Consider the following 72,089-nt stretch of genomic DNA (forward strand, 5'->3'; position numbering starts at 1 on the left):
ACAGCTCCTCTTGGAGCATACATCATTTGTCTATTTCTCAACACATTATGAGTTCAGAATTGATGGAGAGGCTAGGGTTAGAAATCCAAAAAGATACCTCCATGATTATTTGAATGATTGATGACAGTTTAAGACAATCTGAAGGGTGCATTACTAAAGTCCACATGACTGCCGCTAATGTGGAATGCATTCTGGACTTTAGGGTAATTAGGTTTGTGGGGCGGCCTAGCTATCAAGTATTTCTAGGCAAGACATGGATCTTACAAGCCGACTATTAGGTTGATATACCCAGTGGTTGGTTGATCTTTGGTAGAGGTGCTAGACGTGTAGTAGTAGATGCTTAAAGTGAGAGAGTTCCTTTATCCTCTAGAGAGATAGCTACATTAGAATTTAGTTAGTAGTAAGACGTCATCAAGTGTTGAGTCCAACGAGGGGTCCACTACAGAGGACATTTATCAAGTAGCTTTGAATGAGACAATAGAGGCTTAGAAAAGGACAAGAGATGCAGATGCAATTGTGTTGGACCTTGGTACATTGAATGATTCATGACCAATTAAATTAGGGTCCATGCTCAATTTGGAAGAAAGGAAGGATTATGTTCCTTGATTCAATAATTTTGTGACATCTTTGCTTGGAGTTATGACAAGTTGAGAGATATTCCTCCTAGTCTCTAGCTGTTCATGCCATTCCCCTAAAGGAAGGTAGCCACCCTGTGTAACAAAAAGTAAGGCGTATGCCTTTCGAATTAAGGGATGGGCTATTTGAAGAGTTGACAAAATTATGGAAAGTTGGCTTGATATTTCCGATACAACATATAGAGTGGTTTTTGCCAGTTGTTATCAGGAAGAAGAATAATAATCAAATTTGACTTTGCATAGACTTTAGAGATATTAATAAGTAGATCATTATGGATTAGTATCCTTTACCATTCATTGATCAGATTTTAGATCAATTAGCGGGTAGAGAAATCTATTCATTTATGGATTGCTTTGCTGGATACAACCAGATGGCTATTGCGGAGGAATATAAGATAAAAATGACATTTATCATTGTCTTTGGTCCCTTTGTGTATTATGTGATGGCCTTTGGGTTATGCAATGCACTTGGTTCTTGGCAACGTACAACTGATAGGACTTGTGGTGACATTTCTCTAAAGGAGTTAAAAGTCTTCATCGATGATCTTGGGGGAGCCACCACAAGGGAAAGACAACTGATTATTTTAAGAAAATGTTTTGAGCATTGCAGACAGTTCTACATTGCTCTTAATCTACAAAAGTGTGCATTTGGGGTACCCTATTGGGTTGTTACTGGGTTGTGTGGTTAGTTTGGTTGGTATCACGAAATTGACACTAAAAAGATAAAGAATATAGTCACTATGAGTCCACCATGCACTCCAGAAGAGGTATATAACTTTCTATCATTAGTAGGATATTATCAAATATTTATCAATGCATTAGCAGAAAGAACATTGCCATTAATGAGCCTGTTATCTTTTAACTATCTATTTAATTGGAGAAAATCTTGTCATGTATCTTTTCAGGATATGAAGTAGGAATTAGCAAAAGCGTCAATCCTAAAAGCACCCAAAAGAGGTGAGGCCTTTTATATATTTTTGTAGTAACAATGCATAGTATTAGTTGTTGTTTAGCCCAAATTTGGGAAGAGAAATAGTATAATCCAATAGCCTTTGTAGGGATATTTGAAGCTATACTTATATAGGAGATTGTGCCTTAGAATGCTTTTCGTGAAAAATAAATTTAGACACTATATTCTCTATGACAACAAAATTCCAAACCAAGCCTAGCGTAGAGAGGCTAAACCGCACACTCTGGAGTAGCCGCAACGAGAAATGTCAGACGCCACCGAGCTACTGAGTCCCAGTCAAACCCCAGCCCCCAGTAGGCCTTAAACCTTCTTACAAACGATGTTTTCCATGAACAAGAATGCAAGCAATGCCTCATTACGTCTTACACTAAGGGCCCGGTCCTTGCCATCGACCAAAAAAATGCAAAGCTGAAACAACTAGATGCTAATGACTCCTCTTTCTTGCGCCAATGGTATACTCTCAGACTCCAATGGGAGCAAGAAGGCTACCAAATCATGACTAGTGCTGAGCAGAGACGTGCAATCAAGACCTAGAAATATAACCCAACTTATGTAGTTCCAACCTCCTATAGAGCATTGACCACAATCCGCAATCGGCCCCTCAAAGAGCACATCATGACTCACTCCTAAGATTGCATTGTTGACTGACGAGGAGCTACACATTGCCAGCCGAATAGACTCTGATGATTTCCTCACAGATGTCCTCACTTACCTCACCCACATAAGCATCCAACCTATCGACATGGATCATTATGCTCAAATGGAGTACAACCTACACTTCTACGCTTGGCTCATGTGAAGGTAAAAAAAAGTGAGCATGTACTGAATGGTTTCCACCCTTCAACCTCTAATCCTAGAAAATATTCTTTTCATCTCTAAGGGGGGAGGGTGTGAATAATAAACAGCGTGGAACATAGTGAAATGCATGGACTGTTTAAAGAAAAATTCTATTTCTATATCTAAGGATTTCAATCTTCATAAGCATTTCTTCCATCTCCTATGTGTCTTTTCGCAAAAATTATATGAAGAATACTAATGATGGGCTATGGCTTCATGACAGGCACCTACAATGGCAGGACAGGAGAAAACCAACAAGTTGCCATTCTCAAAGGAAGAGAAGGAAAAGTACGGCTTCTCAGTGAAGAAAAGGTCCTACAGCCAATTCAAATTTAGGCATACTTTGAATTCGGAAGACATACTCATGGAGGAGCTAGCCATCAAGCAAATTGTGAAGCAGTGTAAGCTACAAAAGTATGTGGAGAAGGTGTGGGCCAAAGTCATGGACTATGAGAAGTGTGTGAAATTCCTTTGGACTTTCAATAGGAACCGTGGCACCATCAATGGTGTATCAAGAGAATGAAGCTTGCCAATTGAGTCTTGAGTCTTGCCAAGTGAAAATCTACAAGATACTTTCTCTTTTCAACTGATTAGTACAATGAAGATAGTGGTTCAAGATAAGACTGCCTAGATCAGCCTTTGAATGATTCAAGGTTATGGAACTAGCATCATTGTTACTAGTTTTTCATTTAAAAAAATCATGAGATTCATGACTTAGATCAACATAACTTGAATAAAGCAGATGCATAAAGGCTTTAGCCTATGGATTGACTATTATGGATGTGGGAGCTTTCACTCAACCGCCAAGACCCATGGACCGCTTATTGTTTCAAGCGTTCCAAGCCGAGCACTAATGGCTACCTCTCACATAACCGATGCGCCATCCATATCTAAGGGTGTAGTGAGCTTACCTCCGTGCCGTTTGAGTTACCTCCTCTCCCGCGCACTCCGATAGCTCCACGATCCAAGTGCAAGCTTTAAGCAAGCTCCATCCTCAAGCTCCAAGCTCCAAGCTCCATTGCCACGAGCAAGACAAGAGAAGAGAAGAGAAGAGAAGAAGAGAGGAGAAGATGGAGAGCTTCTCCTCCTCGGTCCCTCACCCTCACACACTCACTCCCTCACACTCTCACACTCCCTCTCTTAAGCACAAGCTCAAGCAAGCAAGAACAAGAAGAAGAAGAAGAAGAAGAGAGCTACTTTTGGCCACACACAAGAATGAGCTTCTCATTCACTTTTCAACTTTATATACAAAACCCTAAATCCCTTTTGGGCGGTCATCCCCTTTTCCCCTTTTCTACATGGCCGGCCGTAGCCTAGGCCCTTTTTCCCATTGTCCTTCTATCTTCCTAGCTTCCTTTCCACTGCCCGTCTACATTTACAAATTGCACCGGTGAGAGCGCGGCGCTCCTTGAATTAAACCATGATGCGCTTGCGCTCTTTTACAAAAGTTTTGACTTGCGCTTTTCGTTGTGTGCCTTTCTCCCTTATTTAGGACTCTTCTCCTTGTGCGTCTTTGTCTTCCATTTCTCTTTGCCTTGGCCTTTGTCTTTGTCTTCTGCTTTAGCTTTTCCAGATTTTCCACCTTCGTTCGTTTGAGGGTTAACATTACCCCCCTCCTAGACGAGTGCCAATCCCATGGCACTCACCGTCGTAGGTAGCGGACTGTAGCATGCACCGAAGACGTGGGTGACAAGGACGCCTGTGGTTTCCGTGGAGGAGTGTTGGTGGTGGTGTGGCAAAAGGTCCTGGGGGCCTATTGGTGGCCAAGGTGGCTGGTGGAAGATCGTTGGAGTTGGTGGTAGGGCTATTCTGTGTTGGGAATTGCATTGATGGCCAGCACAAGTGTTGGTTAGTTGGGCATTCTGCACATGATGATTCTTGGCAGGCTTACAGGGTGATAAGGATAGGAATTCAGAGTTGAGTGTTGATGAAGAGCGAACAACACCTTATACCTGAAATTGGAAAACCTCGCATGTGGTCTCTCCTTAAGGGGTAGTGCTAGTCTTCTTATCGTGCACAAGACATATTTTGATTAGTTTGGGAGACAGGTTGAACTCTAAGCAATCTGAGAGTATTGTCATGCACTTGAGGACCCAAACTATGTATATACTTCGGTGCAGATATTATGTGAGTGCTCATGAATACTTAGATATTACGTAGTTAGAAGACCGCGGGCTAGTTTCTCATAACACTGTGTTGATGAAGCAAAGTTGTCCATGTTGAGGAGAAGTACATGTGAAGGTATATGATACATCCTTTGCATTGCGACTGCACGACGTAGCATAATTGAATACCGGGACACCGCACTTTCGGTAGGCTAGAAGCTATTGGACTTGCTTGAGGAGGACGGTGTACATTTCATGGCCAATCATGCGGTGCTTACCACAATTGATTGCAATGGTATTAAGGAAGAGTGCAAGATGGAATTGTGCAAGTGGGTCAGGGTGACAGGTCTAACCAGAGGCGAGACAAACTCCCTAGATATGTCCTGCCCTTGATGTGCCCTGAACAATTGTGGGTGATGCTAAAAGGCTAGGGGACTAGGGACGGAGCCAGTCGATCAAGGTCACTGGACGTACCTAATTTGAGGACCCCTAGGTGCTGTGCTTGTGATTGTGGGTGCTTCTTTTCGCTCATTTCTTTTCTTTGTATTTTCTTTGTTTTTCTTTTTCTTTTTCTTTTTTCTTTTTCTTTTTTTTCTTTTTTTGGTTTCTTTTTTGTTTCTTTTTCTTGTACTTTTTTCTTGCTTTCTTTCCTTTTTTTTTTTGATTTGCCTGAGTACAACCATTGCAATATGTTGAGGTTATCAGCCTTTAAGTGGGTTGGAAAATGTCAAGCTTTGAAGGTTCAAGAAATGGATATTACAGTGATGATTGAGCCCTAGTCTCATTGTTAGAGAAGCTGTTGTTGAGATGGGGAGATACACTTGAGACATTGTAAACCACCTTGCGTCACACACGATGTTGGTACAATTGAGGTAACGACTGCCGTGAGCCAACTATAGAGCTTTATCCAGAAAGAGAGCATAGCCCATGAATATGCTTTGGTACATGCAATGTGGGCGGTCGGCAAGGGTGATTTTTGCTTTCGGCAGCGTGGCTTTGTCGCGGCTCTTTGTGGGGTCGATGGTCTTGCGGTGATCGGGCATTGAACACTTTCGCACAAGGACCTGTATTATCCTGCATCCACTTGTCACTTCGTGAGAGTATATGCTCGCTTGTGTTAAGTGCATCGAACAAAGGCAATCATGATAAGACATAATTTTTTCAGAATTCTATGATGTCTATTGGGATGCCTATTTCATTGCTTGTTAAGGTCGCATACATTAACGAGAAGTAATAGGAATGTGTACAAGTGGGGATCTTGCCCATTTACTCATCAAAAAACAAAATGTTCTCGCATGCTAACTTGTCGAGCTACTTGCACATCATAGGGATTTAGTCGATAGGTACGACACGGGGTGAGTCTAGTTGGCTAGGCGATCGGAGCGGTGCTAGTGCGGGGCTCCGGTGAGGCTGGGCAGGGAACATGTCGGCCGGGACATGAATGATGTAGTCCCGGGCCGCTACCGTTTCCAGAATGTCTTTAAACAATTCATTAAATTCTGCCCTATCCCTGGCCGCCTTGTCACTTCATGAGCACCTGGTGCCCGAGAGTGCGTTGGGGGTCTGTGCAACTGGCGTTGCCACATTTTGTGTGCCTCCCTGAGCGTCCGCTCCCCTGGCCTGCGGATTCTTTGGCCTTCATCCGGGGCGGTGTCGCTTGGGGCCGCGCTTCTTGGCGTACCTTTTAAGAGTGGGCACGTAGCGCACCGGTGGAGGGGCATGTGTTGCATATTCCTGTCGGCTGCGGAGAGCGTCCTTGCAAGCTAGCTGCCCTTGGTTCTCCATATTTTCCTTGCGGGGGGCCTGTAAGATGCGAATCAAGGATTAGGATTTGTCACATGATAAGGCCATTCATATGTAAGGGATTATAGTGTGGGTTATCAAGTGCATAGGACGAGAAGGGGAGGGGTGGGGCATGCAGTGTTGTTGTAGAGGGATGGCCCCCGTGATGTATATTTAGCCTCTTGCCATTAGCAGATCTTGGTTCACGTCGAGTTACATCGGCTGGCGGTCATGGATTTAGGCAGGGCTCCTCCTCGGAAGGATAGACTAGAAAGGGGGAAAGGTGTATAGAAAGGGACGGTACCCCATCTACACCATCAGAGTCATTGGTCAAGGCTTCCTATGGCGGTAATGAGGGTTGCATGCCCTTCACTTGGAAGTGAGAATGGTCACACAACTTTTAAAAGTGTGTTGAGAGGAGGACTTGAGGAGCTTAGCCTGTCAAACCCAACTCTTCTCCCTGCTCTTGACTATCATTGCTTGTGTGTGTTGATAGTATCTATACAGGGTGACACAAAAATCATTGTTTATATATACATCTATATATATACATATACGAATCCATGTCACCTCATGAGGATAGAAACCAATTGTAGAACTCAGGATTGTACTGGAGTGTGGCACATGCATCTAGTATTCGTGGCAGCTTACTCAATACCGATAGATATTTTGCCACATCGAGTAGCATGGAACCTTGTCCGAGTCTACTGGCAATATGTAACTCCTCCTCAGTGAGAACCTTATCAAACAGAGCGTTCTCTTGGCTAGTTCCAGCTAAGTCCGTACCTCGAATGGCAGTCAGCACTCGAAGGGAAGTTGGTGCCACATAGGTTGGATCCCTTTGGGATCGCCATTTGGCCAATCGCTCCTCAGAGACTGTCATGATCTGAGCCCCTAGTTCGGCCATTACAATGCGGCTTTCGCACCAACGCTGCTCAAATTGACTCTGGCCTACTGAAAGTCGCTTTAGTTTCTCTATGTCTACGAGATTCGGTTGGCAGAGCACTTCATTGAACGTGACGGTTAAGCGCAGTTTGTCAGCCTCCTCGTCAGCGATGAGTTGCATGTGTTGATGCATGAGCCTGTCGTAGTGCTCGTTAAGATGTTCTTACTCTTCCCAAGATAGAGGAAAGGGAAAGTAATCTCCAAGCTGCTCCTTGGGGATTGTGCCCATGTCCGCAAGGACGTAGGCACATGCGACTACCTTGAGCTTAGCATCCAACTCAGTTAAGCATTTTGTGACACTTCTATGTTCAACGAGGGCTTGCTCGGTTGCTATCTCATGCAAAGTTCTAAGAGTTTCCTTAGGCTTTAGCATGGCTGGGGGCTCAGGCCTAGATGAGCAAGATTGGTCAATGCTAGGATTTCTTATGCTCTTGGGGTTCTCACGTTTCTCCTGAGGTTTTGCTGCTATTTTGTCATGGTTCTTCTCGGATGTGACTGATATAGATTTGTCACCCTGTTGTGACGACGTTGTATCCACTCTTGATTGATCAATGTAAGTTCTGTTGTTAGTGGATAGAGTGTTGCAAGCAATTGTTGATGGCAACGGTTGCTTTGGTTTTTCAGGGCACACGGATGTGTCTGAGGGTTCACCGCTATTAGGAGAGGCATTAATGGGTTCATTGGTGGATGGACTCGATGCTTTATTCATCGGCTCTCCGGCGCTCTTCGTCCCAATGTTCTTGGGGTCCACAAACTCCTGCAACTGTTGCTGTTTTCGCTATTTTCTCCTCTTTTTCTTGGTCAGTGCAGGTGCATCTAATGGCTTAGGACCTTGGGCTAGGTTGACCGCTGATGTGCTTGGTTGGGCCTTAGCATTTTCCTTCTCTAGTGTGTCCTCATGGGACCTAGTTGTGGCCTGCGGAACAACCTCGCTAGGTTGTGAGAGCACAACTGCCTCCCTTTTCGGAGAGTCTAGCTCTTCAGTCAACTCCCTTGTGTGTAACTTCTCCAGCCTAGGCTCTAGGCACTTTGAAAGTGCTGGAGTTGTCAATGAAGTTGGTTGCGACACCTCCCCCACAGGTAAACTACTAAGGACACGTTCCACAAGGGGCATTGTCACAGCCAAGGGCTGTGACTGCTGTGATCCTTGATTGGAAGTAGTAGTAGCTCGTTTAGTGGGCTGGCTACCCTTGGTGTATTGCAGTGTCAAGTACCTAAGGCGATCGGAAGTGGCCGTGTCTTTTGTTGCCCTTTGAGCACTCATCTGTGTAGATCGAACATGAGTTGATCTAGTCACATTAGGTTGCTCATGCATATCTCAGATGGCGTCATGTCCCACCTCTTGGACATTTGGAAGCTTAGATGGAGATAGAGATTGGAATTGAGCAGTTTCCCTTGACAACCGTTGTTGTGCTTCTTGTGTCCGTTTGGAAAAAGAGGGTGTAGGAGATCTAGGATTCTTAGGGGGACTTGGCACTGGCTGAATGATTTGCTCGAGGCTATTAGGCGATTGTGCCATTTGCTTTGTTGAGCGATCAGCCTTGCCTTGAGCAATGTTGTGCCTATGATGCTTGTTCTCCCCTTGGGAAATCAAAGGCTCTTTGGACACTAATGATTTTTGTGCATGCTCAATGGCTACATATGACGTCTGCTTGTCAAGCACACTAGGCTGAGGATCTACCCTCCAATTGGTCCCGTTGGGTTTCTTGATTTCGACCATGAGGGGCTCAATCACTCTAATATTTTTGGTTCGAGACGTGGATTTTCATTTAGGTTTCCCCCTACGCCTCTTTGCTTTTGATATAATTTGGGCTTCTGACAGAGGTGGTTTAGTAGGGGGTTTTGGTACCCAAATCCATCAGTTGCCTGCATAATACCCTTGAGCCCGAAGCAATGCCTTGGATATCCATCGTGGTGTTGTGCTAGCTCTCCATCAATGCCTTCGTCTATAAGGCTTGGGCTTCTTTTGTGGTCTTCTATGATACTTGTAAGTCCAAACCCTGTCCTTGGCATTGTCTCTTGACTTTCTTGGTTCAGGCATGGCCTCACTCACTAGCTCTCGTTGTTCGACCTGTGCTTGTATTAACTCTTCCAACAAGTCCTTGCTCTCGTTAATGGGCTTTACTGTTACGTCAACACCTTCCTTGCCTTTCCCTCGAGGTTTGCTGAGGTCACCCTTGCTAAAGATCGTGACTATCCTCACACCTGGTAGTGTCAAGTGTATCCTCTGAGCTATGTAGTCAGCCTCACACTTGGTAGCCTTTTTGAAGGGCCTTCCTAGGAGGATTTCCTTTCCACCATTCTCGCTATTGGGAGGAACATAGAACATGAGTGGCAAGCTTTCTGTTTCAATAGTTACAAGGATTTTGCACTTCCTTAGAAGTGCTTGTGGGTGTCCCCCGTAAGGATTAAGAGTTGCATCAGTCGGTGTGAGCTTTGGTTGGCCTAGTAGGGTCCATGATTCATAGGTCAAGATATTAAAATCTACTCCTTCATCAATTAGAGCATCAATAGTATACTCTCTTTTCGCGGTGAGTTTGACCCTAAGATAAGCAGGTGGTACTATGTCTTCATCTTCCGGGTCTTGGCTTGAAAATTTAAGCCTTCTGATAGATGCCCTTGAGTTCTTGACTGCACGACCAGATGTGGATTCTCCACTGCTGTCTTGGATCGTCAGTGCAGTGCTATTCAAGGTACATCTCTTGTCAAGAGTGTCATGTCTAGTCATCTTGGCATTTGTAGCTTGCTGATGTTGCATTTCGCTCTGACTAGACATGGTCTGAACACATTGTCTTTGTGTTCTCATGGTGTGGCCTTTTTGCCCTTGATGGCTAGATTGGCCGATTGATGTTCTAGGGTCTCTGTTTCTCTCTGTTTGGGTATGGGCTTTTAGTTGCTCTTTTGCAAGTGAGAATCCATGCTCGTGTAGAGCCATTACTACATTAGGGTCCAATTTAGAGGACTTGTCACAGTGCGTGTTTTCTCTCCAACCTACTCGGGGGAGGTGCGGAGGGGGCAGCCCCCTCTGCGGGGGTCCGAGGGGGGGGCAGTCCCCCCCGGCCTGCAGGGCCGTTATGGTAAACACCATGCGCAATTTGGAGGACCGTTTATAGCCAAATTTTGAACTACTTGCTCTAAGTTTCAGCCCACTGATCGATCTATGATATGGTTTCAGCTCTGTATGGTTTCTCGGTTAATTTCACTGTCTTCAAGTTAAAATTTGAGAAAATCTAAATTCGGCCCAACAGGTCCGAATTACAGGGGCCGAATGCCGGATTCGAACCATTCGAGGGCCTAGTAGGAAGGGCCAAATGTGACTGGTCCAAATGTCAAATTCGGCCAGTCCGAGTCTAGATGTCCGAGGGCCGAGTGGATCGCTTGGTTGGGCCAAATGAGTTTTTGGGCCGAGTCGGTCGGGCCGAGTCGGGCCGAGGTGGGCCGAGGGCCAAATCAGGTGGGCCGAGTCAAGTGGTCTGAGTGGTAGTGGGCCGAGGGCCGATTCTGGGACTCAGCCCAGAATCGCCGTTACTCGGACACTCCGAGCGTGGCACGTTTTTTGCCGACGCGATGATAAATCGCCCAAATCACACGATTCAGGTCACGGCCTGTCATACATATCTCCAGATCAAAGCTATGGATGGAGGGGAAGAGTTGTATATGCCTGGAATAGCCAATAAACTCCAAAATGCAAATCGGCAAGCAAATCAAACCCTCTTTCCCTGTTTTGACAACAGAAATCCTAATGCTTATTATCTTTGTTTTTCTTTGTTTTCTCCTACTCTAATGCATCCAAATCACAAAGTAAATACCTACACTACTCCATCTCACAACATAAATCTCAAGAAAAACAACAAACCTACTTGCCAAGTAGATCGAATACCATCTTCAACCCCCTCGCTTCCTACCTATCTCAATCACCGGTTCGGGGGAAACTCTACTCCAATGCTCGATTCGAAGCATGCAAGCGCTCAAGGCTTGAATCCATTGGTCCCGGCAACGGAACCAAAATGTGGGAGCTTTCACTCAACCGCCAAGACCCGCGGACCGCTTATTGTTTCAAGCGTTCCAAGCCGAGCATAATGGCTACCTCTCAAATAACCGACGCGCCATCCATATCTAAGGGTCTAGTGAGCTTACCTCCATGATGTTCGAGTTACCTCCTCTCCCGCGCACTCCAGCTCCACGATCCAAGTGCAAGCTTCAAGCAAGCTCCATCATCAAGCTCCAAACTCCAAGCTCCATTGCCGCGAGCAAGAGAAGAGAAGAGAAGAGAAGAGAAAAAGAGAGGAGAAGATGGAGAGCTTCTCCTCCTCGGTCCCTCACCCTCACACACTCACTCCCTCACACTCTCACACTCCCTCTCTCAAGCACAAGCTCAAGCAAGCAAGAACAAGAAGAAGAAGAAGAAGAAGAAGAGAGCTACTGTTGGCCACACACAAAAATGAGCTTCTCATTCACTTTTCAACTTTATATACAAAACCCTAAATCCCTTTTGGGCTGTCATCCCCTTTTCTCCTTTTTTACATGGCCGGCCGTAGCCTAGGCCCTTTTTCCCATTGTCCTTCTATCTTCCTAGCTTCCTTTCCATCGCCCGTCTACATTTACAAATTGCACGGGTGAGAGCCCGGCGCTCCTTGAATTAAACCATGATGCGCTTGCGCTCTTTTACAAAAGTTTTGACTTGCGCTTTTCGTTGTGCGCCTTTCTCCCTTATTTAGGACTCTTCTCCTTGTGCGTCTTTGTCTTCCATTTCTCTTTGCCTTGGCCTTTGTCTTTGTCTTTTGCTTTAGCTTTTCCGGATTTTCCACCTTCGTTCGTTTGAGGGTTAACAGAGAATCTCTCCATCTTCTCCTCTCTTCTTCTCTTCTCTTCTCTTCTCTTGTCTTGCTCGCGGCAATGGAGCTTGGAGCGTGGAGCTTGAGGATGGAGCTTGCTTGAAGCTTGCACTTGGATCGTGGAGCTACCGGAGTGCGCGAGAGAGGAGGTAACTCGAACGGCACAGAGGTAAGCTCACTACACCCATAGATATGGATGGCGCGTTGGTTATGTGAGAGATAGCCATTAGTGCTCGGCTTGGAACGCTTGAAACAATAAGCGGTCCAAGGGTCTTGGCGGTTGAGCGAAAGCTCCCACAATGGACAAGCAAGATTAATTCCAAAGCATGGGAAATCACCAAAGGACTTCTTTGAAACCTCCCTTGAATGAAGAGGAAGCAAGATACTATGTAGAGGGAATTACAAGTCTAGTTTGTACTTGCACAATGATTGTAGCTGAAGAAGATTCTATGTTTACAGGTTTCAGCCCTAAAATACCCTATTTTAGGCTGAGAAGAAGAGGCCAAAAGAATCACATAATAGTGCCAAAAGATGTCCTTGAGGCTTCCTTACAAAGAGTATAGCTTGTAGTCACTCATGAGAACTAAGAACATCTCATGTTTTACCAAGATTAAAGAAGAGGATCATAAATAAAGTTCAGCCCATGAATACCCTGTTTTATGCTGCCAAGGATAATCCAAGTTGACACAAATAATCTCCCAAAGAGTACTTTCAATGCCCTTTCAAGGCAAGAGTGATTAGATGCAGCAATTACAAAACCATAAGAATTGAAGTGGGGCAACAAAGAGACATGATTCAGCCCCAAAAAAGAGAGTGTTGGGCTACATATGACAGCCCAAAATTAGAGCTTTATGTCTCCTCAAAGATTTCTTCTTGTTGATAGAGAAGAGAGTCTACATTAAGAGGTAGGTACGTAAGACATTGCTGTTATCTTCTTCTCCACAAATTCATGTGCCACTTGAACTATGCAAGAGGTGCTTTGTAAAATAGAGATTTAGCCCGTAAAAGAGCAAGCTTGGGGAGAAAGAAAACAGACTAAGAAGGAGGCAAAACAAGCATATCGCAACCAAATAGTGATCACATAAAACACATATGCATATCACAAATCATTCAAAAATCGTCATGAGCTAATCAAAATAATCAACCTATCCCATCACACTTCAAAATATCTCAAACAAAATTCAAAACCATTAATTCCATTACCAAATCGATGATCACCCAAAAAAAAAACAAAAAATCTATCATTTCAGCCTCAATATATCCCCACACTTTATTAGGGAGCGTCCTTGTCACATGACCTCAGAAAAAGAGAATAAAATCTCAATACTAACTAATCACTTTGACTTCATTTTCAACAACCAGCACTCATGAATAGACTATTACTTCATCTAGTCTTCAAGTTAACCTAGATCTAAGCAAATATATGAAAGAAAAATCACCTTAACCATTAACCAATCCTTAACTTAGGCAAAGAAAATCCAACAAACTATTAAAGGATATAAGAGGTTCTCCAATGCCACAATAATAATTCAAACCTCAAACCATTCATAACTAGTATTCTAGCAATCACGATCAAATTCAAAGTCAAACCACGACCCCATCATATGTCACCACAAACACTCATACAATAAATAATAGAACACACATCTAAATGACATACCCAAAAAGAAAAGAGAGATTTCCATTAGAGCTCATAAAAAAGATACAATCATTGAAAGATCCATCAATCAAGATTATCCCTCTTAAAAGTTTGTTGGTGTTTGAATCTATCTATATACATATTTTCATCCCTGTAGGATGAGGTTAGCACGAGTTGATTATCAGAGATAGATAGATAGCTAAGACCGCAGTTTCTACGGATACCATTCTAAACCAAAAAGGTTAAGGTGTTATTTGCATCTAAGTGGCCATCAGCCAAAATCCACAAAAATCTTGGGAGGATTTTGTAAGAATTGAAAACAACACATTTGCTCTATAAGGATAATATTGAAAGATCCATCAATCAAGATGATCCCTCTTAAAATTTTATTGGTGTTTGAACCTATCTATAGATAGATTTTCATCCATAAAAATCTTGGGAGGATTTTGTAAGAATTGAAAAAAACACATTTGCTCCACAAGGATAATAAATCTGGTAGGGAGGAAGAAGTAAGTATGATCATACAAAATATCTAGCTATTGAATATCAATATCCACATTTGAATTGACACACAACTTAGGTATTGCCTTTCCATTAGCATGGGAACATTTGTGCATAGAAGCCACATACGAAGTGAAGTGAGCAGTCAATCTCATTGAAGGATCTTTTGATTGATAATACATACTTGCAAACTAAAGATAGTTATGATAGGCATTGCATGAAATTGTCCGATCTCCTAGAATAACATGCCAATTAATTTGAGGACCTATCAACAAATCATTGTGGCCCCAACCTCTTTGTCTTGGGATTTGAGAATCAAACCTTGAATAGTCATTAACCAACTAAGGTGGATTAGGGACAAGGAAATTGAATAGAGGAAGAGGAATAAGGAATAAGGGATGGAATGGTGGATAGAAAAGGTCATAAAAGGATGACCTTTCAGTTCAGCCCACAAGCCTTGATAATAAAGATCAAGAAGTGGAACAAGAGGCTCACTTGATAGGAGAGAGTAGTTACTTCATAGACATAGACACAAACAATGTTCAAAGCTTCCTTCCTTCTTCTTCAATGAGCATGAAAAATCCCCCTAAATGGGATGTTGCCCTCCTCTTTTAAACACATTTACCCTATTTCTCACAGCCAAGAGTGGCCTTCCATTTTCATCTATGCATGGAAAGATAGGTACTTACAGTTCAAGTAGAGTCTTCTTAAGCTGCTTGTGGTTGCATGGCTTCATCTCCTTTGTGTGGTAGTGTATGAGCTTCATTCTCCCCCATCCAGGATGATGCGCCCTGTTCTTAGCCTTAGGAAGCCTAAAAAATGCGGTGCAAAAAATGGAAGGTTAATGTCTTTCAAATGAACCACAACAAGGCCACATAATTAAGATTATGGCATACACAATGTTCCACGCTTAGCCAACTTAGTCAACTCCATCCTCTTTGTGACCTTTCTTGTTAATACACTTAGAACTCTTGAATATCATAAGTACACAACCACATCATTGGCTTCAGGAAAATAATCCGAAGGGAACCTACCAAGTCATTTACTCATGACCATATTTCTCATGTTAATGTTCCATGACTTACAGAACTTGTAGCAAGTTCATGTAAGCAATGCAAGGAAGGAGAAGAGTAAGTAACCAAAATCAATCATCTTGTCAAGGACCCATGATGATTTTATTGTATTTTTTTAAATAAAAAAAGGCAGTGAGCCCCATCTTTATTACACCATGTCATATGCTGGTGGACTTAGGTGTTTAAGATTTATTGCACTAGGCAAGTCTTTATGGAGCATGTCTAGGATACAAGTGACTAAGTGATACATGTAAAGGATAAAAGTTTTATTTTTAAACCATGGGCAAGGAATCCCATGACATTCACCCCCTCCTAGCCTGCACATCCTCTGGCATGTGCCACTTCAAGAATTAGGAGCTTCTTCTTCTGTCATGTCCTCTCCTTCATCTTTAAAGTCTTCTTCCTCTTCCGTGTCTTCAAAGACTTGTCCTATTTCTAAGTCTTGTAGTTCATAGGTAAGTGCTTCTCTTCATTTGAAGAGCTTGATCCATTTTCCAGCTATTGGTATTTTCATACTTGTTCCATCTGATTCAGCCAATGAGTAAGTAGCATTGTCATGTACTACCTTTACCACATACGGGCCAAACCAACACCTTACCATCTTCCTAGAAGCACTGTATTGATTGTCTAGGCTGTTGTTTGAAAGGTGAGAAGGATCAAAGCTTGCTTGGAAGTGAGCTATGATGGAGAGCAAGAGCAAGACAAGAGAGAGACACAAATGGGAACTCCAACAGTCACAATGTGTGATCGGGCCTTATTCAAACTATCACTAAAAGAATAAAGAATAAAGTGACAGTGACGAGCGCCCGCCACCTGTAGTGTGCAGTGGGGCGGGTACTGTTAATGTAGTAATACACGGGCGGCTAGGTATAGGTGCCTTTACCCTTGACAACCTCTCACTTAAAGGTGAATTTTACATAGTGTGAGGAGTGAAAAGAAAAAGAAAATACAATACAATATACACATGTACAATAGGATGAGGAAAAACGTCATCTCATCCAATGCCCATCAATGTCCTAAGGAAGGCAAAGCACTCAGTAGTGAGGCTTTTTGTGAGCAGATCTGCACGATTTTCATCAGTGGAGATCTTGACAAGGTCAATATACTTGTCCTCCACGATCCTACATATGAAGTGATATCTCACCTCAATGTGTTTCGTCTTCGCATGGAAGACCGGATTCTTGGCTAGCTGAATAGCTCTCATAGAATCTAAATGCATCGTAGGTATAGTATCAATCCCAAGGTCATGAACCAAATGACCCAACCATATGGCCTCCTTGCAAGCCTCAGTGGCTGCAACATACTCGGCCTCAGTGGTAGAGAGAGCCATATACTTCTGAACCCTGGACATCCAAGAAATAGCACCTCCAGCATAGGTAAAGACATAGCCAGAAGTGGACTTCCTACTATCTGCATGTTCTACATAATCGGAGTTTGTGTAGCCCACAACTCCTATATCCTGGCTACCATAGAAAATACACATATCTGTTGTGCCCTTCAGGTATCTCATGATACCCTTTACAGCATCCCAATGCTTTTTTCCAGGTGTAGCCATATAGCATGCCACAACACCAACTGCAAAGACAATATCTAGACGAGTGGCTATTATGGCATACATCAAACTTTCCACGGCTGATGCATAAGGGATCTTGACCATCTCGGCCCTCTGCTCATCCGTCTACGGACAATTGGACTATGAAACCTTCACATAAGAAGTTAATGGACAGCCAATAGGCTTTACGTCCTGCATGTGGAAACATTGAAGGACTTTATGAATGTACTCTCTCTGTGAGAGGTAGAGTAGTCCCTGATGCCTGTCGCGCTTAATGCGCATACCAAGAATGTGAGAGGCATGTCCCAAATCCTTCATCTCAAAGCTCTTCTTAAACAAAGATTTAAGAGCATCCAGATCATCATGAGCTTTCCTTACTATCAACATATCATCCACATAAAGTACCAAAATAAGCAATGAGCCATCACGGGCTTTCTTCGTGTAAAGGCATGGATCCATAGCACTTCTGATGTAGCCTTGTGACTGCATAAAGGCATCAAACTTATGATACCACTCCCTAGGTGCCTGCTTCAAGCCATAAAGACTTTTCTTCAACTTGCACACTAGGTGCTCCCTGCCATATTCTGCAAAGCCCTTAGGCTGCTCCATGCATATCTCATCATGTAAATCCCCATGCAAGAATGCGGTCTTGACATCCATCTGGTATAAGTCCAAGTCAAGCTATGCGACTAGACCAAAACCAAGCATAGGGTGGTCATCTTGACCACATGAGAAAAAACTTCATCAAAGTAAACTCCATGCTCGTGTTTAAAATCCTTAGCAACAAGTCTTGCCTTATAAGCCGGCTTGGGGTTTCCAGGGGTACTTTTCAGCTTGTACACCCATTTGCATGGCAAAGTCTTCTTGCCCTAAGGCCAAGTCTTCTTGCCCTGAGGCAAGGCAACCAAATTCCAAGTCATATTCTTATGTAAGGAGTCTATCTGAGACTGCATAGCCCTCTCATAGGAGTGACTATCACCCCTGCGCATGGCCTCATCATAGGTGAGAGGATCTCATGCATCTGTAACTAAGATATAATGCATCGAGGGCTCAAATCTATCAGGTGGACGTCTATCTCTGGTAGACCGTCTCATAGTAGGCTCTGCGACTAGTCCAACACCTTGGCCATGTGTACCAACTGCTGCTGCAAGCTGTCCAACTGACTGTGTAGGAGCATGTGGCTCCTCCTAGAATATAACCCTGAGGATCTCTACCACCTTCTCAGGCTGCCTATGCATCTTGTCTTCATGGAAGACTACATCATGGCTACGGATGACTTTCCACGCTTGCAGACCCCAGAGGTGGTAACCCATCTTGCCTGCATCCACATAGCCAAGGAAAATGCATTTGACACTCTTAGGATCCAACTTAGTACGCTTTTCTTTGGGCACATGGCAGAATGCCTCACATCCAAAGACACGTAGATGCGCATAAGATGGAGGTTTCCCAATCCATACCTCCTTTGCAACCTAGAAATCCAAACCACTAGAAGGTGATTTATTTATGATATGCACAGCTATACTGACTGCCTCAGTCCAAAATCTCTGTGGTAAGCCTGCATGGCTAAGCATATTGCATACATGCTCCTAGATGGTTCTATTCATTTGCTCAACCAAACCATTCTAGGGTGGGGTACAAGCGGCGGTCAATTGACGCTTAATACCCCTCTCGTCACATAGTTTCTCAAAAGCACATGACACATATTCTCCCCCATTGTCAGTCCTAAGGCATCTCAACCTATGCCTAGTCTGGTTTTTAACAAATGCAAGCTATCTCTAAAGTACAACCAAGACATCAGACTTACGCTTAATGGGGTAAGCCCAAAATTTACATGAAAAATCGTCAATGAATGTCACAAAACACTTTGCACCACCCATAGACTGACAGGGCATGGGCCCACAGACATCCAAATGTACCAATGCCAAGGGCTTACTCATGTGTGTCCTACCAGACCTCTTATGTGTATTCCTAGTCTATTTGCCATAAAGACAATGCTCACATGAATCAAAACATGCATAGTCAAGGGGCGGTAAGTACTGCAAACTAGAAAGCATTTTCATTCCCTTCAAGGACATATGGCCCAAACGGGCATGCCAAAGAGATACATGTGGGATGGAACCCATTGACAAAACATGGTCAACAGAGGACCCATCAACTACAAGAAGATAGAGGTTGCCAAATTTGGCACCTTTAGCAAGCACAATTCTACCACCACTAGTGATCTTCCAAGAAGAATTCCCAAATGAAACATGAAACCTATCATCATCAAGCTTCTCTGTAGACATAAGACTGCATGTAAGCGCAGGTACATGGTGTACATCCTATAACAGAAAAGTACTGCCAGTAGAGAACTGTAGCCATACATCCCCAATGCCAACAATAGCAAGTGACCTGTCATCACCCAAGCGAACTAAACCAAAGTGACTTGTCATCACCCAAGCGAACTAAACCAAGCGAACTAAACCAAAGTGACTTGTCATCACCCAAGCGAACTAAACCAAGCGAACTAAACCAAAGACAGTGCGGTAGAAGTGGAACCACTCATGGCATGGTGTAACATGAAATGAAGCACCAGAATCCAAAAGCCAGCACTGTGCATACATAGAGTGAACATCGGACAACAACATAGCATCACAAGAACTAGCTACAGTATGTACTCCTCATCGGAGTCATCAGTCTGCATGACATTTATCTCCTTGATTTTCACATTGGATTTTGTAGCCATAATGATGTGATCAGAGGACTTTTCATATACTTTGTGTTTCCCCTTCTCTTTGCGCTTCTCATTGCGCAACTCATGACACTATGGGCGTATGGACCCTTTTTGCTGCAATGATGACATGTCACATTAGCATTTCTCCCAGAGACTTGTTGCATGACTTACCACGTGACTTAGACCTAGACTTTTGCAAGTTTCTGCCATGGCCATTCCCACGGTCATTCTTGCCATTACCATCTCTGCCTCTAACAGCCAAAGCATGCGACACACGAGAGGCATCTAGGTTCTTACGATTGATCTCTTTCTACAGAAGAGCACTCTCTACATCACACAAGTTCAAAATAGTAGTAGGAGCACATAAGGCAGTGCGAAATACATCCCATGACTCACTTAGAGTCCCAAGAAAAAACAATGGAGTAACCTCATCATTAAAGGTAATACCCTGCGAAGCCAAGTTCTTGATAATAGCATGGAATTGGCTCAAATGATTAGACATTGTCATATTCTCCTTTATGCGCAGGTCCATAAGCTGCTTTAGCCAATACATCTAACTTGTTGGACTTTTCTTGTCATAGAGATTCTTAATTTTATCCCAAAGCTGCCAAGCACTTTGTGCTTCCTCAACCACATTGTAATGCACCTGTTCAGTGAGAGACAAGTTGAGGGTGGACTTGCATAACTCATCAAGATTGTCCCATTCATCATCAATGATAGTTTCAGGCTACTCGCCATGTATCCTTAGTGGCTTTCTCCGTCATTTCTACACCAATACCTGCCAAACTTGGCTCTTTCAATAGGCATAATTTGTACCATCAAGCTTAGTGATGTTGAAGGTAGTCCTATCAATGGAAGAAGAACCCATAATGTTGTCTAAAACAATGCAAACAGTTCAAAACTGCTTGATATTTTCTATTGTAAACAACCAAAAATACCACCAAAACCAAGGCAAAATGACCACAAACTGATAGCGAATGAGGCTGCCCACCAAGTACCACCAAAAGTACATAAAATTAGGATGATTCAGTATGAACATTCCACATTAGTCCATACATAACTGCTTGCTGTAATAAATTACAGCCAGGTACAATGAGAGCAAACTGTGGGCAAAATCAATGCACCAAGTCAACCACTGCTGCCAAAGCATAACCAGCATCAAGTGGGCATAAATCAGCATATGACAGTCATACAGACATCGAGCAAACAACCAAGCATGTCAAACAAATCCATCAGTAAGTCGGCACACCCCTTGTGTAGTAGGGCAAAGTGTATACAACACTGGCAAGACCTGACACAAAGAGGTGTACGCTCAGGGAGTGCGAAGCCCAAATTAGCCCAAGTATATGTATGCGGACCATTCATATCAACCATGCACCATTCAAGTGAAGAAGATCCCAGTCTCAAAAGACTCAAAGCTCAATAGCATAAACCACCTGCTCAATGTCTGTCAAACATCCAACGATGCTCCCACTAGCACAAAAGCCGTATGGATCAAGCCAAGAAGCTCAAGAAGGGCATATGAGAGCACCATTGATGAAAGATCCAAGACCAGACATCAATAAGACATCATGAGCATATAGGCTTTGTAGCCTCCAATTAGAGCATCCATAGACATCAACTGTATCCCAAATACAACTCTGGCAAGCCAAGAAATATCCCAAGTAAGTTCTTAGAAGCCATATGCAAGCCAAGACAAGGCACTAGTAGCAATCGGCTCCAAACACTGTAAGTAGCATGTAGTAGTGGCATAGGCCAAGCATGTCAAGACTGGTCAGACATAGGTAACATACATGCCATATATGCATCCAAGACGGAGCATAAAATGCATTCCAAAGCCAAGATCAAGCTCAAATGAAGATCGAAAACCAAAAGACAAGCTCGATGTCGAACCTCAAAGGTCAATACTTCATTGCATATCCCAAAGACATAGCCCGAAACCAATAGAAATAACCAAACTAGAGGTAAAATAACCTGTCAACCAAGGTAGCATAAATCCCAACCAACAACGAAGTGTCCGCATCCAAATCAAGGCTCAATAGCTCTCAAATAGCATATTCGGGCATAAACCATGATGACCAAGCATCAATACATCCAACAAGACACCCGAATGTCAACAAAGAGCATTATGCATAAGCCATCCCTAATAAAACCTTGCTGCCCAAATAATGTACAATAGTAAATCTTTGCATAAATCGAGCTATGGAAGCTCAAACCAAGTCCCAAAGCATCTCAAAACATTGGGCAAACATCACCAAAGTATCTAGGCATCAAATACCAAGCCTCAGGAGCATCACATAAGCTAAGAGCATGACATTTTCTTGCTGTAAATCAACTCAGATCTATTGCAAAAAAAATACTATGATCAGAATTTGGTAGATTTGGCATCGCCATCACATCCGGAGTGTGCCAAAACCCCAAGTTAGACTCTTATCTTGCCTAAATCAGGTTCCGGATGCTTGAGATATGAGAAAAAATGGGATTTTTGAGCCAAATTTTGAAAAAAGCGCAAAAAAAAAAAAAACGTGAGCTGACTGTGGGGCCTGCTGGTTATGTTGAGGATAAGGGAAAAAATGGGGGCATACAAGGTGCCAAATGAAGCCAAGGAACACTTGCAAAGAGCCTATGAGGGTCGGGAAGAGGTGGGAGATGAAATCTTACCTCGGGGGGAAGAAGCCATGGATGGCATTGAAGCTCCAAGCTCTAGGTCTTCAATCCGGGCTGAAGATATGCCAAGCCAAGCTCCATGATCAAGCTCTAACCCAAAGCTCTGATACCAGTTGAAAGGTGAGAAGGGTTGAAGCTTGATTGGAAGTGAGCTATGGCGGAGAGCAAGAGCAAGAAGAGAGAGAGACACAAATGGGAACTCTAACAGTCACAATGTGTGACCGGGCCTTCCTTTATTCAAACTGTCATCACTGAAAGAATAAAGAATAAAGTGACGGTGACGGGCACCCACCACCTGCAGTGTGCAGTGGTGAGTAGTCAGTGTAGTAATACATGCACGGCTAGGCAGAGGCGCCTTTACCCCCAACACTGTCATAGACAAGCACCCAGTCATTTTCTTGGATAGCTCTTGGCCAAAGTCAATGTTGCCTACCAAATATTTTTTTGTTCTTTAGTCTTGCTTTTTTAAACTTCTCAATAGTTGCCTGAACATCTTCAGGCCTTCTTTCTAGCTGCCAAATGCGCAAAGTCAGCAATTCTTCTCTACTGATGCCTTCCTCCCAAGATAGAAGACTCCATGTGAGAATAGATTCTACAATTGGCATAATTGGTTGCTACCCATACATTAGTTCACCTGGCATATAGCTAGTGATGGTACTGTGAGTAGTCTGGTCAGAACATAATGCAAAAGGTAGTATTTTAGGCCATTCTTTGATCCTTCCTCTACAAGACTTTGCTAGAGATTTGAGAATAGGTTGATGCCCTCTCTCACTTTTCCCATTGCCTTTAGGATTGTAGGATGATGCCAAAGCCAACTTAATACCCAATTGAGCAAAGAAGATGCGTGCCTTAGCAGTATCCAACTCTCTTCTATCTGTAGTTACTTTGCCGACATAGCCATATCTACAAAATACTTCTTCAAGCAAAAAATGACAAATAGCTTGAGTAGTCTTGGTTGTTAAAGCTTTACCTTCCACATGATTAGTTAGATCCTCTCTTGCAAGCACTAAATATCACATATTCCATATCTCTGTAGGCATGGTTACAAGATCAATTACCAGTCTATAATGTATAGACAAGGGATAAGTTAGTTGTAACCCATCTCGATGCTTAACCATAGAGTACATCTGACACACATAACGAGTTTCAACAAAATGCTCTATGTCTCGATACATGTTGTGCCACCAGTATTTTTCTTTGACTTTAATAAAGGTTCCCCATATGCCTCTATGGCCAGCCCACAAACTTTCATGAAATTCCTTCATTACATGTTGTTGCAATCTTTTGTTACCTAAAATTCAGACATGCGCTCCTTTTTTCTTCTTTGTGTGCTTCCATAGATGCCCAGCTTTAAGAAAAAAAACCATAAGCTTTCCTTTTAATATGCTTGAACTCATCAATCCAAGTTTCCTTCTTCTTCATCATGCTCAAATATTGGCCGATCTTCAGCCAATCTTCTTCATAATCTTCTTTAAGGAAATGAGTTAAAACTTGAGTAATGCAATGAGCATGCTGGCTTAGCTGACCACCCTTCTTCCATAGGCAAATATTTAATCTTTGATGTTGTTTTCTGATTTACAGTAGTACCTTTTTCTATTCTTGTTGTACTTAATGTTGTACCATTAAGAAGATTAGCTACACTTGCTGTTTTTAGATTTGGTTTTGTATATGTAGCAGCTGAAAAGGTATTATGTAGTAGTCATGGAATGAAATTCAGCAAGTATAGACTCTTCAATTTCATCTTCTTCCGTTAGCTCCTCTTCATTGTCATATCTTGCGCATGAGAACATGGCAGCAACTCGATTGTCCTTTCCTGCAATATGCTTTAATTCGGGGTTGAGAGATTTAATATATGCAATCCATCTTAGCATAGCAATGTCGGGTGTAGAGCACTTGGCAATCATGCCCAAGAGTGGAAGACAATCAGTTTCTACCACTACGGGAGCACCTATAAAGCATTCATGATCACACTTTAATGTTGTTACAACTCCCCACAATTCCCTTTTTACTTGTGTATACCTTCTTTGACGTTCATTGAGAACCTTTGCTCCAAAATGAAATGCATATCTATTACCTTCAAAATCTTCTTGGCCAACAACCCATCCTATCCCAATGGGACTTGTATCCACAGTAAGGATAATGGGTTGTCCATTTGAATAATCAGCCCTGAGTGGGGGACTGAAGTTAACAACTTCTTCAATTTGCATATAGTGAGAGTATGCTCTTATAATACACATGCGCTAGGAAATATTCTCACCTCTGAAATATTTGTGCATTTTTCTTGCATTCTGTTGATGGCATCTATCTTGATTGATGAAGGTTTACATCCATAGGGGCCACACAAATGTCCAACCACTAGGACTTATTCAACTCCAAAAATTGATTTAGCTCCAGAAAGGGTAAGATGAACCTCTTTTAGCCTTGTTAAAATCCTATCACAATCATGAATATGGTTAACTACAAATGTCCTGCAGCCATGTTTGTCAAGCTCCTCGTTCCTTTCATAGACTTCACATCCCTTGATAGATACATCATCAAGAAAAGGAAGAGTAAGTTGTAGAATAAAGTCCCTTAAGACTTTGTGCATGGCTTTCATCATACGGGCCACGGAATTTGTTGCATCTTGTGGTAGAGTACACATGCGGACCAATCCAAGAGGTCTCTTCATTATGGTAATGTATCGGCTTTCTAATGAAAGTTGAAATTGGTTATATTCTAAATATAGGTCGCCCATGGAATAAATTTCTCTACTTGCAAAAGCTTCAGCAAATTTGTCAACAATTGGACCCTAACCAACATTTTAGATTGTGACTCGATTAACAGGCTGTAGATCTTGAATGAATCATAGAGATCCATTTTTCTTGGGCACAGTAAACCATCGATTTGAGTAAGGTGCTGAAGAAAGGTCTAAAATCTTCATTTTGATCTTTTTATTTAGAAGCTCCAGTAATTTGGGCAAATGTACCCTTGGAACATGAATAGGCTTGAGGTTCCAAGGCACATGTGGAATAGTAAAAATGACCATAGGAGCCACAATATTTGGATCCACACAGCCAATTTCACTTGACTGAAATACAAAAGATTTACCATGTTTCATTAGCATTTGCATAAAAGAGTGTTTTTCAGTTGATAAAAGAAAAGAATTATCACCTATTTTGAGCTCTTTTATACATTTTGATGTAAACTTGTGACCAATGTTGGTAGGATCACGAAGACTTGGCTGATTTGCTACCTTATCAGCCAACCCTTCACTTTCAAGAGGCAGTGGGACTACCACAGGCTTGAATTTCTTATCCACCATCTTGTATTTTGTCTCCACTTGCGCTTCAGCCTTGTTGAGAAAACCAATATCTTCCTATTCAACAAATTCTTGAATTGTTTAATAAAAGTCCAATGTACGTACTTCTATGGGCTGATTTTTAGCCTGATTTTCTGCATGAACAACTACATATATTTTAGCCAATGTGTCAGTAGCAATCAACCCAAAAAAGATGCATGAAATATCTTCATTCTCAGCCATCATGTCATAAGTTTTCAGCTCCCTTTTTACATGACATAAATATTTTCTTTTTGCTTTAGTCATGGTTGGAAGCGACTTACAACAACCCATACTGTTGGCTGTACATACATGTAGATTCGCTAGAGACACAGCTTCTGTAGCACGAGGAGGCACAATATTTTTATATGAAGCAGTGCCATAGACTCCTTTTATAGCAGTGCAACCCGAAAACCCTTGAATTCTCGGGCATTAGGAGGCACAAGATAATCTCACAATCGATCTCTGTTTTGATGATGATTAACACACACAGTAAGAAATTGGATAGCTCATTCATTATCCTTGCTTCAGATTCGAGCATAGGAAGAACCATCATCAAGAGCTTTTGTTTCCAAGCAGGCTTTAAAAATGTAAGGTTGCCCAAGAATTATAGGATAACTACAAGAGTCTTGAACAAAGAAGTGAACATTTTCTTTTATGTCTCCAATAGTTACCTGTACATTAGGACATGTAGCATATAACTCTCTAGAAGAATTGTTTGCAGCTCTCATTCAACATCCTGAATCAACATCTATGGGCCACTGGCCGCTTTCATAGAGACTCCTAGCCATGACATTTATCTCAGAAACATGGTCTAAGAGTGCAATACATGGTGTTTCTTTTTCTCCAAATTTGACAACTGTCTCTGTTGTTGCTCTTGCCAAATGTGTATGGGAGTAGTGACTACTTTGAATGAATCGAGCTTCATCGTCTTCATGCATGTGCTGTAGGCGTCCTTCTTTTTGAGAGGCAAGCTTCCCAACTGGTTTCATTGTTGCTCTTGCCCAATGCCTACAGGTGTAGTGACTGCTTGGAATGAATCAAGCTTCATCCTCTTCATGCATGTGCTATAGGCGTCCTTTTTGAGAGGCAAGCTTCCCAACTGGTTTGGACCAACCGACCTTTACATTTTCAGCCTTTACTTCTTTAATTTTTGCTTCCATGCTTTCTTTATCTTCAGCTTCAATTGATGCAATTAATTCTTTAATTGCTCAAAGCTGAATTCCTTGTGTATTCAATTTTTCTTCTTCCTGAACAAATACTCGAAGAGCTTGCAAAAACGCATGCACTATTTCTTTAGCATCATCACCAACATACTATCTTTTTCTTTCGATTACATTAATAATTACATCATGAAATTCACATTTGGCAATTCCAAGAATTTCACCTAAGGTAAACTCAATTTTACTTCCCAGAATTCATTCTTCTAGGACTCATTTAAGATCGGTTGCAGTTTCTATGTCAGACTGCAATTTGTAGCCTGGCTGCTTGCCTTTCTTCTTTCCTTCAGATTTCTCAATTTGTAGCACATCTTCCATCTCTTGATCTGGGGTTGTATTTTCAGCAGGCTTTGGTTGTTTAGGCGTTCTTTTTATGACTTCTTTATGATTGACTTCATCCAAATGTGCAAAGGTGAAAAAAGAATCTACTGGTTCTTCCCAACCAATTATTCCTCGAATGCACTGACTTGCATTAGTCAAATCATATTTGACTTCTTTGTCGCGTTCCATTTGATCTAATGCCTGCATCCATACTTTAGATTGCACATTATATTTACATGCTTTCAAACTAGATTTAGTTGGCTCAATTTCCAACCCATAGGTAGCAGCATCAATTGTTGCGTAGGCATTCTTTACAACTAAATCTTCTAATCTTTTCTTCATTTCACCATTGTCAAAATTTGGCTCTAGTGAAAGATTAGTTTTAGCTGCATGAATTTTTTCATCTTCCCAAAAGACGAGCTTCTGTGCTTCAGCCTCATAGAAGGCAATACACTCCCTCTTGTCATGTTGTTGGCTGTCACACCAAATACAGTACCTTTTATAGCCTTCTCTCATGGGTCTTTGGGTTGATGATTGTCCTAGTTCTTCAACTTTGACATACAACTTTTCTACTTTGGAATTAATTTCTGTAAGATTCAGATGAAGATCTTGCATGCTTTTAATGAGTTCATCCATGACATCATTTTTAGGCTCCATTAATGGAGTTGTTGAAGTTGAAGTAGAGCCCAATCTTAGTCTCATCTGCTTTCATTGAGCAATCATGTTAATTGCATCAATAACATCTGTCCATGCAGTTTTGACTCTTGTTTTGGAGGTAGCATCCTCTAGGCGATCAACAAGCTTCTCTTGCAGGATGGGATCTGCAGCCTTAAGGAATAATTCAATCTTCTGACCTTCCATACTTTGTTGGTCTTCAGCATCCCCAAGTTGTCCAAATTTACTTTCAAACTCATGGTATAGAGCTGTTGCAGCTAATCCTTTGTTTGGTTTCTCAACCCAATCAGTGAAACTTTTCTTCGTCATAAGGCCAGAGTCTTCTAAGAAGAATTCTTTGCATAGGGCTTTTTTGAATGCATCCCAATTCGTATCTTGCTAAAAAAGACCATGGATTCTCTCTTGAAGACTGTGCTTGGCTAATCTGGCAAAATAGCGACTCCATGCATGTTGCGGTACACCAAAGAAGAGCGTTTTCTCAGCATACAAGCAAATGAAAATAGAGACATTTTGACCATTAAATTGTTTTAATTCATGCCCAACTTCTTCTAGGGCCTTGATAGTTGTGGAATCAATCTTCTCTTCGTCTTGCCCTTGTTGTTGTTGTTGTAACATTTGGATTTTTTGTTGCTGAGTCTGCTGCAGTATGCACACCAATTGTTGTAGAGTATCTCCTAAAGAATCCCCCATCTTGGAGTTTTCTTACAACTGACCTTCACGTCGGGTTCACCAATGTCGTAGCGTGTAGGGTTAAAGGTCACCTTAGGGATCTGACAAGAAAACCGTACAAGATAGATGTAGATGTGTCTTCAAGAGATAAGTAGATTCAAGTGAATGCTTATAGGTTCAAGAGGAACTTCACAACCTTCAACTCACCATATACTTTGACTTAGCTTGTAAAGACAGATTTATACATAAGACGGTATAGTTGAATTATTGGGTTAAGAGCTTGAAACTTATGGTCACAAAAATTGATGAGTTGCAAACAGAAGTACAACTTCAATTGATACAAGAAGAGTCTTGGCCTTCCTTGCCTATGAATATAGCTGCCCATTTCAGTCTAGGCATGAAGAAGATCTACAAGATACTTTCTCTTTTCAATGGATTGGTACAATGAAGATAGTGGTTCAAGATAAGACTGCCTAGATCAGCCTTTGAATGATTAAAGGTTATGGAACTAGCATCACTGTTGCTAGTTTTTCATTTAAAAAAATCATGAGATTCATGACTTAGATCAATGTAACTTGAATAAAGCAGCTACATAAAGGCTTTAGCCTATGGATTGATTGTTATGGACAGCCAAGATTAATTCCAAAGCATGGCAAGAAATCACCAAAGGACTTCTTTGAAACCTCCCTTGAATGAAGAGCAAGCAAGATACTATGCAAAGGGAATTACGAGTCTAGTTTGTACTTGCACAATGATTGTAGCTGAATAAGATTCTATGTTTATAGGTTTCAGCCCTAAAATATGTTGAGAATCTGCCAATCACACCCTATGTATGCCCCTTTGTATGGAACAGCTAGGCTAGGGAGATGTAGTTCATTCTAGAAAGAGAGACAGATCCCATAGGCACAGTGGATGTAGTGTGCTACTAAGCAATCCTATATAATGATGTACTTGACTATCACTTTCATATGATGATAATGCAATAGTACTTGTCTCTTTCTATCAAGTGTATGTGTCATTGTCAGTACTACACAAGAATGTCTTTATGAGTCTAAGTCTCAATCTTGGAACCTAATTCACTTGTGTAATAACAGTTGTCTTCTTTGTCAATGTCATCATGAGTTCTCTCTTCATCTTTCATCCTCCATAGCTTTCGCCTCTGCCATGCTCCAGATCCCACATCTTTGACATGGTATCAAAGCCCAGACGGGCATGGCGCTACTCCTTCAGCTCCATTTTACTTTCATCTATCTCAACTTGAGACCAGCTCAAGACTTCATTTTCTACTCTTTTTTCTCATTGCCTTGTTTGGTAGCCATAGCCAAACCTGCACCTACCTGCCTTTGAGGCCTTGGATCTCCCAAACAAAGTAATATCTCCACACGCTTCCTTCTGGAGGATTGTTCCTAAACTCCCTGCGCTTCCCTCTGTTGCATAACAGTCCGTCTACGCTCCAGCATTGCTCAGATTTGTGATCGCTGCCATATCTGTGCTCCTACCTGTTCGTACGATCTGATCTCGTCATACGTAGCGCCATTCTTCCTGCGACCATAGGGCAAAGGAAGCTTACTATCTAGGCTATCTAACCACCAAGTCTCAGCCCCAATGATTGCGCCTATCTCCTGCTTCAGACGAAAACATAGACGTTGCCTCAGAAACCCTAACAGAGACTCCATAGCTACTTTGTGTAAAACTTCTCTTCCACTTCATTTCTCTCTCCATAGCTACTTTGTGTCAAACTTCTCTTCCACTTCATTTCTCTCTCCATAACTACTTTGTGTCAAACTTCTCTTCCACTTCATTTCTCTCTCTTGCCACTTAAAGCAAGTCTAAGCCACTCTGATCAGAATCCTCTAGCAAGATTTCAACATCCAACAAGCAATCTTTGAAGATCTTGAAGACTTGGAAGGTTCGAAGCATTCAAGGACAAGCATTGTGAGATCCCACTACTTGTGTCCCTTAACACATTTGGTTGCTGATCAATCCCAGTCAAGTGAAGCCATTGTGAAACTCAGAAGATTTGGAAAATTCTTGAAGTTTTGAAAAGACCTCAAGATCAAGTTCAAGATTGAAGGACACGCATCAAGAACCATCATCAAGTACAACCATAGTATCTTTTGATACTACATAGTGTGTTTTCACACTAACATTGGTTGTGTCTTTTGACACGTTGAAGATCAACTTGGTTGCCATTTACTCACAGATTTGAAGCAGATTCTTGGTCATATCTATGATAACCAAGAAGATTTCTATGTGGATACACTTTATGAAAAGTAACATGACCTATGTTGCTTATCTACACTACATAGAAGATTTTTGTGATCTACTTGCAGAGAGACATGGAGTTGCTCACACTCAAGTGCAATCAATGATTCCATCTGAAGATTTTGAATATACTCCAGCTACCTTGGCCATCATGCAAAGCCTAAAGAAGAATGAGATGTCTTTGCTTGAGGGGGACATAGACATAGACATAGACATGAAGACTGAAGCAGCAAGCAAAGTCCATGGGGAACCAGACCAAGAAGACCATAAGATCAAAGAGAAAAGAGCAAAGGAAGAAGGACAAGAAGAAGATCATCCATGAAGACCAAAAGACCACATCATTCAAAGCTGAAGAACCAAAGATTAAAGACAATAAGATTTTCCATGATGACAAAGAAATAGCAGATGCTGAAAAAGACCACAAGGGCCTATCGGTCCTTGTCTCTCATTTTTTGTTTTAAAAAGCATTGTACCTACCTTAATGTTCCTTTCATAAGCTTGTAAAAACTCCTCATGTAGCCTTGTACTACAGCCTCTGTACACTTTGTGAGGCCCCTGTTACAGCCTCTGGATGTCCACCATGTTTATGGTACACACACTTAGCCTTTTCTGCAACAGCCTCTGGTGTTTTGCCATGTTTGTGGTATGCCCACACTTTGCAGGTGTTGCTCTCACTAAAGCCTCTACACACTTTGTACTTTCAGGTTGTGATTGAGGAGGGGTGTTGAGAATCTGCCAATCACACCCTATGTATGCCCCTTTGTATGGAACAGCTAGGCTAGGGAGATGCAGTTCATTCTAGGAAGAGAGACAGATCCCATAGGCACAGTGGATGTAGTGTCCTACCAAGCAATCCTATATAATGATGTACTTGACTATAAATTTCATATGATGCTAATGCAATAGTACTTGTCTCTTTCTATCAAGTGTCTATGTCATTGTCAGTACTACACAAGAATGTCTTTATGAGTCCAAGTCTCAATCTTGGAACCTAATTCACTTGTGTAATAATAGTTGTCTTCTTTGTCAATGTCATCATGAGTTCTCTCTTCATCTTCCATCCTTCATAGCTTCCGCCTCTGCCATGCTCTAGATCCCGCATCTTTGACAAAATACCCTATTTTAGGCTGAGAAGAAGAGGCCAAAAGAATCACATAATAGTGCCAAAATATGTCCTTGAGGCTTCCTTACAAAGAGTATAGCTTGTAGTCACTCATGAGAACTAAGAACAGCTCATGTTTTACCAAGATTAAAGAAGAGGATCATAAATAAAGCTCAGCCCATGAATACCCTATTTCGGGCTGCCAAGGATAATCCAAGTTGACACAAATAATCTCTCAAAGAGTACTTTCAATGCCCTTTCAAGGCAAGAGTGATTAGATGCAGCAATTACAATTGAAAGTAGTGTATGTTCTCTTCATAAACCATAAGAATTGAAGTGGGGCAACAAAGAGACATGATTCAGCCCCAAAAAAGAGAGTTTTGGGCTGCATATGATAGTCCAAAATCAGAGCTTTATGTCTCCTCAAAGATCTCTTCTTCATAGAGAAGAGAGTCTACATCAAGAGGTAGGTACATAAGACATTGCCCTTCTCTTCTTCTCCACAAATTCATGTACCACTTGAACCATGCAAGAGGTGCTTTGTAAAACAGAGATTCAGCCCATAAAAGAGCAAGCTTGGGCCTTTCAGTTCAGCCCACAAGCCTTGATAATAAAGATCAAGAAGTGGAACAAGAGGCTCACTTGATAGGAGAGAGTTGTTACTTCATAGACATAAACACAAACAATGTTCAAAGCTTCCTTCCTTCTTCTTCAATGAGCATGAAAAATCCCCCTAAATGGGCTGCTGCCCTCCTCTTTTAAACACATTTACCCTGTTTCTCATAGCCAAGAACGGCCTTCCATTTTTGTCTATGCATGGAAAGAGAGCTACTTACAGTTCAAGTAGGGTCTTCTTAAGGTGCTTGTGGTTGCATGGCTTCATCTCCTTTGTGTGGTAGTGTATGAGCTTCATTCTCCCCCATCTAGGATGCACCCTATTTTCATCCTGAGGGAGCCCAAAAAATGCAGCAAAAAAAAGGGAAGGTTAATGTCTTTCAAATGAACCACAATAAGGCCACATAAGCAAGGTTATGGCATACACAATGTCCCACACTTAGCCAACTTAGTCAGCTCCATCTTCTTTGTGACTTTTCTTGTTAATACACTTAGAACTCTTGAATATCATAAGTGCACAACCACATCATTGGCTTCAGGAGAATGATCCCAAGGGAACCTACCAAGTCATCTGCTCATGACCATATTTCTCATGTTTAATGTTCCATGACTTACAAAACTTGTAGCAACTTCATGTAAGCAATGCAAGGAAGGATAAGAGTAAGTAACCAAAATCAATCATCTTGTCAAGGACCCATGATGATTTTATTGTATTTAAAAACAAAAGCAGAAAGCTCCATCTTTATTACACCATGTCATATGCTGGTGGACTTAGGTGTTTAAGATTTATTGCACAAGGCAAGTCTTTATGTAGCATGTCTAGGATACAAGTGACTAAGTGATACATGTAAAGGATAAAAGTTTTATTTTTAAACCAACAATGATAGCATTAGCCTAGCTAACATCCCCGAACCCAAAGTCCAACTACACACCAAAATGTTGTATGCCTTGTGTTGAGATTTGCAATAATATCCATGTTGCCTCTTTGTAAGAGCAGATGGGCTAAGGACATGTAGGCTGCTGTAGGAATCCCATAGGTATAGAGGGAAAGAGTGTCACCTTCCCAACTCTATTTAACATTGTACTTGCTTGTCATTTTCATATGAGATGAATGCAATGTCATTGTCATGTTTCTCCTCATGAGTATAGTGTACTTGATGATTGTCATTTTCTCTTGAGTCAAGTTTCTTGGTCTCTATCATGTTAGTGTCTTCATGTGTCTAGTCAAAGTCTATGAGCCACCATAGCTGCCATGCTCTAGATCTCGTGTTTTCACATGGTATCAGAGTACAGGGCATGGATTAGCATGTCTCAGGTCCTCTCTTAGCTCTCCTCCATCATTTCCCAACTCAAGGCTAACTCATGACTTCATATTCAGCTCCATTCGCACCTCCAACTCCACTCAAACTTCTTGTCTGCCATAGCTAGACAACACATAGCTCTGATTGAGCTCTTGGATCTTGCAATAGAGGCATTAGCTCTTCATGATTCCTTCTAAGGATTTGTCCTTGACTTCAAAGCACTTCACCGTGTCACAAAAATTGTTTACATTAGGCAAACCATAGCCTGTCATTGCTGTTTTTAGCTCGCTATCTCATTCTATGCCCATCTGCATCCATATGATGGTGTGCTCCTTGTGCTACACAATCTAGTGTGCCACCATGGGGCTTTGGTAGCCTATTTACCAAGATTCATTTCTATCAAAAAAGTTTTGAAAATGATCAAGTATACACTGCAAGCAGAGTGAAAAACTAGGATGCTGCCAGAAACCCTAATCCTTCCTCCATAGCCAAATATTCTTCAAGATAAAACCACCTCATTTTCTATCTCCTACCACTCAAGCCAAGGCATTATCATTTAAATCCAATTACTCTATGAAGATTCAAGAAAAGTTCACACATCAAATCATTGAGTAGGGGAAATCATGGTGACTTCTTACAAGATTGAAGCATAGTATCATAGTGTCTCTTGACACTTATTCAGTGACTCTTGTCGCTTGTATCAACTTTGCCTCACATCAAGACTAAGATTTTTTGGGCTACTCCAGAATCAAATCAGGGAGGGAAATACAACATTGAAGATCCTAGAAGTTCTTGAAGACCTATTGAAGATTTTCCAAGCATCTGGCTCCACAAGTATCTCTTGATACTAGTCACGTAGTGTCTTTGGGCACTTGTGCTTGTTAGCACATTCAAGATCATTTCTTCTACTACTAAAATCTGAGAATTTTGGAGCTGATTTGCTGTTAACCTTGCAACTCCAACATGGGCAAGGACTCTCTAATAGTTCACTTTAAGGGGTTTGGGTTTCACACCAACAGACCCGCATCAAGCTTATCGTAATGAAGAAGGGTATCTGGGCCATCACAAGTGGCAAAGAAAAGAAGCCTCATGATGCGGACCTGGTAGTCACTTGGAAAAATAAGGATGATAAGGTTGAGGCCATTATCAAACTGGAGCTAGACGACAGCTATATCCACCATGTGGATAATTGCAATACTTCACATGATACATGGAAGAGACTTGACACTTTGTTTGGTGCACAGTCTAAGTCATCAAAGTATGGTCTCTCGATTGAATTTTTTAGGCTTGACATGAAGTCTAGCACATCACTTGCCACACATCTAAATTACATGGAAGGACTTCTAACCCACCTTACAAGAATCAACATTAAAATGGAAGAAGATGTTTGCATTGGTGTTCTACTTAAAAGTTTGCCTCCTGAATATAATAATGTATCAACAACCTTAATCAATATTCCAAACCCCAATATTTTTTATATCCATGCTGTCAAGATTGTGGGAGAGAAGGGAGTCTCACTTGTAGCTTTCTTGCTTGCACAATGGGGGAATACACACACAGGTGGAGGCTGAAAACAGTTTTCCTCTTCTTAGTTGTGTAATCCAAAAAGAACTCAAGTACATAGAAATAGAAGAACCCTATATATGGGTCTCAAACCAAACTCAACTAACTAAGGTGGCATACTAACTGAGCCACGAACTAGAGTAGATAAGGATAGCTGTCATCTAGCTATTATTCATGGGCGGTGTACCAACCACATCTGCAAACTGACAAGTCGGTGACATAAATGCACAACGGTCACCCTGGCATATCACGAGTGGAGCTCGATATCTCAACACATGCATCACTGTTAGAGGAGGAAAAAAAGGTAAAAACTAAGGAAGAACCAAGCACCTCTAGACATGAACAAGAGTTATATATTGGCAATCGGTACAAAGGCAAGAAGGACCAACTTTTCTGTGATTTTTGCAAAAGGACTACATGCACTATCTTGTTGCAGTTAAAAAAGAAGAAGACCTTGGAGCAAAGGAAGAAGAAGAAGAATAAGAATAAGAAGATTACCAGGAGAAGGACAAGTCTCATCAATCCTTTTACGCATACTCTGATAGATTGTTTTTCCTTGTAATGCCTGAAGCCCAAATGCCCATGTAGCCTTGTACTATAGCCTCTGTACACTTTGTGAGGCCCTTGTTACAGCCTCTGGATGTCCACCATGTTTGTGGTACCCACACTTAGCCTTTTCTGTGATAGTCTCTGGTGTTTTTCCATGTTTATGGTGTGCCCACACTTTGCAGGTGTTGCTTTCACTAAAGCCTCTACACACTTTGTACTTCTGGTTATGATTGATGAGGGTGTTGAGATTTGCAATCACATCCATGTTGCCTCTTTGTAAGAGTAGATGGGCTATGGACATGCAGGCTGCAAGAATCCCATAGGCATAGAGGGAAAGAGTGTCACCTACCCAACTCTATTTAACATTGTCATTGCTTGTCATTTTCATATGAGATGAATGCAATGTCACTATCATGTTGCTCCTCGTCAGCATAGTGTACTTGATGATTACCATTTGCTCTTGAGTCAAGTTTCTTGGTCTCTATCATGTCAGTGTGTTCATGTGTCTAGTCAAGGTCTATCAGCCCCACCATAGTTGCCATGCTCTAGATCCCATGTTTTCACACCTTGTTCTCTAGCCAAATGTACAATGCATTGATTCTGTTCATCAATGTGCCAATGTTGGAAAGCATTGCTACCAAGCCCTTCGATGAGGTGAACCTAAATGGCTTCGTGCAGAAGATAATAGAAACATCGGTGAAAGCATTGGTATAGGTGGAAGACCCACAGGGGGAGAATCCCCAGCCTCCAAAGCTAGGAAGAAGTGGTCGTCAAAGGCCTCTAACATTGGCTTTAGAGGGGTCTTCACAGCCATCATCAGAGAGACCTTGGGGGAAGTGTAAGAAGATGAGGAAGTTGGCAAGACTCCAGACAGATCCCCTCCACACCAAGAACAAGAGCAATCCAATGAGAGGACGATGAGCAACAAAGAAGGAGAGTGGGAAGCACAATCTAGCCGAGGAGGGGCCAAGAATTTGAAAAAAAAGACTCCATAGAAGAAGGCTGAAGAAGAGAGTAGGAAGAAAGAAAAAACATATCTACTAAGATTCCAAAGTGAGTCCAAAAGCCTTCAAGGAAGAAGAAAGAGAAGAGAAAAGGAGGCGAGAAGAATAAAGGAGGAATCCATGAAAGATGAAGAGGAGAGGAGGAAAGCAGAGCAAAAGGTCGAGAGTTAAGGAGAAAGGAAGAAAAAGACATAGCCTTGGACATTTGCCTCTTAGTGGAGCAACCTTCAAGGGAAGAAGAGCTAGTAGCCATGAGCCCCCACGAAGAAGAACATCCAAGCACAAGCTCCCAAGGACCCAAAAACATGCCACCCCTAGTAGCCAAGGGGAAGGGCAAGGGTCTAATTAACCCCACTCCACTTGTCCTAGTGCCACCACCCTAGTCTCTGCACCCACCCAAGCCTCTTCTACCACGGTGGATGCTAGTAACCTTGTGGCCTCAGTGCAGTTTTTGGTTAACAAAGAAATAGTTCAAGGTGGAAGTGGAGGGACCCTAGTGATTGGAACAAAAAGACAGGCATCTACAGATGCGAATTCCAGACACAAGACCCCAAAAAGGTAGAAAATAGAAGCATCCACAATGACTAATCCTATAGTGCCACCATCATCTAGACATTACGATGACTATGTCAAGGAACTCTTGTCACAATTGGAGAGGGTAAAAGAAGAAAAGAAAACCACTATTGCTAAGCTCAAGGCCAAAAATGAGGCTATGGAAACCTTTCGGCTAGAGAAAACATGCCAAGTGGCAAGCTATTAGAAAGAAATAAGTGAACTAAAAGTAGAGCTCAAGGCTAAAGAAGGAGAAGGAGATAAGTGGCAGAAGGGGCTTGAGGAAGAGCATCAAGAGGAGTTGATCATCTTGCAAAGGCAATACAAAGTCCTCATAATGCAAAATGAAGAACTGACAAGGCAAATTGACAAGATCCAACAAGCCATGGATCAAATCGCAACAGAAGAAGCAACGAAAGCCTTAAAAGGGGAGAAGCATTAAAAAAAATGGATGAAATGATAGGTAGGCTGATGATGGAAATGGAAGAGCAAGGGAGGTTAGAGAGAGAGTTTGAATCCTTGAAGAAGGAGAAGGAGACAATAATTCAAAAGTGGAACCAACCATAGTGGCCCTAGTGCAAAGACAAAATAAGAGCCTAAAGGAGATGCAACAAAAGGCCGACGAATGGGTTGCAAAGAGTGAGAGAAGAGTGAAAGACCTGGCGAGTCGCCTGGCCCTTGTAGAAGGAAATAGAGTGTTTGTGGAGAGCAGGGTAGAGGCCGCACAGACAATACTAGAAGCCCAACAATGTGCCTTCCTCAGGACTATAATGGATGTCACATAATCAAAGGAGGAGGAGGCTATTGAATCACTAAAGAAAAAGCAGGAGATCTCCCACAGGGCCATAAGGTATGGGCTGTGTGCTCAACCACAGGAAGAAGAGACTAGCCTAAGCCGGCAAGGCAAATGATTGAAGAGGTGGACCTACTAAGCTTCAAGGAAGGAGAACCACAACAACCCAAGAGTGAAGCTGAAAGGCAGAGGCCACTCCTAGAAGCTAGGCTAGAGTTTAAAATGGGACATCCAAAAGAGGAACTAGTACTGCAACCTCCCTTTCCACAATTAGAAATGCAGCAAGAAGTGGACACAACCTGCCGAGAGAAAAGCAGAACTCAATAAGAAAAGGGTGAGGATGTTGGAGTAGGCAAGGAGAAGATTAAAATCCCAACCAAGAATAGCCCCTAAAGCACCCATTCCACCTTAAGCAAATTGCTTCCCAGTGGATTGGAATGCAGATCTCATAGTGTGAGAGAAAAAAGAAAATGGCCCTGCCAACCCTTCGACTTCACCTTCGAATTTCCCTCCACCTTATGTAGAGAGCTATCGACCAAAGTTGTGGAGGAGGTAATAATCATGGGAGGAAGGCTTGGTAGTAGGTGGAACCAAGAGAGGGAGAAGAATCCAACATGATGGGGAACGGAAGCACTCGAATAGTGGGAAGACAAAGTCATGGAGGTGCCCTGGATAGTTCAAGGCTATGAGTCCCAACCAAAGTGGCGAAGGAGAATCTAGGACGACAACATGGATGCCTGGATATCATTGTGTAACACACTACCCTTCAAGAGAAATGACCCCACATGCATGCCATATACAAGAAGGGTAGGGGTGGTTTTCAACCCTGACATCCATGGTAGATATGATTTTCCAAAGATATATAGCGTAAATGCCACCAAGTCGGAGGATGCCTTGACCTTCTCTAAAACCAATTTATGGGACTCAAATTTCCATTTTCTCAACGAGTTCACTTTTTGCCCAAATCCTTCCTTTATTAGTAATTATCTGAGATTACTTAGGGTACTACTTAGATAGGAGCCTATGCCACAAGAGCACCACCTCCTGCCACTCTTTTTTTATCTCAATGCTGGCATAGATAGCTGTGCACTAGCTAGGCTAATTATGAGTGCTACCCTCCTACCATCTTTTTGAGTAGCCCTCTTAGAGGATATAAGTGACAGCCATTTCACTAGATGTAATCACCCCTTCCTATCCACCACTCCTCTTATCACTCAAATAGGACTAGAAGGATACATCCAAAGTAGACAATTTTTTAGCAAATCCATTAAGCCTCCAACCTTTCCCTCTCATGACTCTGATGACGAAGACTGGATTTTTGTCTTTTTCTTTTTTTTTAAAGGGAAAGAAAAGAAAGAAAGAAACAAGAAAAGAAAAGAAAAGAAGAGAAAAGACAAAGAAAAGAAAAAATGAAAGCGAACGAATAAGAGATCACTAGAAGGTAATCACAGAGAAAGCAACCGAATGATCTCGTTACATGTAGGCCGCCATAGTCACTACACCTAGGGGTCAAGCTAGGAATGTCTGGTGGCTTTGGTTGGCCAACTCTGCTCCTAAACTCCTAGCCCATTTTGATTCCCCACATCATGTTTAGGGCACATCAAGGGCAGGACATACCTAGGAAGGTCACCCTTAGACTTGTCTCCCTAAGCCACACTCACCGCACCCCCTTAGGCAAGAACTAGGTCCTCAAGTGTGGGACAACACCTAGGTTCAACCCAACTCCTAGTTCCACTAGCATGAGAATAATGCACCACACGGTAAGGTAGACACACCCCTAGGTAGTGGATCTTCTTTTCTTTATAGGTAACTCCAAATAATGCAAGCCAGCAACTTTGAAGGCCCCATCAACTTTGACTCACATAACTACATGTCAAATCATCAGATCTTCATCAGCTCAAACCCATAAGTACCATGGGATTGGCACTTGTCTAGGAGAGAGGGATAATGTTACAAGACATGTCGCGGACATGGACCATGCAGCTAAAAAAAAGTAGAGGAAGACCAAGGAAGCCCAAGTCAAAAAGTGAATGAAGAAGCTCATTCTGCCTAGGTAAGAAAAGTGGAGGAGAAGGCAAGCTCAGAAAAAGCATGGCAGAGTACTAAATATTCTAGCAAGGCTCTCTCAAGGATCAAGGAGGTCCTCTCAAGGATCAAGAAGGTCCTCTCAAAGATGAAGGAGGTCATCTCAAGGATGAAGTAGGCTCTCTCAAATATGAAGGATGCTCTCTCAAGGATGAAGGAAAGCCTCCAAGGGCTCTTGCAAGGAAAGTGTGGGGCACAATTTAATTCATTTTATAAGAGCATCAGGCTCCATCCTGTGCAAATTGTAAAGTCTAAACAGACACACGTAAAGGGATAAGGCAACTAGAAGGGAATAGGGAAAGAGGACCTTGGCAAAATGCTTGGTCATGTAAAAAAGGGGATGGGTGCCCAAGGGATTTATGGCTTGTATATAAACCTGAAAAGTGAATGAGGAGCTCATTCTTTGGTGTGTGGAAAAAGTGGCCTCTTCTTCTTTTCTCTTCTTCTCTCCTTCTTGCTTTCTTGTGTGTGCTTGAGAGAGAGTGTGTGAGTGAATGAGTGTGTGAGGGTGAGGGATCTTGGAGAAGAAGCTCTCCATCATCTCCTCTCTTCTTCTTCTTCTTCTTCTTCTTCTTGTCTCACACGCGGCTATGGAGGATGGAGCTTGAAGGAGGAGGCTTGAGGTTACTTGAGCTTGCATCTCGAATCATGGAACTATCGACTTGTGTGATGGAGGAGGCTACTCATTCGGACATCAAGTAAGCTCACTACACCCCTGTAGGACGAAAGGCACATCAGCTAGGTGAGAGATAGACATTTTTGCTCACTTGAAATGCTTGAAGCAATAAGCTGTCCATGGGTCTTGGTAGTTGAGCGTGATCTCCCACTACATCAGTTAGTGCTATATTATGATGTTCATCATGAGCTATTCCTTGGTAAACTAGAACCCAAATGGGATTGTAATATTTCCACGTGATCGTATCCTAAATATTACTTCCCACACGCCGTGCAAACCCTGTGCAAAGGGTATCTCTCGCATTTAAATTATTGGCCGCGTAATGTGTGAGCCGCACGCGGGAAATAGGGTCCTCTGCGAATGATAAATCGAACCGGGTGTTCAAAACCGCAAGCCACACGGAAACACCCTCTTGGGAGGGGCAATTTAATTAAATAAATGCAAATTTTTTTATATTTATCCCTTCCCCCAGCCGATGCATGGCTGGAGGAAAGGGAGTGTGGGGGGGAGGATGGCAAAGTGGGGGTTGCATGGGGAAGATCACCACGTGGATGGAGACCCCCTTCCCCACCCCCAAGGCTATAAAAACACCCCCCATCAAGGGGGTGTGCTTAAGGAGGAAGAGGAGAGTAGGGGAGGCTCTGTGAGAGAGAGAGAGAGAGCGTGAGGCCGCCGCCGTGCTGATCGCCGCCAGTCCGCCGTGCTGCCGCCCAACTCCGCCCCAGTCCGTCTCTGCTGCCGCCCTGGCCGCCAGGCTCCTGTAGCTGCCACCATCCCGTCCGCCACGTTGATCGCCCACGTGCTCCCTGAAGCAAGCTTCTTTGGAAGCTTCTTTAGAAGCTTCCAAAAGGGGGCCTCAATAACCCCTCTTCACACGGCCCTCTTCCACCATTTGTAAAAAGGAGGCCTCCATAACCCCTTTTCCCACCACCTGGCCCAAAAGGCACTTTTCCACCCATTTCCAAAGGCACTTTCCCACCACTGTCCCGAGATACCCTTCCCACCACAATTTCGAGGAAGGACCATTAACACTTTTTTTTTGGGAATTGAAGAGGGTCCATAAGGATCCCACTAGACCGACGGAAAAGGTCCCGCGAAGTCCTTTAAGGCCCTTCTCCGCAAGCGACCTACCGTAAAAGGATCTTTCGCCTACGAGGAAAGGCAGAGACCGAAAGGTTGCGTGTCAAAGCAAAACAATCCGTAGGCGACGAAAGCGAGTTCAGAAACCTAACCTACGTGTGCAATGGCTCCAAAAAGATCCCAAGAGGCGACCGCGGGAGGCTCGACTCCGAATGTGCAAGTGGACATCACCCCGACTCCACAAGTCCAGGTTCTTCCGTGTTAATTCCGCATAAGGAAATTACACTTTTACGTTTAATTTGCATATGGAAATTGAAAGAAATGCATCTTTTGAACATTATGAAAGATTGAACGATTAGAGGGTTAGATGCATGTAGTTGGTACCTTATCAAGGTAAGGAATCTAATCCTAAGCAAGGAAACGGAATTTATATGTGCATTATTTGTCATTCTAGATATGGTAGACTAAGCGTATACTGCACATTAGGTAACATACCTCTCGTAATGATTTCATAGGAAAAGGTTAAGCACCATAAGGTTTCATTCGGAAAGAATTAATAGGGTACTAAAGTGAACGTATGACTTGCAAAATAGTTATAAGATGGAATAGAATAACACTAGTTTCGCTTGTGTTTCACCAACGACTTCGTGGCTAGGAGAATGTTAGAAATTGCGTAGTCGTCATGAGAAAAAGGTCAATCATTAAGAGCAGTAATTAGGTGTAAAAGCATAGGATGAAAAAGGATAAACAACAAGGTTGTAGGTACGACTATTGATGTAAGATCTAGTAGGAGGTCCTAGGAAAAGTTAGTAACCAAATTATCGTGCACCAAGGAAAGATTGTATGATTCGCCAATGCATAAGTTTCGAGAGCATAGACTACAAAGTATAGGCTTGATTAATTAGGGAAGTTAGCGTACAGATTAGCAAGTAATTTTACCTCACCAAGGAAACGGCAATCAATCGCATGTTTACGCGAATTGGATCCCGTTAGATTTGGTTTATCACCCTAGAAGGATCATTCTTGTCGCAGAACAAGCATAATTGAATTGACTAGGTAATATAAACATCAAGGATTCGTATAAACATGACTGAGTCAATATGATAGGAATCCTAAGAGATAACTAGGATTTAGTGCAAGGATAATTCGACCCCGCTTAAGACAAAAACTGTGAGTCTGAGGATCTTACACGCATTGTCGAAGCGATTGGTTGTTTATGCATGAAAGGATCTAAGGTTTTATCCTAAGGATCAGTCGTCTTAATGAAGGAACTCCGAGGAGTTGCATAATCTAGAATCATGAGCCAAACCTAATTAGAAATGACTGGAGGATATCCCAAAATCCTATTACTCGGCTAGGGTTAAATTCCGTGATCGGAACGTTAAGAAATGGATAGAAGGATTCCGTGGAATAGATGCAATACTTGCACACCAGCCGCAACATTGTATAATCTTGGAATTTGTCCGCAAAGAGTGTTGTCAACTCTCGAAATGAGGCTGGCAAGTTATTGAAAGATTTTAACTTACAAAAGGATGAGTAATCGTCCTGTTAACTCACTTTTCTCGGGAAGTAATTGCCAAGGGAAAGGAAGATTAGGCGTTGCCTTGAAGCAAATGACCGACAATAAACTAAGGCGACATGGTCGCTGGATCCTGCCACAACAAAACCTTAAGTATTGGAAGGGTATGACCCTAACCCAAGAATGATAGGAATCTTGCAATTGATTCCGGATCGAATGCGGGTTGCATTCGGAGAAAAAAAGTCACTCCTTAACAGTTTGCCAGCTAAAAGACCACTGAAATTGATTGTGCTTGTAACAGTTTAGAAAGGACTGTTTGCATTGTTTGCTCAATGAACTAAAGGATGAAAATATATCTAAAGCTTCAGGTTGGTGCCTGAGAGGCAGCTTTAGTTACCCCCGACTGCCTGCCTGACCCTAACCAAGGGGGTTGTGAACCGCGCCGGGAACGTGGACCGAACCTACCGTGAGAGGTCTCTCCGTTGAGTTCTGCTTGGAGCAGGAGGACGCTTGGGTGCCAGGGGGGGCTCTGGCCGTAAATCCCTCGCCTTCCCGGCCCTGCACAAGAGACTAACGTGACTCGGGATTGGATCTCGAGGCCCGCATACTAGTCTACGGGCGGAAACTTGGGATAGTAATCACAGGAAGGATTACTGGATAGCCTTCGGGCGGATTATGAAAAGCCTACGGGCGGAACTCCTTGTATTTCAAAGATAAAAGGATATAATGATAATAAAGGAGTTGTTTGACATTGTTTTCTTTATGTCCTGTGATAAGATTACGTGAAGGAACCAGTGCCTAACAGGGCTAATCAAGGAAGCTGTTTGTATATGTCAAACTAATGTGGTAGGTAATTACATAACTAAAACAAACCGAGGAAAGTGCGGAGGATGGACCATGGGTCCGTCCTATGGACGGGTGGTCCCGGTTAGCCGGGAACTTTTCTCAAAACCTTCGACGAACAGAAGGACGATCGTCATCACCGAAACAAGCAAAGAGAACAATGACTTGGAAGTACCGATTACCCGATTCAGGCTGTTTTAGGGGTACGGAATGGGACTATGCCTTTTGGCAGAGAGGTCGAGCCTTGCATCCCTCTCGTTTCCCATTCTCCTTGAACCAAGTGCAGCATGAATCCGCTTCAGACCGGGCGTTCTGCGTAAAGTAGTTCGATTAGGTCTGACGCTAGTCGCTGTTAGTAAATGACCAACAATTCCAGCCGATCCTAAGTGGGAAACGGCCAGGACGCTTCCGTTACGTGGCAGACGCGGAAAGTCCTAGATGACAAAACCCGCAACATTCCATGGGAGTGCCGGGTGGAGTTTTCTAGACAACCTTTCTGATGGACTGCTAAGACGTGTCCTAGAGGATGTTAGTGGACACGTTACAGTTGGTATCAGAGCCGACTTATAATGGAATTGTTTCCATAAGATTTCATTAGAAGTGAAGTAAAGAAATTGTTCCTGTCCAAACATTTTCTCATCTTCAATACTGTCTTGCAGAATTACGAGGCGTGGAACAAGTTTTTGGTGTTCCGGATCATGTTCATGACTGCGATGCATTCTCCGCATTATAGGCAGAGAATTGGAATGATGAACATCTTGGAACAGATTTATAACCCATCACCTCTATATATAGAGCGAAGATGGACTGGGTCTTCAGGAATCTATTACATAGCTGCCCACCGGTTCGCTTATCTACAGACCAACCTGAAGAGGATCAAGTGGTTGGAAGATTTGAAAGTCGTGAAGCTGTTCATTTTTGTGGAAGCTCACGTGAATTCGACTTTGCATATTCGAGGTCGTAGAGTTGAATTAAACTCATATGTATATGAGGAAGTAACCCGTGTAAATCCAGCTGATAGAGTTAAGGTATTGGACCGCCATGGGAAGTATGGTTTCCAGCGGAAAGGATATCCCGAACTTCCGATGAATTATCGATTCCTAAAGATACATGACCCAAAACCCTACTATTACACAGTTCCTGTAGACAAATCCAATACTATGTTGTTCTCCCCAAACTAGATATAATGATTGGACTATCATCACTCGAGATGTTGTATGAGGCTACGCCATATAAATATAAATAAGGACTTCTTTCTATCACTATTCGATTGTGCATCAGGGTTGTTGCAAAAAGTCAAGTTGCTTCATGAGTTACGAATTAGCTGAACTAAAGATAAGCTAATGTTAATTATCATATAATAATGTTAAGAAAACTTTTACCCAGGCGCAACCCCAGGTACAGGTTCCAAATTCGCCCCCTACGGCAAGTACTACTGTAATCCAGGAGAAGAAGTTCCTCCTCAAACAGATAAAGCCACCCGAGTTTGACGGGAGAGGCAGATTCGTCCAGACGGACGCTGAGATTTGGATTGAATCTATGGAGGACTACTTCGAAGCCGCTGGCACTGCACCAACCAATCAGGCCATGCTCGCCAAATTAAAACTCACTGGTGAAGCCAGACTATGGTGGAAACAATGGTGCAGGGATCAAGGGATTTCAGAGGGGTCCGTTACCTGGGAGAAGTTAAAGCAAGCCGTACAAGGGAGATATTTGCCACCAGCATATCGTACTCAGAAAATGAATGAGTTCTATGAGCTAAAACAGTTAGGACTCACGCTTGACGCATACTACTCTAAGTTTGTCTCACTCTTGAAGTATGCGCCACGAATGGACACGACACAGCAGGTGTCCAAATTTTGCGCAGGCTTAAATCCACCTGTAAATACCCGTCTCGAATCTATGAGACCATCAGATCTTCAGGATGCACTCATTCGAGCGGCACCCATAATTCAGGAAGTGCAAGCTAAACCAAGGAGTATTAAGAATTGGTCTTATAGCGACCCAAGCGGAGGAGCATTCAGACCCCAGGTTAAGAGAGTTCAAGGCCACAATCAGGGACAAAGAAAGAAGGCAAGGACAAATAACGTCAACAACTTTGTTCCTACTCACGGTAATGGCCGAAACATCCGATGTTTCCACTGCAATGAACTCGGTCACTTCAGAAAGCAATGCCCCAACCTCAGCGAGGGACACCGTCAAGGTATTGGCCACGGTCAGGGAGAGACAGTTGAGATCTAGAACCTTGAGAGAATGCCTCGTCCAGTGGCAAGATTATCCCGAAGAGGATGCTACCTGGATGGATGAAAGCTCTCTCAATCTTCAATATCCCCAGTTTATCTCAAGATGAGGACATCTCGATTCTTCTAAGGGGGAGAGAATGTAATATTTCCACGTGATCGTATCCTAAATATTACTTCCCACACGCCGTGCAAACCCTGTGCAAAGGGTATCTCTCGCATTTAAATTATTGGCCGCGTAATGTGTGAGCCGCACGCGGGAAATAGGGTCCTCTGCGAATGATAAATCGAACCGGGTGTTCAAAACCGCAAGCCACACGGAAACACCCTCTTGGGAGGGGCAATTTAATTAAATAAATGCAAATTTTTTTATATTTATCCCTTCCCCCAGCCGATGCATGGCTGGAGGAAAGGGAGTGTGGGAGGGAGGATGGCAAAGTGGGGGTTGCATGGGGAAGATCACCACGTGGGTGGAGACCCCCTTCCCCACCCCCAAGGCTATAAAAACACCCCCCATCAAGGGGGTGTGCTTAAGGAGGAAGAGGAGAGTAGGGGAGGCTCTGTGAGAGAGAGAGAGAGAGAGAGAGTGAGGCCGCCGCCGTGCTGATCGCCGCCAGTCCGCCGTGCTGCCGCCCAACTCCGCCCCAGTCCGTCTCTGCTGCCGCCCTGGCCGCCAGGCTCCTGTAGCTGCCACCATCCCGTCCGCCACGTTGATCGCCCACGTGCTCCCTGAAGCAAGCTTCTTTGGAAGCTTCTTTAGAAGCTTCCAAAAGGGGGCCTCAATAACCCCTCTTCACACGGCCCTCTTCCACCATTTGTAAAAAGGAGGCCTCCATAACCCCTTTTCCCACCACCTGGCCCAAAAGGCACTTTTCCACCCATTTCCAAAGGCACTTTCCCACCACTGTCCCGAGATACCCTTCCCACCACAATTTCGAGGAAGGACCATTAACACTTTTTTTTTGGGAATTGAAGAGGGTCCATAAGGATCCCACTAGACCGACGGAAAAGGTCCCGCGAAGTCCTTTAAGGCCCTTCTCCGCAAGCGACCTATCGTAAAAGGATCTTTCGCCTACGAGGAAAGGCAGAGACCGGAAGGTTGCGTGTCAAAGCAAAACAATCCGTAGGCGACGAAAGCGAGTTCAGAAACCTAACCTACGTGTGCAATGGCTCCAAAAAGATCCCAAGAGGCGACCGCGGGAGGCTCGACTCCGAATGTGCAAGTGGACATCACCCCGACTCCACAAGTCCAGGTTCTTCCGTGTTAATTCCGCATAAGGAAATGATTAGGCGCGCTTAGAAAGGAAATTGCACTTTTACGTTTAATTTGCATATGGAAATTGAAAGAAATGCATCTTTTGAACATTATGAAAGATTGAACGATTAGAGGGTTAGATGCATGTAGTTGGTACCTTATCAAGGTAAGGAATCTAATCCTAAGCAAGGAAACGGAATTTATATGTGCATTATTTGTCATTCTAGATATGGTAGATTAAGCGTATACTGCACATTAGGTAACATACCTCTCGTAATGATTTCATAGGAAAAGGTTAAGCGCCATAAGGTTTCATTCGGAAAGAATTAATAGGGTACTAAAGTGAACGTATGACTTGCAAAATAGTTATAAGATGGAATAGAATAACACTAGTTTCGCTTGTGTTTCACCAACGACTTCGTGGCTAGGAGAATGTTAGAAATTGCGTAGTCGTCATGAGAAAAAGGTCAATCATTAAGAGCAGTAATTAGGTGTAAAAGCATAGGATGAAAAAGGATAAACAACAAGGTTGTAGGTACGACTATTGATGTAAGATCTAGTAGGAGGTCCTAGGAAAAGTTAGTAACCAAATTATCGTGCACCAAGGAAAGATTGTATGATTCGCCAATGCATAAGTTTCGAGAGCATAGACTACAAAGTATAGGCTTGATTAATTAGGGAAGTTAGCGTACAGATTAGCAAGTAATTTTACCTCACCAAGGAAACGGCAATCAATCGCATGTTTACGCGAATTGGATCCCGTTAGATTTGGTTTATCACCCTAGAAGGATCATTCTTGTCGCAGAACAAGCATAATTGAATTGACTAGGTAATATAAACATCAAGGATTCGTATAAACATGACTGAGTCAATATGATAGGAATCCTAAGAGATAACTAGGATTTAGTGCAAGGATAATTCGACCCCGCTTAAGACAAAAACTGTGAGTCTGAGGATCTTACACGCATTGTCGAAGCGATTGGTTGTTTATGCATGAAAGGATCTAAGGTTTTATCCTAAGGATCAGTCGTCTTAATGAAGGAACTCCGAGGAGTTGCATAATCTAGAATCATGAGCCAAACCTAATTAGAAATGACTGGAGGATATCCCAAAATCCTATTACTCGGCTAGGGTTAAATTCCGTGATCGGAACGTTAAGAAATGGATAGAAGGATTCAGTGGAATAGATGCAATACTTGCACACCAGCCGCAACATTGTATAGTCTTGGAATTTGTCCGCAAAGAGTGTTGTCAACTCTCGAAATGAGGCTGGCAAGTTATTGAAAGATTTTAACTTACAAAAGGATGAGTAATCGTCCTGTTAACTCACTTTTCTCGGGAAGTAATTGCCAAGGGAAAGGAAGATTAGGCGTTGCCTTGAAGCAAATGACCGACAATAAACTAAGGCGACATGGTCGCTGGATCCTGCCACAACAAAACCTTAAGTATTGGAAGGGTATGACCCTAACCCAAGAATGATAGGAATCTTGCAATTGATTCCGGATCGAATGCGGGTTGCATTCGGAGAAAAAAAGTCACTCCTTAACAGTTTGCCAGCTAAAAGACCACTGAAATTGATTGTGCTTGTAACAGTTTAGAAAGGACTGTTTGCATTGTTTGCTCAATGAACTAAAGGATGAAAATATATCTAAAGCTTCAGGTTGGTGCCTGAGAGGCAGCTTCAGTTACCCCCGACTGCCTGCCTGACCCTAACCAAGGGGGTTGTGAACCACGCCGGGAACGTGGACCGAACCTGCCGTGAGAGGTCTCTCCGTTGAGTTCTGCTTGGAGCAGGAGGACGCTTGGGTGCCAGGGGGGGCTCTGGCCGTAAATCCCTCGCCTTCCCGGCCCTGCACAAGAGACTAACGTGACTCGGGATTGGATCTCGAGGCCCGCATACTAGTCTACGGGAGGAAACTTGGGATAGTAATCACAGGAAGGATTACTGGATAGCCTTCGGGCGGATTATGAAAAGCCTACGGGCGGAACTCCTTGTATTTCAAAGATAAAAGGATATAATGATAATAAAGGAGTTGTTTGACATTGTTTTCTTTATGTCCTGTGATAAGATTACGTGAAGGAACCAGTGCCTAACAGGGCTAATCAAGGAAGCTGTTTGTATATGTCAAACTAATGTGGTAGGTAATTACATAACTAAAACAAACCGAGGAAAGTGCAGAGGATGGACCATGGGTCCGTCCTATGGACGGGTGGTCCCGGTTAGCCGGGAACTTTTCTCAAAACCTTCGACGAACAGAAGGACGATCGTCATCACCGAAACAAGCAAAGAGAACAATGACTTGGAAGTACCGATTACCCGATTCAGGCTATTTTAGGGGAACGGAATGGGACTATGCCTTTTGGCAGAGAGGTCGAGCCTTGCATCCCTCTCGTTTCCCATTCTCCTTGAACCAAGTGCAGCATGAATCCGCTTCAGACCGGGCGTTCTGCGTAAAGTAGTTCGATCAGGTCTGACGCTAGTCGCTGTTAGTAAATGACCAACAATTCCAGCCGATCCTAAGTGGGAAATGGCCAGGACGCTTCCGTTACGTGGCAGACGCGGAAAGTCCTAGATGACAAAACCCGCAACATTCCATGGGAGTGCCGGGTGGAGTTTTCTAGACAACCTTTCCGATGGACTGCTAAGACGTGTCCTAGAGGATGTTAGTGGACACGTTACAGGGATAGGCCATATAAAATTGTCAGTATAGGAAAGAATGGCTCTACAACAGCCCTTTTAGCAGATTTGTAGAGGGTAGAGTTTAAAATTAAAGTTAACTTTAATAAGCTAAAGCCTTACTACATGTAAGGACTGACATCGAACTTGGTGCCTATGCAAGTCCTTCATGATTCAACTTTAACTTCCATTAGATACCAAGACAACATGATGGGAATAATCATTCCTTATCTTAAGCATTTTATTTAGATCAACATTACCACCAAGGTCGAGTGATCCGATGGAGTAAAGATTATCAAGTTATTAAGTGGCGAGATAGATCCTTCACATGGGATATTAAGGTCTACTGCCACCATTGTCAAAGGATTCTTACGAGTATTCCTATCGAGTTCAACAAGAGAGGAGGGATTGTACCTATTATACATCCTCTCTCTCAGCTCGACTTTGATTATCATAAGTACGAGCGAGCTAATTAGTATGATGTGGCCTATCAATAATGAAGGCTAGGTCTATACTTTGTGTTTTGATGGAGCTTCTAGAGGGTTTGCTAAAGATGCGAGCATTAGTGTGGTCATTAAAGATCCCCAACATAGGGTTATTATGAAAATGGGAGTATATTTAGGACATTCTTTTACTAATAATATGGTAGAATACAAGGCCTTGATTATGGGGCTGAATGTAGCTTGATGGTTGGTGTTTGCCCATTATTGGTGAAAGGTGGCTCATAATTAGTGATCAACCAATTGAATGGGACCTATAGTGTGTGGGATCCCATTCTACGGATGTACCATCATGTAGCCTTGGATATGTTAAGACAATGACTTGTCAGCTAGTTCCTCAACAGTGGAATCACTTTGCACATTCCCTGGCCAATTATGTGTTTGTTGAAGATGTCTTTTTCAATTGTGGTCCAGGGGAGATGTTACAATTAACTTCTAACATTAGCACAGGACTACTTTTGGGTCTTCTTGCTAACACATCCTATTTTGGCAATCGATTGCTAGTTTGGGTTATGAGTGAGGTAGCAATTGAGCACCTTCCTATTCTATCATGGATGCATAGGATCATTTATCATCATATTTGTCAGACACCCCTTGCTATTTATACAGGGGGCTAGCCAATGACCTTATGCATTTAGTGTAGGGCCTGAGGAGCTCTTATCTTAGGTCGGTCTTGTACTTTAGTAGAGTTATGTTGGGACCAAGGGTTTGTTTCAGTAGTATGCTGCTGAATGGTTGTTTCAAAAATTATTTTGTTAGGCCAAGAGGGTCATGTGTTTGTCTAGTGTGGGTGTGGTTAATGATTTTGCTTTAGTGCTATGCTATACAAATTCAACAAGACCTGGAGGGAGCCTCTTACTACTTAGAACCTTCTTGTGTCCAAGTCCAAGTGATGTTCTTCCTTTATGAGTACTTTTCTTTTATGCTATATGTGTTTATGTACTTGGGGAGACTTGTTCTTTTGTTGGGGACCGGCAATCAAGGCATGAAGTCCCAGTGTTAGGCTAGGTATATATGGGGGAGATTCAAGTGGTTGTCTACCTCCTATAAATACATTTTTAGTCATTGAATTATCTATTTTTAGAAGACAATTGTAGTGACCCTGTTTTGCTAGCATGCTATGCAACTATTCTAGGAGTCCTTGCTCGTATGAGACAGTTAGAGAAGCCTGCCAAAATAAAAGAAAGAAACATGCATGAATATATTTGAAATATTAAGAAATATAAAGGTGTGTAAAAATAGTTCCTAACCTCCTAAAATAGAAAAAACAATGAAAAAAATTCTTAAGAGCAGTTGATTATTACCTTGCGAAGGCTTGGTAGGTTCATGGGGACGAGTTCGATGCCTTGTCTTCCTAGGGATGACCTCTAGCTAGAAAAATAATTACTAAGGAAGGTTGAGCAAAAAAAAAGTGACTGGAAGAGGAAAAGATTGAAGTGTTGCCTTGTAAGAGCTTGGTAGGTTCATTCATATCGAGTTAGGACATTTGAGGCCGATACCTTGTTCTCCTTGGATCACTATGCTCAATTCCCTTCTTTTTACAAGCATGAGTATGGAAACCTTGAAAGAAAAACATGTTAAAAGAAAATTTATGATGGACATGCTATAGGATTCATCGCTTAGTAGGAGTTCTTGGTCTAGGTGTCCTCAATTGGGTCAATAGTCCAAGCCACCACCTAGGATGACTTCTTTTCATGCCTTGATTTTGTGAAAGGGTAGGGTGAGAGCTATTCTTGTGCTTTATTGAGTATTCTATTTTGTGGTTGATGCTTTTTATGGTTGTTATTTGCGCAGATCAATTCTATGAGATTCGATGAGTTGAGTCGCCCTATCCCATGGTCGTTGATGAGATCTCAATTTTGGGACCCATTTTGAAGTGCAAAACTGATCGAGGCATAAAATGCCAAAATTTCATGAAAAATGGAATGAGTGTGAATGGTCAAGTTGGAGTTTTCCTAAGTAGATTTTGATGCTAGGAATCTAACGCAAGTCTCTATTCGTCAATTAGAGGTCGTTTGACCCCCCATTGAATTCTTGCAAGGTTTGGTGTTCTAAAGCAACTATGTGATTTGGAGCCGGAAAAAGCATGACGAGACGGAGGCCGAGTTGATAGATTTACATACCATGGAGCTAGCTAGCCATCTCGAATCTAAGCTCGTTTGCCCCTCCAAAATGTAAAAAACCACTTTATCCGTTGTGTGAACAATCAGTTTGTGAATTGGATATTTGCTAAATGACATTCAAATGAAATGAAAAGAATAAAAAACTAAAAAAATCAATCTATAAGAGGGGGTGAAATTTTTTTTACACCCCCTCATTTCTTCAATTTTGTGTCTCTTCTTGTCAAGGGAAGATAGAGGATGGATGCCATGGCTCTGATCTATGTAGAGAGACCTTTTTTTTAATTGTATTCTCGTGAGATATGGTGTAGTGAATGAAATTACTGATTTCTAGTATTTTACACTCCTATTTCTCTCTCCTTTCTACAGCCCGTTCCTATGCATATTCTATGAGAGAGGGAGATGGGTCATGATGCGAGATATAGATTGTGGGGGGATGATGCTGGAGCATGAAGGAGCCTAGATCGAGGTTGGAAGGAGCATCAGTAGAGTAGTTTTTGGGAAGCATCAGCGGGCCTCCAATCACGAGATGCGTGCAATATAAGGCGTGATTCTATGAGTAAGTCGTAAATTTAATCATTTTATGATAAATTCCATTGTTGGTAAATGGTTAAAAATGGTTGTACTTGGTTTTCAATGCTGTGATCTATTGCAAATGTTAAGAAAATTAAGAGAAATTAGTCATCTAATAATTTTTTTTATAAACATACAAAACCTACAACATTGTGGTTTTAAGAAAAATCATGGGATTTTGGGGTTTTGTTGTGTATATGGTGTTCACATAGGGTGGAATGTGATATAAAAATATTTCTCGGTAAGCTCAATTAGTCCAAATCACTAAATTAGAAAATAACTATATTTTTCAATAAATAAATAGAGAAAAATAGAAAAAAGAGAAAAAAATAAGTTTTTTGCATCCAAAAAATAGAAAAACATTATATTTGTATTTGTCAATGTATGATAAGGTTGATACATGAGGGTGAGCCTCAGTTCAGCCCTATCTTTATGTTAAAGTGGGTATTTATTGCTTTTATAAGAAAAATACATTAAAAATGCTCTCTAAACCTACTGCCAAATGTACAACCTTAAGCGATAGGGAGAAGGGGGGTGTTAAGGGCTGATAATATGCTGAATTTTGATTTTTTTATGATGCATGGCATATATGACACGTGGTTTTGAAAATTAAGGGGTTCCAGTAGCACAATCATGCTTAGTGCTAGCCCTATACAATGCAACAATTACGTTTAGAGTAAAGGCATGAAAAGAAATGTTTTTTACACCTTTACAATACTGGTTGTTGATGGAAAAAATGTTTGAGCACTATAAATCATACACAATTTCATTGCATGCAACATAAGGTATCATCCTAGATGCACAACAATTGTTTTCATGAACCATGACCTATGTTGTGAGGAGATGAGGTACCCTAAGATGTAGGGCTAGTGATTGATCTCCTTGGGGAGTGTGTAATGAGGAATATATTATATTTCCTAGAAGGATTCATTAAAAGAGTGGATCATGTATCGTATGTGTTCCATGTATGAGTAACGCATCTTGGGGCGGCCAATGCCCCAAGACGACATAGGAGGAGAGCCGTAATGGGGTTGCGACAATCAGAAAAAGGGTGCTCTCTTAGTCTATGCTTACGTCGTGTATTACATTGATATGTGTAGGGACTCCCTATGAGGAGTGTGGGAAGGGTTATTCGTTGGATTACAATCCATACAAATGTGAAATTCTACATTAGAGGTTAGGGTAGTATACCCCTTAGACACTCCTGGTGGCCACGAGGCCGAGGGGCGGTTTGGGTGTGTAGGAGAGGCCTAGCTAGTGCCATAGAGCTATTTTCGGGCCTGTTTTAGGTCTCGGCACTTAGAGCCTCACTGAAGTAACACATAATATAAAGAACCATCAACAATGAGGTTCCACTTTCTATAATGACACCATACTTTACTACAATATCTAATGGTCATCTACTTCCTTAGGAGCAGTTGCAAATTGCTTCATCAATGAGCATATCAGTCTTCATCGACAAGTTTAGTTTCTTCTTTAACAAAAGCTTCATTAACAATATAGCAATGTGCTTCAATGTCCATGCTCAATGTTCAAATCTTCATTATATGCACCTCAATGCACCAATCATCTTGTGCGCCAAGTTTTATTATTTGCAGTTAGCCTTCTGATCTCATACTTCCATTTCTCCTTGTAAGGGATCATGCCTTATTGTATATCACTATTGTTACTTGGCTTGCCAAAAGAAAAAAATGAGAGAAAGATAAGAAAAAAAATAAAATAAAAGAAAAAGAAATATGCACACACATGCACTGCATTGCACCTAGGGGCCCTCAAGTTGGATGTGTTGAGTGACCCTAGTTGGCTTGCTTTGTCTCTAACCCCCTAACCTTTTTTCCATTTTTCCAAACCCTTAATTAGGGCACATCAATGTTGGAACATACCTAGGGAGTCTCGGCTCGCCTTGGTTGAATTATCTCCTTGAGTCACTTGCACATTTCATCTCTTCACTTGATTTGCCCAGTTTCATCAATCCGTACTTATCAGAAAGGTGAAAAAGGTTCTTTAACTTAAACCCAACAATTGCATCAGCTTACCATGTGTGGTTGATCTTGCAGAGACCCTGAACACCTACTCCTATCCATTCCACATCGGTGTCTCCCTAGCATCTTCATCAATAGCTACATTTTTCCTCAACACCCACAATTCTTCCCATCTTCATTAGATCAAGATCCCTTGCTCAGCAGTCTTCTAACTATGTATTAGACATTGTATGCACGTGTACTCACTATAGTATTTGCACAATAATCTATTCACAGTTATGGGTCCTACTTTCCCCTAGGACTTGATTACACGTGAGGTTTACTTTGCAGGTACAACGATTCATGGAGGATCATGCACCATCACTTCTACATCAACATTGAATCTCCCATCTTCTACGATCTCCCTTTTAACTTCAAAGACCATTCTAGCTATCTCCATTAGAAGAAACATTAGTCAAGTGTATCTTTAGCACAATCAACTTCTATAGGATTTATCATCAATAACAACATTAGTCACCATCTACCACCATATGAGCAACATCATTTGTACCTACCACAAAGAAAAAAACCATCCCCTTCAGCAACAACAAATTCTTCATTAGAAGCATTCATTTTTCCTTATCAAGATTACTTCTCCAATTGACTATCCCTAGCATTCCACATCTTTGATGCAAGCTACATCGTGCTACCTATTATGTGAGTTCCATGGGACTGGTACTCATCTAGGGGGGAAATAATGTTAACAGTATTGTGAGAATACTGCAAAAGCAGAAGTGTCAGCTACTATTTTTTTGTGGATATTATTTTTGTGAAACTTTAGTGCCTTATTTTTGGGCACTTAGATTATATTTGTACTTCATGGACATCATCACATTATCATGGATGTATTACTTTGTGAGAGTTAGGCTCACTCTTGTGCACATTTGTGTTCTCCACCCGTAGTTGTATTTGTCACACCCGCAAGTGTTACATGGACTACACACATGTATTTGAGATTACAATATCTTAGGGTTGGTTTAATTAGGCTAAGGTTGAAGTATGCAATGACGATTGACTAGCCTAGAGCCCATTAAATGGGTAGCATGCCCAAAAGAGGGTGCAAACCCTAATTCACAGTTGTGAAGGGGGACAAGCCCTAAATGCAAAAGGGGTACAAACCCTAAATGTAAAAGGGGCACAAATCCTAACCCTAACCCTAATTATTGGTCTATATAAGGGTGGGATGCAAAGGAGTGACAGCATTGGATCGTGTTGATCATGGTCATGGAACCATCTTTGAGCCTTTGAGTCATTAAACACAAGAAGGTAAGTTAGGTTAGTTTACTACAACTTGAGCTAGTGTTGTGTTCTTACTTTCTTGGGTTGGAGAGGAGGATGCTTGGTTAGTTAGAGTGGAGTATTGAGAGACAAGGCGAGAGATTGTCACAGAAGTGACTTATAGCTTCTAAATAAATAGAAGTCTGCGCAAAGTCCAAATTGTTGGTGTGTTAGTCTCAACACGTGTCATGGCACTCTTCCAAGATAAACAGAATCTCATCAGACATGACACATCAGTGATAAATATCATCAATCCCTTGCCAATATAGTTTTCCTAAAATCAAGGAAAATTTCAAGGCTTACTATCTAATTTTTCTCTTTTCATCCTTTGAGAAAGTGGCTTCAACCTCTCCTATGGATAGATAGTGTGTTATGTCAGTATACCAGGATGGAATGGAGATCATATTGATTTTGAATAAAACCTTGAGATCACTACGTTTAGCCAAGACTTCCTTCGCCTCCATGAAATCCACAAGATGTTCAATGATGCCTTGCAACTTCTACCGCTCACTCTTAATTTTATAGTCACTCTTTCAAAGTGATCAACCACTTTGCTAGGCGGTTAGGTGGCTGCAACTTACTCAATAATAGTCTCAGATCCTCTACCTTCGTATAAAATACTACATTTTCATACACAATGATGTAGTGCTTGAATTTCTTCATTGCAAAGACCATCCCAAGACATAGTTTCTTCATGTAGATATAATAATCTCTAACGTTCCCAATTTGTGACTGGAAAATGCAATTAAATGGTACCACGTCACCTCCCAAATTTGAACTAAACAACAGCAGTTGATACTATACATCTTAGCCACTGAAAATATATAAAATATCTCATCCCTTTTAGGTGCTTTCAGGACTGGCACTTTCACCAATTCTTGCTTCACATCCTCGAAAGATAATTGACATGGATCACTCCAAACAAATAGTCATTTAAGAGAAAATAGATCCATTAATGGCATTGTGCTCTTAGCCAATGCATTAGTAAATCGTCGATAATATCTGGCTGATGACAAAAAGCTATGCACTTCTTTAGGAGTACGTGGTAGGCTCATCATAGCAACGATAATCTTTATCTTTTCAAGATTGGTGGTGTTAACCCTCAAACAAACAAGGTGGAAAATATAGAAAATTTAAAGCAGAAGACAAGGCCAAGGCAAAAGTGGAATGGAGGACGAAGCCACGCCAAGAAAAATCGAGAAACACAAGAAGTGTGAAAAATCCCTAAATCAAGGAGAGACGCACATGGAAAAGCACAAGTCAAAAGTTTTGTAAAAGAACACAAGGGGCACCATGATTTATTTTAAGAGCGCCGGGCTCTAGACCTGTGCAAATTGTAAAGGTAGATGGGCGGTAGGAAAGAAGCTAGGAAGACAAGAGAACAATGGGAAAAAGGGCCTAGCGGTCGGCCATGTAAAAAAGGGGATAAGGGGATGACCGCCCAAAAGGGATTTAGGGTTTTGTATATAAAGTTCAAGAAGTGAATGGAAGCTCATTCTTTGGTGTGTGGCAACAAGAGACTCACCTTCTTCTCTTCTTCTCTTCTCTTTGCTTGCTTGCGTGTGCTTGAGGGAGGGAGTGTGAGAGGGTGAGGGATCAAGAAGGTGAAGCTCTCCACCACCTCCCCTCTTCTTCTTCTCTCCTCTTCTTCTCTCTTCTCTTGTCTTGCCTGCGGCTATGAATGATGGAGCTTGGAGGTGGAGGCTTGAGGATGCTTGAGCTTGTATCAAGAATCGTGGAGCTATTAGAGTGCTTGAGAGAGGAAGCAACTTGGTCAAGCATAAAGGTAAGCTCACTATACTCGTAGAGAGGCATAGCGCGTTGGCTATGTGAGAGGTAGCCATTAGTGCTCGCTTGAAATGCTTGAACACAAAGCAATTTGTGGGTCTTGGCGGTTGTGGGATTGCCTCTACATTTTGGTTCCGTTGCTATTGGGACCAACGGATTCAAGCCTGAGCGATTGTGCGCTTTAAATCGAGCATCAAAGTAAGGGTTTTGTCCCCAAACTGGAGCTTGAGATAGATAGGAAGTTTTGGGCTTTAATCCATGCTACATGTAAGTATTTCTAGTTTTTGATGATTGGTTGAGTAGGAGAAATCAACTCAATACTTTACTTTTGATTTTTGTTGCATTTGGAGTAGGATAGGAAGAAGAAATCAGAGTGGGAAGCCTAAAGTTCACTGCTGTAAAATAGTCATGAACATGGTAATAACAAGAAAAAAGGGAAAAATAAGAGGGCTCGCTATCTTGGAGTCATAGGTGGAGTGATTGGAAGGACTAAGGTGCTGACCACCTAGGGTTTAAGGTCTTGGGTGACCAAGGAAAACCTCATTTACTATTGTAGTGGGAACTCACGCTCAACCGCCAAGACCCACGGAACGCTTATTGCTTCAAGCGTTTCAAGCGAGCTTTAATGGCTATCTTAGTGAGCTTACCTTGATGCTGATACGAGTTGCCTCCTCTCTTGCACACCCCGGTAGCTCCACGATCCTAGATGCAAGCTCTAGCATCCTCAAGCCTCCTCCATCTCCAAGCTCCATCCTCCATAGCCGCGCGTGTGAGAAAAGAGAAGAGAAGAGAAGAAGAGAAGAGGAGATAGTGAAGAGCTTCACCCTCTTGATCCCTCACTCTCACACACTCACTCCCTCACACTCTCACACTCCCTCTCTCAAGAGCACACACAAGCAAGAAGATGAGAAGAGAAAAAGAAGAGAGCTCTTGTTAGCCACACACCAAAGAATGAGCTTCTCATTAACTTTTCAACTTTATATACAAAACCCTAAATTCCATGGGCACCCATCCCTTTTTTACATGACCGGCCATTGTGGCAATGTCCTTTTTCCATTTCCCTCTTCTAGCCTTATGCCTCTAGCCTACACCCATCTAATATTTTACAATTGGCACAGGAGGGAGCCTGGCGCTCTTTTACAAGAGTTTTTCAAGTTTTTTGAGGTGCCTTTCATTTAAAATTGCACTTTTTGCCTTGGCTTAGCTTTGGAGGTCGCCTGCGTGTCTTTGCTCTTTTTCCGTGTTTTTTTCTGCTTTTTTTTTCCTTTTTCCACCATCTCGACTTGGGGTTAACATTACCCCCTCCTAGACGGGTGCCAGTCGCATGGCACTTCTATGGAGAGAGGGAGAGGGAGGGAGAGAGAAAGAGAGGGGGAGGGAGAGGAAATGAGAGAGGGAGAGGAAGAGAGAAAAAACATTAAACATAATAGGGAAAGAGAGAAAGAGAGGGAGAGGGTGAGGGAGGGAGAGGAAATGAGAGAGGCTAGTAGCTCCCCCTAGTGCTCTTCCCTATCGTCCTTAGCCTTCACTTCTTGCTTGAGATCCGAGATCTCCCTTTGCTAGATGGCTATCATTCTAGTTTTGTCGAGTTGGAAGGGAGCTACTAACTCCTTTTCATTCGCCAACTCAGCCACAACTATCTTTCATTCCTCCTTAGCTTTCTCCAATTGGGAGAGTAGCTCGGCGACGTACTCGTCGTAGTTAGCTGATGGCATCACCGTTGTGTGGATTGGTGATGTCAAGGCTTCCACCTTCTGTCGTTTAGGGTCTTGCCTTGATTCTGCATCAGTGGCTGGCCTCTTTTGCCCTGTGGCTGTAGTTTCGGTGCTTTGTCCCTGGGCCATTTCTTTGTTGATGAAGTATTGCATCCATGCCACGAAATTTGAAACATCGGCACCGGTCGGGATGCTGGGGGTGATGGTGGTTGGTTCGGTGGGAGGCACCATGAGGGGAGGAATCGGGTGAATTGGGGCTTTGCCCTTGCCCTCAATGACAGCGGGCAGCACGATTTGCCTATATGCTAGAGAGCTAGGCCCTTCTTCTCTTTGTAGGCTCAGATTCCCCAATTCATCTGCCCTGCTTTGTTGTTCGATAGATCAACGTGTAGCCTTAGCTAGGTCTTCTTCCTCCTTTGTTCTTAGTTCCTCTTCTTCCTCAGCAGCTTTTCTTTGCCTTTCCGCTTCTGTTTTTCGGCGTTCTTCCTCCTTTTTGTCTTTTTCTTCATTTTCCTTCTTTTTTCTCTCCTCAGCCCCCTGTTTTGACACCTTCTTTTCCTTCTGTAATTCCTCCTTTTCCTTTTCTTCTTCATGTTTCTTCTTCTTCTCCCTCTCCTTGGCCTCCTAAAGGGATTCTTTTTTGGCCCTTTCCAAGTCCTCTTTCTCCTTCTTGCGGCCTTCGTCATCCTTTTTCTTCCTTTGGGCTGTTTTCTTCTTGGGTTTCTTGGTTGTCTTCTTGCTTTTCTGTTCTTTCCCTTCTTCCTCGGTCTCGGTTTTGTTGGTGGATCCTTATTCATCCTGGTGAGGGGGCGACCTATCTGGTGTTTCTCCTTCTCCTTCTTTTGCATTTTGTGTCTCCTTTACTGCCTCCTGGATGAGCGCAGTCAAAATGCTTTTGTAGCCGATAAATGAGGCCTTGGACGAGGCCTTCTTCCTTTCTGTGGCCTTGGAAGCTGGAGACTCTCCACCTGCTGGCGTACTTCCCAAAGCCAGTGCTTTAGCCGCCTGGTTGATGGTTTTGCGGACATACCCATTCCAGTCGACTTCATCTAAGGTGTGGCTACTACATTCTCCAGCACAGGCATGCTGATTCAATGCATTAAGGCGTTGTAGCGCTGGCTAGAGAAGAGCATGTGCACTAACTTTGCATGTAGCCTAGCTTCAGCATCAGGGATGTCATGGATGCTGATACCGTCATTGGTTAGCACCTCCTCTCTTTTCATTTTCAGCATGGTGTAGACATCCCTTTTCTGGTTTTTCTCTATCTTCGGTTCCAATCCCAATGCTTTCTCCACCAAGGCTGGGTTCAAGTGCACATGTACCTGTTTAGCATTTTCTCCCCTTCCCACCGTCACAGTGCCGCACTCTTGGTCGGGGTCGTATGTCCTGAGAAACTCCACGCACTCCGTGTGGTCAGGCTCTTGCGCAAATTTCTCCAGGTACTTGGTGAGGTTGCACTGCTCGACGACTCTCTTGGCTGCTTCCTCCTTCGACACTACTTCGATGTTTAGAATGGTCTGAAACTTCAGTTGATTGTAGGTGCGGTTTTCTAGGGATATGCCATACTGCGCTCTTTTCTCCTTCGTGAACGAGAGTCGGTGGGCATGGTCTTGTTGCGACATTTTATGTTCTTGTCATAAACTATAATTTTCATTAGTGCTTTCCACATAGTAATTTACTGATTGTTGAAAAAGAAAAACTCTATACTTTTTGAATGAATTCATTAAGAACCAATGTAGATTTTCCTTTTCAGACTTTGACTTTTTGCCTTTTACTTCACAGTTTCCATGCCCTTTTTCCTACCCCATCTGTTTTTCATAATATATGTTTATGTGTTTCACTAATTTTGATTTGATTGGCCTGATTTGATTCACCTTACCCCCTCCCCTTCCAGCTTGAGAAGAATCCTTCCTAGGATTTAGGGTCTGAAGGGCAAGGGCGTTCAGCATGGTGGTGTAGGAGTTACTTGTGAAGGAGCCAATCATAGAACTGGGGGTTGTATTCTAAGTGAGCTTTGCGGTCCAGATCAAAGGGTCGAATCCCCACTTGCGTGATGTATGTGAGAACATCTATTAGGAAGTCACCAGAGTTGACACGGCTAGCAATGTGTAACTCTTCCTCAGTCAACAAGCGATTGAGGTAGGGGTGTCCTTTGATGTGTTCTTCCATGGGTCGGCCCCGAAGAGTTGTTAACACTCTATACGAGGTTGGCGCGACATATGTGGGGTCGCATTCCGCTGTTTTGATAGCGCGGCGCTGCTTAGCGTTGGTCATTATGTGGCACCCTTCAACTTCCCATTGCAGCCTAAGAGTGTACCAATGCCTCAAGAACAAGGAGTCAGTATCAGCGAGCTTTGATAACGCTATGATTTCTTGATCAGTGATAGCAGAAGTGGTTTGCTGATCGTATGACGTGATGAGGCGTTGTTTAACGGTGTTCCTTGGAGATCTCACTGTTGAGCAATTGAGCAGCGGAGTGAGAAGCTTTTGCGAATGCGAATTCAAAGGTCTCCCAAGAGCATGGCATCATTTTAACTTCAGTTGCAAAGGGTTTCTCCAATAATCCTAAGTCCAAGCGGTCGTACCTTAGTGCTAGCGACATGAAGGTGGTGTCTAGTCGTTTAATGCATTCCATCACATCATCCCGGTGTCCTCAGCGAGGTCGACGACCAGTGCTAAAAAGAATTTGCATTCATAGGAGGGGGTAAGGATGACGGGTGGTCGAGGTTTGCTAGAACTAGAGTCTATGACAACGAAGAGCTGCGGTTGGGAGTGTTCTCTTGAGTCTGCGGTTGGGGTGCTTGGATTATGGGTGGATTAGGAGCAGCCACGACGGACGGACTGCTACATTCAGGTTGGATTTGGGGAGTTAAATTGACTTGGTTGGGTGATGACCCTTGTGACGGAGTCTGTTGTTTGGGCCGATAGGCTTGTGTGACTCTCTTGGGTTTAGGCGTGGATGAGTCGGATGGCTTGGGTTTTGGAGAGCATTGCGGCTTATGGTTTGGAGGGTTTATGGGACTTGGGTTGATCAAGCTGGAGGGTAGCATATGAGTAGTGCCTTTGGCCGTGTAGGCCTTAAGGATCCACAGCCAGGTGTTGCCCACATAGTAGCCTTGTGCATGCAAGAGGGCTTTAGGGACCCATCTTTGCTTGATCATGCAGCGCTTTCTGTGACTGCGTCTTGGCCTCCTAGGTTTAGAGTTTTTGGTTTTATGAGGATAGGAGCATCGACTCCTAGGCGGCGGTTACGGCTGCTTAGGCTGCCATTGCAATCTAGGCTATTGGGCCTTAGGTTTTGCTATTGTGGGCTGCGATTCATGAAATCTGGGAGGTGGCGGCCGCGCACTACCCCCTCCTTGGACTTGGTTACAGATATTTCTACCGGTGGTGTTGCGGACAACGATGAGGTCGCTCAGCCCTTGCTGAAAGCTGTGACAATGTGAACGTTGCCTATTGCGAGGTGGATGCGCTGCGACTCATAATCAACATTGCAGTGAGTCTGCTTTTTGAAAGTTCGCCCCAGTAGTGACTCCATGCCTGCATTTTTAGCATTTGGCAACACGTAAAAAATCATTGGGACAGTCTTAGAGACTTGATAGAAACGGTGGCTCTGCACTTGCCGAGAAGTGCGTAGGAATGGGCCCCATATGGGCTTAATTTCGCATTAGTGGGTTGAAGTGGTGGTCTCCCAAGTTGAGTCCAATGATCGTGAGTTAAGATATTGAAGTTTTCTCCCTCGTCGATTAAAGGATTAAAAGCGCATGTTTGTTTTGCAATGACCATGATATGGAGGTATGCGGGCTCTACGGCTTCCTCATCTTCATCATGAATCTTAGTGATTGTGGCCACTTGTATCTTGACAGGTGGTTCTAACATCGAGGGCTCGTGCAAAGGATGGGTGGAAGGGTAGTACTTCTTGATACGACTGCCATTGAAGAAGCCTATGCCCTCATCATGTAAGGTCTCGAGCTCGACATTGCCTGTGTGGCTGATCGCACGAACTTTGAAAGGTCCAAGACCTCTAAATTTCATTTACTGCTTATGCCCCTTAATTGAGTAAAGGAGCATTAAGTCGCCATGTTCAAAGTTGCCCTGCTTCACATGCTTGTCAAACTAACTCTTGCATCGGGCCTTCTCACATATAAGCGCATGGGTGGCTAGAAGGCGAGTCTCTGAGAGCCGTTTGAGTTCGACCAGGCGTTGCGTCCATGCCTCCTTCCCTTCCCATCATTCTTGAAGTGCTATTCTCAGGCTAGGAACGAAGAATTCTAATGGTAGAACCGCTTCAGTTCCATAGGTCAGCTTGAAGGGGGTTTGACCGACAGTCGTTTTATAAGTTGTGCAGTAAGCCCGCAAAGCTGCCATCAGCTCATTGTCCCAGTTTGCTGCGTGAGGCTAAGACCACCTTGGTCAATACATTGACAAGAATCTTATTCGTGGATTCTGCATGACCATTTGTCTGAGGGTAGTATGGCAAGGATTTGCAATGGATGATGAGAAAGATGGATAGGAGATGTGCTATCACTTCGTTGATAAAGTGCGTACCTTGGTCACTGACCATTTTGGTGGGGCAGCCAAATCGCGAGATCACTTGCTCCCATAAGTACTTGGCAGTTGTCCGAGCATCGTTTTTTCATGTCGCTCTTGTCTTTGCCCATTTTGTGAGGTAGTCCGTGGCCACAGTGATGTACTTGGCCTGTGAATACTATGCCGTAGGACTGATGGGTCCTATGAAGTCAATTTCCCATTTTTCGAAGGGTTGTCGTGCAATAACTGGGGTCAACTCCATCTGATCCTTGCGAATCGGGACTTTTGTCCGTTGGCACTCGTCACAATGCTTGATGAATCGTGTTGCAGGAAAAGCATGGGCCACCACAGTTGAGATTGCAACACCTTTCGTGTTGTCGTATCTCCGATAAAGTGCCCTCCAGCAATGCTGCTGTGTGCCTCTGAGAGCACATCGTGCATCTCATGTTCGCATACGCATCTACGCAGTAATCCGTCTTGCCCCCGCCCATAGAGTTGGCTTGCGATCAAGTGATAGGGCTGGATCTTAAGGATTAATCACCTAAGTCAAGATTTTTCTATCGGTCGATTAGGCAGTCCGTGTTCAAGCACTTGGACTATGTCATCCACCCAATATGGCGTTAGATCAGCCTTGAATAAATCTCTCTCGCTGGATAGGTTAAATAGATGGGCGCGGGTAATTCGTCAACAATGCCTTGTCCAACGGCTTCTTTACATCATCCAAGTCTTGGTTCGTCTCCCTGGCCATCCCCTTATCTTGGGATGATGAGACTGATCGCTCACTAGAGGCTGACGCTCTCTCTGAGCTTCACGAGTTGGTCTCTTCTAGGTTCGAGCTCCTGGAGCTCTGCTCTTTCAGCTGATCATCGACTCTGATGGCTTCCTCAAACACTCTAGCTAGCGCGTCTTGCTGCAAGCTCGAATTACCTCCCAAAGCCTTATATAACTCCTCATCTTGAATTCCGCTGATGAATACAATCAAAACTGCTCTTTTAGTCGGTCGCTCGCCCTTAGGGATTCTCTTGAAGAGACTCCTCACGTGGGTTACGTAGTCGCGAATGTCCTCCTTCTCTTTCTTCTTGACGTTCATCAAGCGTACTAGCACATTATTGGAGTATCCAGGCTCGGCAAATCTCTTAATGAAGAGATCCTTGAGGCCACTAAAGTTGGCTCGTTCTGCAGCATCTAGGCTTGTATACCAAGTCCTTCCCTTGTCACCTAAGCAAAGCCCGAATGCTTGAGAGCGTTGAGTCAGGTCGTTGAGGTCGTTGGCTTCGCAGACTTGCTCGAACTCCTCTACAAAGCTGTATGGATCGTCATGGGGTTGGTATTTGTCGAGTTGCTTGGCAACAATAGGGATTTTAGACTGGATCTTTGAGCCTTGGTTCACTCCTAATCCTGCAAGCAGCAATGTCGCTAGTGCCATGGCACTTTATTCTGCTGCTGTGTTATCTAGCAGTTGCTTCATGAGAAGATCGCTCAACGTCAAGTCTCTTTCTAGGGCTCTCTCGTGATCTATTTGGTTTCTACCTGCTAAGTTCAGCACTCACTATACCTCACGCAACTCCGTGCTTTGCCTTTGGCTCCTAGCCTGCTGGTCCCCATTGTATTCGACTATGCTTTGCAAAGCCTTGTGGGCTAGTTTTCTCTCTTCCTCTAGGTCTGCAATGATAGATTCTGTCGTCCTGCCGCGGTGCTCGTAATGGGCATGTGCATCGTAGCTGCTAACCAGTGCTGAATAGCCTCCGGGAAGACGTTCAAGTCGAGTTCCTCATTAGACCTATGGTCTGAGCCTCCTTCTGCCATTGTCGTGTTGTCGTGCTCCACTAAGCTATCGATCAGGTTGAGTAGATTTGTCAAATCCACGTCGTTGACGCCACCTGCTGGTTTGTCTATGTCTTGGGTCCTCTCCTACTAGCGGATTCCTTGAATGGTTTATCTGAGTGAGTTCCTTCAGTTATTGAATACAATCCTCAATTTATGGTCACTCAGTGTGCACGTCACTTCTCGTGCACTTGTGCTCAATCAGGCTTTCAATTTCCTTAAGTGCATTCAAGTGTGAAAATTCAAGGTGAGTGCAGCAAACAATCTCGAAGCGTCTTATGCACTCTCGCTTTGTTTCGGGCCTGATAGACTTGTTGGTCAATTTTCTGGCCGCCTTGACAGGGTTCATGGTTTTTCTAATATGTTGCCTCATTTGTTTTTGGCCAATCAAGTTTTAACTGCTCAGCGCTTTGCGTCTAGGTCTCTGGGTCTCGCTGCTGCCTACTTCAAGCTGCTGAGCGGCTGCTCCCTATGATTTTGTCTATTCCGTGTGCCAAAATCAAGTTCTAAGCATCAGAAGGACTTTTGACAGTTTGCGTTGCTAAGCTCTAGCTGGGTCAGGTCAAATTTCTGAGAATTTGATAAAAATTTACACTTGGCCCAACTGGTCCGAGTGGGTCACTCAAACGGGCCAAGGTACATGGGCCGAGGGCCGAATTTGTGACTCGAAAAGGGTAGACTTGGACGGGCTGAATAGTCAATTCGGATGAGGTCACTCGGACGGGCTGAGGCACTTGGGCTGAGGACTGAATATGACACATGGCTAAGGGCCGAATCCTATAGCTCGAACGGTTAGGCTTGGACGGGCCGAATTAGTTGATAGTCCAAATGGTCGACTCGAGCGAGGCGAGTAGGTCTGGATCGAGGGCCGATTAGGGTTTCGGACCAAGTGGGCCAAAAGAAAGAGGGCCGAGGGCCGATTCTAGGACTCGGCCCAAAAGCGACCACTTGGATGGGCCGAACGCGGCATGACGACGACAGCGAGAGGTCGATTTTGCTCAATTCTTGCGATTTGGTCAATCATAGCAAGCATAAACCTCCAGATCCTATCGAGGGGGATAGGAGAAGGGATGTATATACCTGAATAGAGCGGTAGGCATGTCGATGGTGCGATCGGATTGAATCGTGCGATGGCTCTCTCTCTCTCTCTCTCTCTCTCACTGAAATGGTCACAAATGAGCTCTCCCTTGGCCTCTTGGCTCTTATACCCCTTCCCGGGTATGGTGTTGATGCTCTCAATCACTCACTTGCCGATCTTAGGCATCATAAGCGAGCTTTTTACCATTTTTGGCACGATTTTTGCCCTGTTTTGCCTTGTTTTGCAATAGTAAACCCTACCCTTCTCCGATGTGATTTCCTAATCCTAACCTATGCTAAATGCAACAAGAATCCAAAGCAAAAAACTGAAATAATTTCTCCATGTTTCCCAATCATCAAACAAACAAAATATCCCAAAATACTTACTTGCTTTGAAGATAAAAAACACCCAAACTTCCTACCTATCTCAAGCTCCGTTTCGGGGATGAATCCCTTACTTCGATGCTCGATATGAGGCGTGCAAGTGCTCAAGCTTGAATCTGTTGGTCTCGGCAACAGAACCAAAATGTAGTGGGAGCTCACACTCAACCGCCAAGACCCACGGACCGCTTATTGCTTCAAGCATTTCAAGCCAGCTCTAATGGCTATCTCTCACCTAGCCGACGTGTCGTCGATCCTATGAGTGTACTGAGCTTACCTTGATGCCGATACGAGTTGCCTCCTTTCTCGCATACCCTGGTAGCTCCACGATCCTAGATGCAAGCTCAAGCATCCTCAAGCCTCCTCCATCTCCAAGCTCCATCCTCCATAGCCACGCGCGCGAGAAAAGAGAAGAGAAGAGAAGAAGAGAAGAGGAGATAGTGAAGAGCTTCACCCTCTTGATCCCTCACTCTCACACACTCACTCCCTCACACTCTCACACTCCCTCTCTCAAGAGCACACACAAGCAAGAAGATGAGGAGAAGAGAAGAAGAAGAGAGCTCTTGTTAGCTACACACCAAAGAATGAGCCTCTCATTCACTTTTCAACTTTATATACAAAACCCTAAATTCCATGGGCACCCATCCCTTTTTTACATGACCGGCCATTGTGGCAAGGTCCCCTTTTCATTTTCCTCTTCTAGCCTTATGCCTCTAGCCTACACCCGTCTAATATTTTACAATTGGCACAGGAGGGAGCCTGGCGCTCTTTTACAAGAGTTTTCCAAGTTTTTTGAGGCGCCTTTCATTTAAAAATGCGCTTTTTGCCCTGGCTTAGCTTTGGAGGTTACCTGCGTGTCTTTGCTCTTTTTCCGTGTTTTTTTCTACTTTTTCCTTCCTTTTTCCGCTATCTCGACTTGGGGTTAACAACTATCATGGAAGTGGATCTACCCGGCCTTATCAACTTGATCAACAATTTGGCAAAACAGGAAGCTCTGGACATGGAAGAGGGCAGCGGTTAGTGCACAAATACGATGTTTAAACCCCACCTAGAACACCGCAGTAGACCTATAGAGGACATCATAGCAAACCTCAAGGAAGAGAGGAAGCTAGCTTTTGCAGGGCTCTGCAAGGCCTAGCTGTGTACAACCATGACCAGCAAACTAGGAGCTTGCTCCATAATTTGAAAATGCAAGAAATCCAGAGAGTGCTAGCCCTAGTAGGTAGAAATCAATTGGAGAATGAGAGAGCGCTCGAGGGAGACCTCACACTGAGCAAGCTTATGATGAAGCGATTGCTAGATAACACATCAGCAGAGCAAAGCGATGCAATATTAGCAACATCATTGCTAGCAAGACTATGGGTTAACCAAGGTTCTAAGAGCAAAACAAAAATCCCTGTAGTGGTGAAGCGGCTAGACAAATACCAAGCAAACGACGATCCCTAGAGCTTTGTGGAACAGTTTGAGCAGTTCTGCGAAGCCAACAACCTTACCAATCCCGCTCAACGCTCCCAAGCTTTCAGACTGTGCTTAGGTGACAAGGGCCGAACTTGGTACATGAGTTTGGATGCTACAGAGCATGCCAATTTTAATGGCCTGAAAAATCTCTTCATTAAGAGATTTTCTGAACCTGGGTACACCAACAACCTGCTAGTGTGACTCATGAACGTCAAGCAGAGAGAGAAAGAGGATATTTGAGATTATCTGACCCACGTGAGGAGCCTCTTTAAGAGAATCCCAATGGGTGAAAGACCAACCAAAAGAGCAGTATCCACAGTATTCATCAGCGGAATACAAAGTGATGAGCTCCACAAAGCGTTGGCTGGTAACTCGAGCTTACAGTGAGACACACTAGCAAGGGTCTTTGAGAGGAAGCTATTAGAGTGGATGACCAACTCAAGGAAAGGAGCTCTAGAGGCTCGAATTGAGAATAATCCAATGCTAGGAGTTTCTGAGAGGGCCTCAAAGCTAACTAAGAGAATAGGCCCAAGCGTGCAGGACAAAGGGAAAGACATTGATTTGGGACAAGAGCTAGCAGAGATTAGGATGGAAAAAACCAAATTGCAAGAGATGATGAGAAGAAAAATGCACTCACATGTCCAATGCGTGCATTGTGGCGGAAACCACTTTCCAGCCGAGTTCCAAGACCCTAGGGCAAGACCTTGCGCTAATTGTGGTAGGTTCGGCCATGATGCCATGCATTGTAGACTACCTCGGACACTTCCATGTTTGCAGCCATACGGTCAACCCTACCTTGCGAATAGGCCACCAAACTTCTTTGGAAGGGGAGCCCCATTAGACCTCCCGGCACCTAATAACGCTAAGTCGCCCATCCCTAGGATGAAAATAAATCCTACAGGTATTCCTAGACCACATGGACCCTACGTGACCCACCCACTGAGTGATACCCCTATCCATGTAGACAAGACTAGCGGTGATGAGCCTTATATAAACCCATACATGTCATACGATGAGGAAGGTAACATAGTCCTTATGGACTACCGACCAATACCTGTGATGGCATTAGGTAGGGGGAGAGGCAAAGGTCTAGGAGCACAGACTTAAGAGCCAATTATGCATTGGACTTGCGGTCACCCAAGACACATTTCTTTGCGTTGCCCTGAGAGGGAGCAAGTAAATGGAGATAAGGCCAACCTGAGGTGCACTGAGTGTGGAATCACTCATCTCTTTGTTGATTTCCCTAGGCAGAGACCATCCTCCAGTTTGAGAAGTGAGCCATTGGTTCCATAGGGGTTTTTCGGAGTCAAGACACTCGATGGGGAGGACACACCTATCCCATTACATGTCGTGACCCATGTGCAAATGAAGCAGGTCGGCATGTCATTGCTAGGGCCTAGCAACCAACCTCAGTTGGAAAGAAGATCTAGAGATGAAGGAAGAAAAGACCAGACGTTAAGGTCACCCTCAAAATCAAAAGTGCCACAACACTACCGATTGGGAGGAAAGTCATTGACACAGAGGAAGAAACATTAGCCCCATGCATGGCCGAGAAGGAAAATGCTAAGGTCGGGGAGTACCCCAACCTGAAGCGCCAAATCAAAGCTGTTAAGAAGGTGAAAGAGTGGGTGAAGGAGGCCCAGGAGCACCTAAAGGACGCTAAATCCATACTAGAAGACAAGATCAATGATCTCTCTAGTGTGAGCACCCCAATCTCTCTCCCATGACCAGGATCAAGGGAGGTCATGGCACCCCAAGCTGGGCCACCTGGACAAAGTCTAAATGCTCCGGGCCAACAAACCAGCCAAGGCCATGGCTAAGCATCACAGACTTAGGAGAGAGGCAAGTGCTTTCTTATAGTGACTCAATGCATACAATGAATTCCACTTACCATTTTTTTTTACTTTCAGCCATATTGCAATAAATCACATTCAAGAAAACAAAGTAAGGGTGAGGTATAAAATTTTAGCAAATAAAAAATATTAGCATCAATTGGCTACATATTTTAAGTGGGCAGGATGAAGAAAATTTATCATAGCCACATTCAGCCCTAAGTTGGGTCTATATGCACTTAGTTGTCAATTTCAAAATAGGATTACTCTTAATTCTCCTATTTTTAGCAAATGGATGGTTGGGAATTAAGAGAAAATTGTAGTAGTACCTCTTTCATTGTTGAAGGTAGATGATTATCGAAGCTTCAACAACCATATGAGACTTGAAATGCTTGATCTCCAGCTTAAAGTGGCCAAG

Source organism: Lygodium microphyllum, chromosome 16 (genome assembly GCF_053477565.2).
Source record: "Lygodium microphyllum isolate KBCC chromosome 16, Lygodium_microphyllum_v1.1.10, whole genome shotgun sequence".
Lineage (NCBI taxonomy): Eukaryota > Viridiplantae > Streptophyta > Polypodiopsida > Schizaeales > Lygodiaceae > Lygodium > Lygodium microphyllum.